At 37.9% G+C, this 50,515-nt stretch overlaps 2 protein-coding genes across 3 annotated transcripts; one reads left to right on the top strand and one right to left on the bottom strand.

The window, feature by feature from the left end:
- Positions 1-1,503: 1,503 nt before the first annotated feature.
- On the bottom strand, positions 1,504-25,576 carry Orc1 (origin recognition complex subunit 1). The gene is made up of 17 exons (XM_077110125.1): positions 25,516-25,576; positions 23,856-23,955; positions 23,119-23,243; positions 21,725-21,903; positions 20,250-20,568; positions 15,340-15,706; positions 14,201-14,305; positions 13,436-13,631; positions 11,602-11,699; positions 10,993-11,094; positions 10,227-10,398; positions 9,230-9,337; positions 8,846-8,995; positions 7,893-8,012; positions 4,527-4,696; positions 3,892-3,979; positions 1,504-1,778 (listed from the first exon to the last, which is right to left on the bottom strand). The coding sequence occupies exons 2-17, from the start codon at positions 23,948-23,950 to the stop codon at positions 1,584-1,586; spliced, it is 2,589 nt and encodes an 862-aa protein (XP_076966240.1). The 5' UTR covers positions 23,951-23,955; positions 25,516-25,576; the 3' UTR covers positions 1,504-1,583.
- Positions 25,577-29,851: 4,275 nt separating this feature from the next.
- Prpf38a (pre-mRNA processing factor 38A) lies at positions 29,852-49,667 on the top strand. Of its 2 annotated transcripts, none has more exons than XM_076841301.2 (10): positions 29,852-30,125; positions 31,345-31,504; positions 32,779-32,900; positions 35,174-35,259; positions 38,796-38,906; positions 46,621-46,733; positions 47,368-47,394; positions 47,502-47,599; positions 48,248-48,296; positions 49,278-49,667. In XM_076841301.2, the coding sequence occupies exons 1-10, from the start codon at positions 29,996-29,998 to the stop codon at positions 49,318-49,320; spliced, it is 939 nt and encodes a 312-aa protein (XP_076697416.1). In that variant the 5' UTR covers positions 29,852-29,995; the 3' UTR covers positions 49,321-49,667. The 2 variants fall into 2 exon arrangements, with proteins under 2 accessions (XP_076697416.1, XP_076697415.1); XM_076841300.2 differs by having other exon boundaries at positions 47,490-47,599.
- The last annotated feature ends 848 nt before the right edge of the window (positions 49,668-50,515 follow it).

Below are 50,515 nucleotides of genomic sequence, written 5' to 3'. Positions count from 1 at the left end.
CCTGAATTGGAGCTTTTTCTACTCAACCCTGTTTGCAGGGTTCATCCACATATTTTTAGATTTTCCTTTCTGGAGTTCCATAGTATGAAAATGAATTGTCATTTTTTCAATTGCCTGCCATCACAGTGCCATGAACATTCTTGTACCTAACTCACAGTACATATATGTGAATTTCTCCAGAGTATATTACTAGGAATGGAATCATAGGATTTCTTACATTTTTTCAGATTGTGCTATCGCACTGTTTCAAAAGTTGTCATTACAGTTTCTTATGCCCATCAGTGAAGCATTTGGGTCCCAATTATGCCATATAATTACACACAAGTCTTTTTTGAAATACATATATATTGTTTAGTTATAGATGGACAATACCTTTATTCTTTTTTTTTTTTTAATGTGACAGTAAGGAGCAAACTCAGTGCCTCACACATCCTAGGCAAGAGCTCTGCCACTCAGCCACAACTCCAGCCCCCGTATGGGGGCTGTATATACAGGTTTTTAATGTGAAATGTTTTAAAAAAATATTTTGATACTGATCCTCAGCCAATTATATTAGGCTATATATACATGAGAATATACTTTCTCCCCAGGAGGGATTGAACCGAAGGATACTTTGCTGCTGTGTTATAGCCCCATCCCTTTCTATTTTTTGCCTAGGCTGACCTTGAACAGAAAATACAGGCCTATGTCCCATACCTGGATTATAATTGTATCTCTTAAATCTAGGACCCAATTAAGGTTCACCCAGTGCATTTGTCCTCATATCTCTATGCTCCTTTGGTCTTGGATATTTGGGGGTTTTGTTTTGATTTTTCTTTGTGATATTTAAAATGAGTACAACAATTGCTTTGTAGAACATTTTTCCCTTAATTTAGATTTGTCTGATAGTTTTCTCATCAACAGATTCAGGCCAGACATTTCTGGATGAGGTTGTTTTTCTCACATAAGGATTTAAATATCAGTTTGTCTTATTTTTAGTTTCCATATAAATATTAGAATTAACTTCCAAAGTAATATAAGAAACTGTGCCAAGACTTGCATCTAGACGATTGCATCTCTTGATTTTTCTTCCTAGTAACTTAAAATTAATGTGCCAAAATAAGTCTTTTATACATGAAGATTTGTTTCTATTGTAAATTTTTTAATGTTATATGGTTTTTTTTAATATTTATTTTTTAGTTTTCGGCGAACACAACATCTTTGTTTGTATGGTGCTGAGGATTGAACCCTGGCCGCATGCATGCCAGGCGAGTGCGCTACCATTTGAGCCACATCCCCAGCCCAACGTTATATGTTTTTAAAAAATGTGTTTCTAGGCATGTTGCTAGAGATCACTTCACCTTTTTGAGCGTCAATTTTATTTAAAATAATAAAAACCAGTGGCCTAGAGCCTATGGTAGGACAGTTTGGTTTTATACTTTGAATGTTTGTATTGACTATAAAGTTCTCAAACATTCTGGAAAAAGCAAATCATTTAACAGAAAATTCGAAAACACATGATAGTCATTTTGTATATTTTACTTCAATAAGTTTAGAAAAAGGAAATGGGGATCTTTAAAAAACAGTTGTCCTTTAGAAGGTTTTCACTCCTCTTTCAGCGCATAAAGCACATCATCCTGGCTGACGTTGAGCCGCACACGAAGGAGCAGGTCGTTCCTGCTGGGCTCCACCAAGAGGAGGCGACAAGAGCCCAGACGGGAACACACAGCCATGGTCTCTGACATGGTTGGGTATGGCAGTCCCTCCATCCTGCACAGGGCCACATGTTGAGTGTATATCTAGATACAAAAAGGACAGGTTAAGAGGAAGGGAAGTCCTGGGTCAGTATCTGACCATTGCTTCCTTGGGAAAATTATAGACACCTGCTGCCCAGGATAACAAATAATCCAGAAGCATTAATGGAGAATGGAATGCCAGCCAGTGAATCAGAGAGCAGCATGCCTGATTCTTGGCTATCATTTGCCTAAACATGCAATACTGGGCAAGTTCACTTTTTTGAGCTTCAGTTTTACTTATAAAACATAATGCACATTCCTTATGGGTTAATAGGTATACAATGACTATTAACTGTCATTATTACAGAAATAGTCCTGGTAGACGTAGTCTGAGTTTCACAATTGAACTGACAACATTTAAGTCATGTATTGCTACATGGGTACTTTATCAGATACAATCAGCAGATGCCAAGGCATGACTCCTGCAAAGCACAAAGACTCAAAAAGAAAACTGAATAAAGGAATAAAGGGAGGGAGGAGGAAGCTGCAAACACAGATTGCTACCCTAATGCTCCTCACCGGGTCAATCAAGTCAGTAGCATTTATGGTCACTCAATTCTAAATATTTATATTTAGAAAATAAATATTCCCTTCTACCAAGACTGGGAGTGTAATAAGAGCAAGGATGTTAACCAATTCAGCTTGCGGTTCCCAGCGCCCACTACAGTTAATGGCATACTGCAGAGAGATGTTCAGGAAATGGTTAACAAACTAAAATGAAAGTCACTCTTCATAAAAGAACTTTCTCTGGAAGGAGACAATAAAGGGCAAAAATATAATCCATAACTAAATGTTCACAAAGCCTCTTATTTTTAATACTTTTTAAAAATTTTTGGTACTAGAAGTTGAACGCAGGGGTGCTTTATCGCTGAGCTATATTCCCAATTCTTTTTATTTTGAAATAGGATCTCATTAAGTTGAGGTATACTTCAAACTTGCAAACCTCCGCCTCAGCCTCCCAAGTTGCCAGGATTATAGACATGTGCCACTGCACTAGCCCCAAAAGATGTTAAGGTCTGTAAACAAGTCTGGATGGCGCCTGGCATTTTGCCAGGGGGAGTGTTTGTGAGGTGGAGCCAGCGAGCTATTAAGTGTGGAGATTTTTTATTGGGTGATTGCTGTATCTAGTTTATGCTAATTAAGATAAGCTATGTGGAATGTATAAATACCTCTGTTGTCTTACAATAAACAGCTCCTACTCCTGCTGTATCAAGGTACACAAGTTGTTCGTCACCCCCCGGTTATTTTGCCCAGCCAGCCGGGCTACGGCAAAAAGAATTTATAACTGACCTATTAAAGAAGCTAAAGAGAAAATGTTTTCCTGTTCCCTCTAATATATACTCACACAGATATACACACTCTCATGAAAATCTTTAACAAATACCTACAAACACCAGTTTTAAGGCAAGAGCCCTAATGATTCTTTTTAGATGATCTAATCCAAACTATGCTCTTCATAGACCAATTTGATATGACTATTTTCAAACATGGCTTCATCTGAAAGCCTTGTCTCCATTCTAACATAAGCTGTCTGAAGAGTAGTAATTTTGGCTTGTTCATCTCACTTCTTGAATAAAGTTTGGCACATAGTAGTCCTTCAAGTTAATATGCAGAAATCAATTGCTAAAGGCATCTTCTTCGGCAACACAACACAACATCCCATGAGTTCTAGATTCTATAGCATGCCAGGGTGACTATAGTTTACAATGACCTACTCCACATTTTCATGAAGAACTAGAATAGAAGATTTTCAAAGGCTCCAAACATCAGGAGGATGGTGAGTTAAAGCCAGCCTCAGCAATTTAGCAAAGCCCTAAGCAACTCAGTGAGACCCTGTCTCTAAATAAAATACAAAAAAGACTAGGGATGTGGCTCAGTGGTTAAGCACCCAGATTCAATCAGTACCCAAAAAAGGTACAATTATTTTGTATAACTTAAAAAGAACAAACTATTTAAAATCACATAAAAATAGGTATTAATCTGGTATTCTTAAGCAAAGTCAGGGTGGCTCAAAATAAAGACAAACTATTATACATTGATTATAATTATAATTTTCATCTATTTTTAAAGCCTCAGACTAAAATCTAGAAGGATTTGAGAAAAGAAGATCAACCACCTGTTGAAATGTTGCTTCTTCCAGTCCTGACCGATGGAACTCTGCAAGGATGGCTCTCAAGAAGCCCTGTTCCAGGATGGAGGAATTTCTTAAAGGAAATGAGGAGATGTGAGTTTTCATTAGGTTGCACCACCAACCCCAAGGAAAGCTAAACAAAGCTTCTCTGTCTTTAGAGAGAAGGAGAAACACTGGGAAACTATTTTTTATGTAGTTCAATAAGGTTCCTCCCTTGATAAGTCTCAAACTAATAGAGAAAATACACCACTTTGGAAAAGGGAGAATACAGAAATTAACTGCACCTGGAATTACACTAGCACCTCAAAAACATCCGTGTTCTCATTTCATGAGCTGAGTTCAACATGCAGTGAGAAGCCAACTGCTTCCTTCTTGTTCCCATAGTGGTTTTACTCACTAAACTCCTTACAGTAGCTCAATAAAATGGCAGGTATTCACCTGTTGTCTTGGGTTTGTTTCTGCCTCCCTGACAGACCTATGCCCCTAAGAAAAAAAATTATGTCTTTAGTAAAGTAAGTTGAATGAGTTGAAGTTCAGAAAGGAAAGCCAGTTTCCAAAGCCTTCCCAGGCTGTAGACTGCCACTGGTCTTCCAAGGAGATTCAGGGAGCAAACATCTTACTTGATGGCAGTGATATACGATGAGGAGAACATCTCATCCACAGCTTCCATTAAGTGGGCCACAGTGACCAGGCCAGGGGAGTCAGGCTTCTCATGGGAGAACTCGCAGATTTCTGTGGCACGCCTGCAAATGTCTAGGCAACGTCGTGCATCTCCAGAGAGGGCTGCTACCTACAACAGGAACATTTCATTCTGAGGTTCCCCCCATCTCAGCTCAGGAGAATAACCAGCAGATTCGTGTTCAGCTGAACAGGAAAAGCAATTCTGAGAATGGACTTCTACTAGGACTCAGCCCTGCCTGGAAACCTTGTGGATGTACAGGACTAAATTATTAACATCATACCTGGGACTCTAGTTCCAAGTCCAAACCTTTGTCTTGGTTTTATGGATAACTCCACAATGGAAAAGGTAAAAATTCTCAGCCTTATTTATTATTCAGGGAATTTAGTTAAAAAAAAAAAGAAGTAGCAGCAGCAGCAGCAGCAGCAGCAAGAAGACCCTTAACCCCAAGGTAATGAACCATCCAGAAACACAAGAATTCTCGTTCCTTGCATGGAGAGGGAAGAGTGCCCCCAGAAACAGCCAGCCAAGGCCAGAGGCCGAGGGGGAGTCTATCTGGAGATAAAGCCAGAAGCTAGCTCCTCTGCAGCATGTGGTTATTTGGGGGGATGGCCCAATCAATGGCTAAGAGAACCAGAATCAAGGGCAGGGGAAGGGAAAAAACCCCACAAAGCTAGAGGAACCACTAAGACATTAAAAGTAATCATTTCTGGAAAGTGGGGTTATAGGTAGTTTTTAATGTTCTGTATAATATCTGTTTTCAGAACTCAAATTTAAGACAATGAAAACAAAAATCATTTTTCTAGGAATCAGGACAACTTATATTAACTTATATTCTTTTCTTCCTCTAATTTCCAAGTCAGTTAGTAAGAATGTACCCTAGATTTGTCCTCCTTATCACTTTTCTTTCCTCCCGTCACCATCCCTGCCACCTATTGAAACAGCCCAACAGTGGTGAACAGAATGGACAAGAGATGCTAAGAGACCTAAAAACAAAGATAGAGGGGAACATTGGGAGGCAAGAAAACATCCAAAGCAGCTTTCACCCTGAGGATATCTGTGAACATTGGTGATCTTTTAAGGTTTTTTTTTTTTTTACCATCACTGGTGCGGGGAAGACAAAGACAAAGCTAGGGCCTACCATCATGGACTCTAATGGGAGACCCTCCATGAACCTGGAGCTTGACCTCCACTACAGCCTCAGTGTAAGCATGAATGAGACTCATCACATAGAAGGAACGGCAGGAGAAATTGCCTGTTTTGACATGGGGTGTTAATGAGTGTGGAGTAAAGTAAACTCCCTGTTTTTCTAACCACAAGCCTTCACATGATTTTGGAGCCAAAATTTATGTGGCACCTCCTAAAATCCTCAGTGAAAAATCTTCAAAAAATGGTAACAACTGGTAGTGCCCCTAGGTGATGGCTAGAAGTAAAAAACAAATTCTAAATGAACTCTACTTCAACTCAGGCCTCCATTAATTTTCAGAAAAAGGAACAACAGGATAGTAGCAAAAGTAAAATACAGGTCAAGGCATTAAAAAAAAGTAAACAAGTCTATACGTGCATCAGAACCAGCAGAAATCAGAATCAGACCTACAAAGAAATAAGTATGCTTCTTTATACATAAATTAAAAAGCAGTCAATCCTCACAAAAGGAAAGAAAGGAGCATTAGAGGAGTAAAAAACAATGTAATATTACAACAATGACAGAGATGGAAAAGTGGTGGTGACTTAGACTGGGGAATCCAAGAGCAAACAGATGCGCAACACAATTTAGAAGTTATATTAAAAATCTTCAAAATGGCTGGGCCCAGTGGCACACCCCTGTAATCCCAGTGACTCGGGAGTCTGAGGCAAGAGGATCTCACATTCAAAGCCAGCCTCAGCAACTTAGCGAGACCCTGTCTCAAAAATAATATTATACAATGTAGCTGTATATTGTTTTGGAGGCTTTAGGAACTGTAATAAAGAAGGAAATAATAGAAATATTAGAAAAAAATTATAAAATTATCTCTTTTGTTCCTCATATGATTGTATATCTAGAAAATCCTACCACAGCCTCCTGAGATGTCAGAACTACAGGCATGTATCTAACTCTAATCAGCTATACTTGAATGAACAAATAAGACATCCAAGGAAAGTCACCAACAATGCAAGACAGATTCTAAAACCAACCACCAAAAAGCATCTTGGATGGGGGCTGGGGATGCGGCTCAAGCGGTAGCACGCTCGCCTGGCATGCGTGCGGCCGGGGTTCGATCCTTAGCACCACATACAAACAAGGATGTTGTGTCCGCCGAAAACTAAAAAATAAATATTAAAAAAAAAATCTCTCTCTTTCACTCTCTCTTAAAAAAGGAAAAAAAAAAAAGCATCTTGGAGAAAAAAACCTCAAATAAAGATGATTAAAAGGGGGAGGGGGAAGGATCATTCAGAGGAAAAAAAAAAAAAGAAGAAGTCTGAGAATATGCAAAAGAGCAGAAATGAATAATTCTACCCATAGAGGGGTCAGGGAGCTCTTTTCCAAAATGCACAGCTTGGAGTCAGACATCATGCATGCTCACCTAAACCAAGCACCTGAATCAGGACCTAGTTCCAAGTAGGAGACACTGGCATGTGCTGCTGCTGTAGCCACTCAGGGTTCAGATAATTTTGGGCAAAACAAAACTAGAAATAACTCTATGATTCTTTTAAGTGCTGAAATATTTATAGATGTATGGTCTTTTTCTTTGGGCTTAAAGCAGATATTTGGCCCACTTTGTTATCAGCAGCCTGAGAACAGTCTGTGGTTGAATCTAAGATGGCATTCTCCTTGAGAGCTTGGAGGACAAAGATATCCAACAACTCACATCTAGAGTGTGTGCTTTGCTGCAAGTCACATCTCATCTTATTCTCCCAATGACCTTGTGATGTAACTATTATTATTCCCATTTTTCAGAAATGAAAATGGAAGCTCTTAATAAGTTTCCTACAACTTCCCCAATGCCTACTAAACTGTTGAGTCGGAATCCAAGTCAGATTCACCTACCTGACTATACCATCCTTTTAGTTATGAAAAATTGCTTCCTCCCTGAACCAATTAATGTTAGTTTGTATATAATCCCACAATACTCATGGCCTTTTAAGTACTCACACAACAGGAATCGTTAAGAACTTTGTTTCTTTCTTGCTATTTATTTTATAGGACTTCCTAAAGTTTTCTTCATCCCTGGAACACACAGCACAGAGCCATGCCCATGGCAGGTGATCAGCAAAGACTTGCTGACTGGTTTGTGGATATACCTAGGAGCTCCCCAAAGTAAGTTACCTTCCTGGCTACCAGCTGGATGGCATCATCCTCAAAGGCCTTTAAATGCTTCAGTCGGGACACTAGGATCTGCTGCAGCTGGCTGTGAGTATAAGGCTGGAAGGACATCCTGGTAAGGCCCTGGGGAGCAAAGAAGACAGGGGAGCAAACTCATTGACTGCCCATTGATTGTGCAGGTGGAAAATCACTCTCAGAACTCCAAACCTAATTCCCAAGCCCACACAACAATTTACACATTTCCTCCCAGGACTACTGCTTCTTCCTGCTACTGTCATAATGACAATGACCAATGGTATCGTATAGTGCAGTAATTCTCAAACTACTTTTTTGTTTAAGATCCATTTATTGTAACAGAATCATTTGGAAATAGACAGATGAAGAGGTGGTTCACTCCATGTGGCCAGGAGGATCACAGAACCTATGCTATACACTGCACAGCCTGGGGCATCCCTTATCATGCTCTTATAATGTGACATTGTGCTTCCTGCTGACCTGCAAAGCCCTGGGAGAGTGTGAGTCTACCTGGCTCATTCTTCTACTTCAAGTACCTAACAGGTGTCAGGTGGTAAGTGCTTAGTTATTGTTAAAAATAAACTCTAGGACTATATGCAGTTTAAAATTAAACAAGTCAAGTGAGATGTGGTTGCAAAGGCCTGTAAACCTTGAGGCAGGAGGATCCCAAGTTTGAGGCAGCTTGGGAAACTTAGACCCTGCCTCAAAATAAAATAAAAATGGGTAGGGATATAGCTCAGTGGTAAAGTGCCCCTGTGTTCAATCTCAGATACTGCAAAAACAAACAAAAAACTACTGCACAGGTCAGCAGGATGTCAAGAAATGATATTTGTAGAAAATCATGCAATGGCCTTTCATTCGAACATAGAAATTATAAGACTAGCAAAAACTATACTTCTTGACTTTTTGTAAGAACATTCTGAGAACTACGTTGGACCTACCAGTCGGCTTGACACCCGGTTCATCATGATCCGCTCGGGCAGATCCATGGTGTTGGCAATGGCCAGGACTACCAGTTGGGCCTCCTTATGAGTGGGCCAGTCAAAGAGATTGTACATTATGTCTTGTTTGTGAGTCCACAGAAGGTCAAGCTGCCAGGGAAAAGGACACAGACATGGGGTTCATTAGAGAGCCAGGATCCTAGAGTGAAGATCTATGACACTCTAGTTGCCCAGGTCACACCAGCAAAACAGCAAAGAAGTCAATGAACAGGCCTAGATGAATGCAAAAGGGATCTAGCACTTTCTCCCAGTCAACACTTGCTTCTGGAACATCATAGTTAAATACTGCCCAATTCTCCTCCAGTCCTCCCAGGGGCACCTCACCTCATCCACAAGCAGAACAGTAGTTTCCTGAGGGGACCTGCCAGTGCAGAATCGCTTGGCTAGCAGTTCTGCAGCATGGTTTGCTGTTGCCTTCTGGCCTGTCAGCTTCTGCATTGAGGAAAAACATGTGGTCAATGGTAAGGATTTTATTCCCCTGGGATAATACAATTCTTTAAAAAATAGGAAGCTGGGGCTGGGGATGTGGCTCAAGTGGTAGCGCGCTCGCCTGGCATGCGTGCGGCCTGGGTTCGATCCTCAGCACCACATACAAACAAAGATGTTGTGTCTGCCGAGAACTGAAAAATAAAAATATTAAAAAAAAAAAAAAAAAAAAAGGAAGCTATTTAGTCCAAGGACTTCAGTGTACTATTCTCTGCCTTCCATTTTAGTCTTAACCGTAAACTGAAAGGATAGGAAAAGGCATCAAAGATAAAAACTGTGTGTTTAATATGGAAACAAGTGCCAGTCTCAGTGCCAAATGCCTGTAATCCCAGTGGCTTGGGAGGCTGAGGCAGGAGGTTCGCAGGTTTAAAGCCAGCCTTAGCAACTCAGCGAGGCCTTGTTTCAAAATAAAAAATGTAAAAAGGCCCGGGGATGTGGCTCAGTAAATAAGTCTCCTGGGTACAATCCCTGGTGCTAAAAAAAAAAGCAAACGAGTCACACACTGATCTCAGAAGCCCATTGTGCACCATTCTATATGTGCTCCAAAGTCACAGTTAATGAACAAAAGAGTGAGGCCTGAATGGTGGACTGCCTCTCATCCTTATTCCATGGCTTGCCATCTACTTCCTCAGAGCTAAAGACTTTCTTCAGGTTTATTCTTTATCCAGCTCCTAATCTTAAGGTACCTGTGGGTAAGCTACCGTTGCTACCACTACATGAAGAACGATGCCTGGTACATCATAAACATGAAATACACAAAATTAAGCAAACCTTTCCTTTAACATGTGCCAGTAGGAAACATTATTTTCCAAAAAGGCCAGACAGCTTTGCTTACCTGCAAGATTTGCACATAGACTTGGTGGGGCTCTGTCAGTTTCATGCCATTGACCTCAATGTATTGAAAGTGAGGAACATCGTCTGTTTGGGCTGCCTGCTGTAGGCAGCGCATCACCTCATGCACAGTGGCAGTCTTTCCTGTTCCAGGGACCCCAGAGATATACATGCACCTAGGGCAAAAAAGGAACACCGATAGGCTGTCTTTGCTGGCTACCTCACGCTAGGAAGCACTGAGACCCCTAAGATAGATGTGGAGACACTTAGGACCATACGTGAAAGCTGGTCAGAGTAGGACCATTAAATCATCCATTCTATAAATAATGCTGTATGCAAACCACCCACCTACAGATGACAAGTTTCATTTTTTCCTGAAAGGCAGAAATCCTACCTTTTTTAGTGGGGTGCTGGGGATTGAACCCAGAGCCTTGTGCATGCGAGGCAAGTACTCTACCAACTGAGCTATATCCCCAGCCAGAAGTCCTACTTTTTTTTTTTTAAGATTTTTTTTTAAATATGGACACAAGAATATTTTAACTTTATTTATTTGCTTTATGTGGTTCTGAGGATCGAACCCAATGCTTCCCATGTGCAAGGCAAGCGCTCTGCTGCTGAGCTATAACCCCAGCCCCAGAAATCCTACTCTTATAGAACAAAATAAAAGCTGCTTCAGAAGCTAGGGGTTTCAGCAATGGTTCCCCTTATCCTCCTGACCCTGGGTAAGAAGGCCCTCTTTCTCAGATACTGCCTGCCTCAGCACAACTTACCCTCCAGTACGGTCAAAGAGTTTGCTTTCCACAAAATTGTAGATTCCCTGGAATTCCTGTTCCCGACAGGGAAGAGATTCAGGGACAGCAGAAACATGTAACCTACAATTGGTAGTAAATGGAAGAAAAAGAGGATTTTGGAAGCATTTCACCACCTACTCAATAATAAATGAAAACCACCTGTCTAGCATTCTTTGGAAAAATGGAATCACAAACTCAAGGGGATGCCTTCATTCTCAAATTTCTCCATGGACTTCCTTTCTCAACCAATCACTCCAGTGGATCTCATCTTACAAGAGTTTCTGATTACTTAATTTCTGACAGGGTCCAGGCTTTTGCATTTTGAAAAAGTTCCCATGTGGTTCTAAAGGATACTAAGAGGTACATCTTGACTAATCAGATCCTGTCCCTGAGAAGATGGTGGCAGTCGACTGGAAGATGACTCCCCCAAGACCCTGTCCTTATTAGCTCATCCAGATGCTGCTTGACAGGCTTCTTTCTAAACAGACTTACTTTATTCTCTACCATTATTATGTATACCAATGACTATACACTCCCCTATTTTTTGTGAAGCAGAGGCCCCACCCTCCTGCTCCAAAATAGCACTACCTCAGTCGAGCCTCCTCCAGCATGTTGGCTGGCTCTGGGGCCGCCAGGTTTCGACTCCGGATCTGGGGAGTGGCAAGACGCAGTGCTCTAGTCTTGGCCTATATTCAAAAAGAACATGATTTAGAAGGAAAAACAAGGGCAAAACACCATCCAGGACACATCACACTGATCAGGTAAAAGAGGAGAAGTGGTGACATCCTCTGTCTTCCTGGCTGCATAAAGTATCATGACTTGCCCCCTCTACCTCACATTACACACCCACTTTGTCCAAACTTGGTCTGTTTTTCTAATTTACAAGTAAATTAGAAAAGTACACATACAGTATCAGAATCTGGAAACCGTGTTAATCAAGGGGAAAGAATGAAAAGTATGGATTAAGCTGGATGTGGTAGCACATGCCTGTAATTCCAGTTAACTGGCAGGCTAAAGCAGGAGAATCCCAAGTTGAAGGACAGCTAAGACAACTTAGCAAGAAGCTCTCTCAAAATATAAAAGGGCTGGGGATGTATCTCAGTGGTAGAGCACCCCTGGGTTCAATCCCTACTACCAAAAGAAAAAAAAAAAAGTAGATATATAAGGGAAAAAAACCCCACTATTTAAAATCAACAACACAGTTATGGAGCAATCTCATCTGATTTTCCCACTACAAACCCAGGATCACTGCTCAGGCTCATGTTCTATCTCCTTTTCTCCTTGCTCCTGGCTGGCTGGAGCAGGCATGCTTTTCTTCCCTCCTTTTTACTGTGTGTGTGCCACTGACAACCATCTCTCCACCTCTGCCTCAGAAAGAAAGCACTTAGACTCTCTGGCTGTTTAAAATCCTATTGGTGGGGGCTGAGGTTGTGGCTCAGTGGTACGGCGCTTGCCTAGCACATGAAGGCCCTGGGTTCAATCCTCAGCACCACATAAAAATAAACAAACAAAATAAAGTATTTGTCCATCTACAACTAAAAAAATATATATATATAGAAGCCTGAAGGACTTCTGGTGTTCTTTTTTATTATGCTGAAGGTACCCCATAGTCTGTATCCCTTCTTTTTGGTGGGACTCAGGAAATGCAATCATGCCAAAACAAGAGGGAACTGTTGCATGTTTGAGGAACTCCAGGTAAGACAGTCTCCAGACCATATGTAATCTATTGGACTCCCTTCCTTTAGGCTTTTGATTTCAACCCAAGTTCCATCTTAATATGGAAAAAATGACTATTAGCTTTATAAAATGTTGTATTTCTCAACCGTATTCCAAACTATTAAGATGCTCTATAAATTAAACTGTTTTATGCAACAGTTCTCAAACATATCTGAACATAAAATGGTCCTTAACGTTTTAAAATGTTCTGCTAAAGTCCCTTAGAAAGCAGAAAAGAGAGCTACTTCCCTCTTCTATCTCACTATTATACGGTTCATTATCAACACCTACATGGTGCTCCCAGTTTCTCTGCTATATTGTATTGGACAACAAAACCAACAACATAGCTCATCAGCTCTGAATTCAATTTGCACTGAGCACTAATCATGTGCAAAGCACTCTGCTGGCACTTGCTGGGGGAAACAAAGTTGAGGAGTCAGTTTTTGTACTTCCATCAGGAAACTTGGCTCTTGGTTATTTGATCCTGGACCTTAAAAGGAACTTGAAATCAAAAATCATTGTAGACTTGATTCATTTTCAGATCTTGGGTTCACTTGGGTACATTCTTCCTTTGACAATTCAAAAGGTATAGCTTTAGATGTGACAGACCTGTGCTCAGAATCCAGATTTTACTATGTGATCTCAGCATTTGCAACCTTTAAACTAACAGACCCTTCACTGGAAAATAAACCCTGAAGGACCTTACCACTTTCTTTGGTGTCTTGGAGGGGTTCTGTATGGATGGCTTCGAGGAAGGTCGCAGGTTTCTGGATGCACATCTGGTATTTCTCCTTGGAAGGGCTGGAGTGAATTTTTCTTCCTCCTCATTGCTTGAGTCTGAATCCTCTGTTTTTGGCAGGAACTCTTCCTCTTCTTGGTCACTTTTATTACTTTCTAAAAACCTGAAAGGTAGGGACATATTATTTTCTCATATTCGGTGTTCAAGCCTAAATAAGAACTCCATAAAAGTCAGTGTGGATTAAGAGGCATCATAGCTTCTCCTGCCACCGGTATCAAAGGATTTGTTCCACTTCTCAGGCACTTGCTTCTGAGACATTCTGCTAATGGTGTTATTTATCTCATTAAGGACCTCAACAACTTTGTGATTTGTATATTAATATTCCTACTTTATAGAGGAGAAACTGAGGCTTAGAAAAGTTAAATAACCTAACCAAATTTCACTGATTCAAAACCTCAAATTCAAATCAAGGTCTATCAGAATCAAACTTCATGCTTTTGGGCATTCCACACCATTAGCAGAGTTGCCGGCAATGCTGGTTATGGGACAATGGGAGGTAGTGCAGTGTTTCTTGTCCCTTTCATAATATGACATTTATGTGGAACTTACCAAAATTCCAGATATGCTATCAACAAATCCACAAATAACAACCAATAGAAAAGGTATTAAAGGATAAGGTCATGGATGTCCTTCAACATTTATGCTTTTTTCGCTACCCAAGGGCAGTCTTACCGTAGCTGCTTCCTAATTTGATTCAAAGTCAAGAGAAAACTCCTTCTTCGGACTCGATGGGAAGTAGTGGTAGCTTGATTTTGAGCTTTTGGTTCCTTTACCTTCCTGTAAGATATCACAGCAAAGTTATGGGAAACAGTTTTGGGAAGCAGGCACTAGAAGATAGTCAGGTGAACTGCCTCTTATTCTTTTTCAGCTATCTTGGAAAGAGTTAATCACATTTTGCTAAAAAATGTATAAATGAAACTGAACTCAAACTCAGGGATAAAAGTTTGCCTAAATCTTATCATTTAGATTCAACTTGTCACCTCCCAACTATAGACCAGAACACAGTAATCCCAGTTTCGTCTTTTTGTTTCTGATATATCTATGAATTTACTCTGCACCCAGGTTCAAGGTCAGCAGAAATGCATACATACATACACATACACACACACACACACACACACACACACACACTCAATATAAAGCATTTATTATGCAACTTATTGTGAGTTAGGTGTTAGGAGTTTCTATTTAGGAAACATTAATATGTAATTTCTAGCTGTCACGTTTTCATTTGTACAGTTCATCTACAAATATTATCTAGTGTCAACTTTCAAAGTTTGTTCTAGATGTATTATCTTCTGTTATTATATTTGAGAATGGTTTCCGATTTTAAAATACCAACATGGGCTGGAGATATAGCTCAGTGGTAGAGTGTTTATCTAACATGCATATAAGGCCATAGCTTCTATCCCAAACACCAGGAAAAAAAAAGAATCCTTAAAATACCAACAAAGTGATTTAAAAATGATTGTGAAAAAGTGGCAAAGAACCAACAGCAACTAATAAAATCACGAACTATGAGGCAATGCAGGTTTGGGAAACATCTTTCCAACACAATGATCCTCAAATGACAATAGGTTATGTAAGAATCATTCAAAGAACATGTCAAAATACAATCCCAGGGCTCTGTGCTTGAAGCCCAATTCACCAGGTATGAGAAGAGGCTTAGGAATCTATTATGCTCCCTGGTGATTCTGTGACAGATCTACAACCTACTGATCTAAGCTATCTGACTATAACCCACTCATTTTATAAAATCACACAAAAGATTTTGATTTGCTCCATGGAACAGGGTAAAGCCTCTGGGTCACCTCTTTTTGATGTTTTCTGGTTTGAGAATCATAGAAGACACCAAGGATCTCTGACCCCCTTTGACAGGAGTAAGTCTTTTCTCCTCACTAATCTGGGTGGTTTTCAAAGCCGGTACTCGGGTTCTCAGGATCAGGCAAAGTTTAGGTGAAGACTTCTTATCATCCTTGGCACAAAAGAGTTGAACCTCTCCAGTTTTCTCTGGGGTTTTCCGAGTTAGAGAAGACATCTCACTTCTATGTGAGCGAGACCTCTTAGTATGTGAGGCAGTTTCAGAGAAGTCCACTTTTCGCTTAGTTCTTCCTGAAGAATCCAAGGAAGCATGTGAAGTCAGCGGGGATATCCTAGTGTTAGGTGTCCTAGGGAAACCTAAGCCCAAGAGACATCACAGATGTGGGAATGTTAGACTTAGCAATATTCACATTCTCAATCTCATTACAACTAAATTCAGTGAAATTATGCAAAGATTTGTTATCCAAACTTTGAATTATTCCATGATTTCTTTCTCTTAGTTAGGTAGCTCTAATTATTTTCTGACTTCTAAATTTCACTACCGATTCTCCTACTTAGCACCATAAGTGATGTTTATTTCTTCATGCTGGGGATTGAACCCAGGCCCCTGTGCATGTAGCATGCATTCTACCACTGAGTTATACACCCAACCCCTAAAAAGTCAACATCTTTTTCACCCCCTGGTACTGGGGGTTGAATCCATGAGCATTTAGCCACTGAGCCACATCCCTACCCCTTTTTTATTTTGAAACAGTGTCTCACTAAATTGTGTACGGTCTCACTAATTGCTAAGGCTGGCTTTAAACTTGTGATCCTCCTGCTTCAGCCTCCTGAACTTCAGGGATTACAGCGTGCACCACCATGCCTGGCCTAAAAAGTCAACTTCTTAGCCAGCTTTTAAGGATAAATGTTCAGTAATCAAGTTTCCCTGATTGTACCAGAACAGTGGTTCTCAACCAGGAGTGATACTTCACACCCTCTATCCCAACTACATAGCATTTGAAGAAATTTATACTGGTGGTGATGTCCCTGAGTAAAAGCGAGGCCCAGATTTTTCTTAACCCAGATTATATCTGCCATTAGAGAAAAAAAGGATTTCTGGGGGCAACTATCTGAGATCTGTGAATACACAGATCCATGTGGATTTGCCCCAATTTCACCAGGACCACAGGCATAAACCACCCCAGCCATTCACTCAGACACAACTAAACCGTTAAAAAGTATGTGCCAGCCACCAGAAGGAAAAAAGCGGAATGAGACTCAACCCTGATCCTTATTCACAGAACACTCTATTCTTACTGGGAAATGACGGTACAAGCATCTATAACATGAAGCAAAATAAGTGTCCTACATCACCTAGGTACTAATAAAGATGTCTTGTCTTTTGAGACAGACCTTAAGAGAAAGGTAAAATTCCAACAGATGTGAAAAAGAAAGGAGGGGACATGTGAAGAGAACAATGGAGAAACTGCCATGAGTTACAGCAGCAAGGCAAGAAAGCTCTGAGCACAGAGAGCTCACTTGAGTCATGCCCATGGTGTCGGGGACAGGAACTGGCAAGGCTTGAAGAGTGATCTAGTGCCTGTGTGTAAATTGTTATGGAGTCTTTATTCATAATTACTGAAAACTACAATCAATGCAGATGTCCTTACACTGGGAATCACTGTGGTGAAAGGAGTCAGACTCAAAGGCCAGAGACTACGCTTTCAACCCATATAATATTCTAGAAAAGGCAAACTATAGACATTAGCAAACACATCCGTGGATACCAGAGACTGGGGCAAGGACTGGCTGACTGCAAAGGGGCATAAGAATATTTTGGTGTGAAACTGTTCTACCTCTTGAAAAAGGTGGTTACATAAATCTATGTATCTACATAAAGGCTTAATCTGCCAAAGGCAAGCATCCCTAATCCAAAAATCTGAAATCTACAATGCTACACATTCTGAAACTTTTTAAAGGTTGACATGACACCACAAGTGGAAAGTACCACACCAGACCTCATGTAATGGGTCACAGGCAAACTGCAGGCACACTACAAGTACTATATAAAACTATCTTCAGTTTAGGCGTATGGAAGGCTTCAAATATGTGAATGTCTAATTATGCATGTGCAATATTCCAAAATCCAAAACACTTCTGGTCCCAAGCTTCAGGTAAGGGATACTCAATCTGTATACACTAAAAAGGGAAATTTTACAGTCTCTAAGCTATACCTCAATCAACCTGACTTTAAGGGTTATTTAGGGCCAGATCTTAAAAGTCTTTGAACATGAAACTAAAATTATCCATTTTTTTTCTTTTCTTTTCTTTTTTTTTTTTTTTGGTAAATAAGAGAGTAACTCATGTCTAGATTAATACAAATATATTTCAAAGTCCTGGCCTCCCTCATACCTCATTCCCTGTCTTTCTGTCTCATCTAAAATATTTTCTTCCTCTAACTGTGTAACTGTATCTAAATTCCTTGCCATAACTTTCAAGATCCTATATATTCAACAGTCAAAAAATACTACAATAATTTCTGAAGATATTACATATTATTTGTTTTTTCCATTTTTCAAATGTGTTGTGTTTATATTCAGCTCCTAAAACATATGCTGTATAAAGAGTCCCAAAATACAACTTAGTAGGATCCAGTGGTGCACACCTGTAAACCCAGTGTCTCGAACGGTCAAGGCTCAGCCTGGGCAATTTAACAAGATCCTGTCTCAAAATAAAAAATGAAAAGAGCTGGGGATGTGGCTCAATGGTTGAGTATCCCTGGATTCAATCCCTAGTACCACAAAAAAACCTATCTGAAATCTGGCAAAATTCAAAAGAATTAATGACATACAACAAGACAGTCTGAGCTCTCAGAACAGCCATGAAGTAACTTTCAGGTTCACTATAAGGGCAAAAAGCAGGTCATAAAAGAATGTATCTGGTGTGCTATCCTATTGGGTAAGAAAGAATGTATGCTCGAGCTGGGGGTGTTGCTTAGTGGTCGAGCACTTGCCTAGCATGTGTGAGGTTCTAGGTTTAATTCTCAGCCCCACATATAAATAAATGAATAAAATAAAGGTCCATCAACAACTAAAATATATATAAAAATAATTTTTAAAAGAGTGCACGTTCATATTCATGTACACATGCATGTGTTATGTATTTAAAATCTGCTAATGTACATAAACCAAGAAGTAACAGATTAAATCAGAATGGGAAAAGCCCTAAAATTAAATATAAACAGAAATAAAGAACCAACCTGCCTATTACCAATAACAATTTGTTTTTCAGGAGAAAGAAAATTAATCAAAGTGTTTTTACTCATTCCATGGGATACGTTCCAAAGGCACAGAAAACCACAAATAAATTTTTAAGTTTGTGTTTACTTTGGTGGGGCATTGGTATAGCACTTGTAGAACTATTTTACTAATTTGTGTGTATTAAGATTACTTCAGGAACTAGGATTCTTTCTGAAGGAGAACAGATATAACATGGAAGATGAGAAGGTCCCTGTAGTTCAAATTAGAAGTATCAGTATGAGTTGAGGAGTATTAACAAGTGTATGGTTCCCTAGCTGTTCCACTGAGGACCTAGAAGCAGATCTTCTCTGCTATAGGGCTCTTGAAGAAACAGCTGATTTCAGGGCTCAAAAACACTGAATCATTAGGGAAATGCAAATCAAAACCATAACAATAAGACAATATGGATAAATTTAGAGGACATTACATTAAATGAAATAAGCCAGGCACAAAAATATACTGTATGATCTCATATGATGAACCTAAAAGAAGTTGAATTCATAGAGGTAGACAGCAGAATGATGGTTACCAAAAGCCAAGCAGGTGGGGAGCAAGTGAGTGCGTAGGTTTTGGCAAAGGGTACAAAGTTTCGGCGAGACACAGGATTGACTTTTGAGATCTACTGAATAGCAATAAATAGCAATAATAATTCATTGTATATTTCAAAATAACCAATAGCAAATTTCAAACATATCAGAATAATAAATGTTAGGTAAGTGAGATGAAGGACGTATTAGTTAGCTTGATATAACATGGTTGTACACATAAAACATCACATTTTACCCCATAAATGTAATACGGTTAGTATATCAATGACAAATAATTTGAATTTTTAGAAAAGAAAAACTATCCTCCATGATGAGATAGCACTTCATATATTTTAGGATAGCTGCTATTAAAAAAAAATCAGAAAATTACAAGCATAGGTGAGTACGTGGATAAACTGGAACCCTCCCACGTTATATGTGGGAACATAAAATGATGTAGCCACTGTATGACAGTTCCTTAAAAAGGAAAGAATTATCATATGATCCAACAACCCCACTTCTGGGATACCCAGGAGTATTGGAAGTAGACTCTTAAGAGATATTTGTCCTATCTGTGCTTACAGCAGTGTTACTGCAATAGCCAAAGTGTCCATAGACAGAGGAATGAATAAAACATGATACATACATATAATGGAATATCATTTGGCATTAAAGGCAAGGAAATTCTGACACATATTACAGCATGGATGACCCTTGAGAACATAAGTAAAATAAACCAGTCACAAAAGGAAAAGTCCTGTGGTTCTACTTATGGGATTATCTAGAGTAGGCAAATTCTTAAAACCATAAAAGAGAATGGTTTCTAGGGGCTAGAGAAAGGGGGAAGGATTGGAAGTTAGTGTTTAATGGGTACAGAGTTTCAAATTGAAGATGACAGTGTTGGTTGTACAATAATATGAATGTACTCACTACCATTTAAAAATGATAAAAATGGTAAAATTCACATTATATATATTTTAACATATGTCCAACCAATACCTGGCCTATTGCTGCACTAATTCAATCCTCTTATATGAACTAATATTTTATAAGTGTTCCTTCAACCCCAGTATGCCCTGAGAACACACTTACTGCAGAGATCCAGCCTCTTCCTTGCAGTGGGGGCAACAGGATGCACAGGAGTTGGGCGAGATTTAGAGGCAGAGTGACTTGATTCAATCCTTTTGGCCACTTGTTTTGCTGTGGTCCAAGCAGGGCTTTCTGTGTTCTTAGTCATGGCTTCCACAGGCTTCCGGCATTTAGGGCTGCCTTCTTGTAGTTTCTCCAACTCTGCAAATAGTTCTGGGGACAATGGTCTGAACTTCTTTTCATTCCAGGATAGTTTCACAAAAAATATTTTCTCATTTTTCAGACCCACAGGTATCACTTCATCTGGAGCTAAAGCCACTACCTGAATTTAGGAAGTATACATGAACAGGAAAAGATGAGCCAAGGAAGACTGCATCAGAGGTATGATTAAAAAACATTAAGCCAACATCTCTACCTGTAATGTTATCTTTCCAATCTAAAAAAGCAGATATTGCATAGCATATTAATAGACAACTGAGCACTTATTTAATTGTTTGAAAGACACCAATGAAATGTATAAATTACTTTCATTTTTAAAAAGTTTATTGGCTTTACCTTTTAATTTCTGTTCTCACTCTAGTTTGAGGATGCATCACTTCACTCCTAGATAATCCAGACTTCACATAGCTGATATCTAAATCCTCTATCACTTTCATTTCCTCCTCAGCCAAATTTTCCCACAGGAGTTTCTGTAAATACGTTCCCCTGCTCAACAATGTTCCTCAGCATGGCCTTGCACCACTAATGGAGCTTGGCTTTCACAGTTCTGCTCATTCCCACCCAACATCTCCTGCCTAAACACTGCCCTGCACTCCATCCTTCCAAATCTACCCATCCTGCAGCTTCAACTTCTATACCTGCTCTTCTCTCCTTTATTTAACTCAGACATTGATTACTACAGTCGTGCCAGACCCAGTCTTCCAGCCCATCCATTAATTCAACCACCTAACCATAAAAACCACACTTCACATCCTGATCTAATCCCACTTTAGGGGACTGAAGTAGTCCAGGAATAAACCATATATTTAGTCTCCAAACTAGTGTCCTACTTAGTCCTACAAATGAGCAGCTCAATAGCTCCTGATTTATTATAAAATCCTATAACACAAATTTGCCTGTAGCAACTAGCACCCTTTGAACTGATTTATTCAAGTCCTTATTTATCAAAGCAGATTCAGCCTCACAATGCCTTACACCTGCCACAATCATAGCTAAATATAATTTTCCATATTTGCTAATTTCTGTTCATCCCTCAGGTCATAACCCAAATGTCACTTCCTCTACAAAGTTCCTAACACAGGACATGTGCTCTAAATAAATATTTGTTGAGATGAAATAGGCAGAACAACAGAAAAAATGATAGGATAAAATTCATTCCCATGGGGCATATTAGAGCCAGTAAATTTCTGAGGTCATGTAATTTAGAAGGTAGACGGAAGTAAGCTTCAAGACAGAACTGGGATCAAAGCACCACCTACCTGAACAGGGCCAATGATGGTCTCAGCATTAATGTTGCTGTCACAGGCAGGGTAGTCATACCAGAATATCTCCCGGGCATCAGGCTTCCGTCCCAACAAGTGCTGTTTATGGGCAGGGACTTCACAGAATCGGACAAACCACTGTACTCGAGCACGTTTTTTGGAATGGAGTTCAGAATCTAGAATGATCAGTTATGAAGGGGAGAATTAATAAAATATGAGAACATTTTATTAAGTACTTCCTACGTGCCAGTTCCTGTGATGAGCCCTCAACTATTGAATTCCATACCCATAATAACCCTGCATGTAGGTACTATGTCTTTTACAGGCAAAGAAATCAAGTTTCAGGGACCTTATCATCACCACCCTCTCTTCTAAACTCTTTCCAGAGAAACTAAAGCCATCCAATGGAGCAGCACACAATAGGAAATCTAAAACCTCCACACAAAACCCCACATTTCTGCTGATGTGCTCCCCCTAGTGGATTTCAGTTGCATTGGTTTTTCTTCATAACTTGTCAAGTATCTCCCCTGTGTAAATAAAAACATCCTTATCCATTGGCTGTATCCATTCCTTTTCTTAATAAGTTGCCACAGGACTATCTAACTCATGCTGTTCCTCTTCTAAATCCCTAGGAAGAAGTAGTTTTGTGTAGTTTCTTTTTCTTTTATTTATTTTTAAAGTAACATGTTTTATTAATTTTTTTAATGTGGTGCTAAGGATTGAAACCAGAGCCTCCAACACACTAGGGAGTGCTGCACCACTGAGCCACAACCCCAGCCCTTGTGTAGTTTTAAGTTGTTCTTTCTTCTTAATTCTTCCCTTGGAACCTGGCCAATCCCACCTTCCTGCTTGCTCCTGTTCTGCAAAGGGCTCAAGGCTCAGCACTTAATGAGCTCTGACCTTTTCAACCCTATACACAAATTCCTCTGGAATGTATATAACTGAAGTGCTTTTTTTTCTTGACTAAACACCAAATGATACACCTTCCTAATCCAACTTACTCTCTAAGGTCCTTGTAAAGATGCACTTGCAAAATTTATTACTAACTTCCTCATGCTGAAATTAAAGGATACAAGTTTATCACAGTACAAATCACCGATTTTTTTCCTTCCCTCTTTCTCAAACTCATTCTTTCTCTCCATCCTCCAAATCTGCCTTTATGACCACTCTGATTTAATGGAAAAGATGGATTCTTGAGTCCTCCAATTCCATTTTACCCACTACTACTGCTATGGTGAGTAAAGTTTTCTAGAAGGAAAAGGGAATGGTTGGTGCAAACATGTATAAGGTACTCTGCGCACTGCTGTGAACTAAGGAATCATCAGCCTCTCCTGCTCTTACCTCCCGATTATTTCTATCAGCAACAAGGTTCATTCCAGTCCCAAACTCACCATCTTCAAACAACTCAATCAACTTAGCAACATAGGGGTTTTCTTCATCATGCCCTTCAATCAACACAAATTGTCCAACTTGAATGTGCATCTGAGTCGAACAACCTATTTTCATACATATTTCTCTAGGAAGTAACAAAGAAACATGTTATGAAATCTTTAAGGGTGGGGAAAAAAGCTCTTCAGATCTTCTGGAACCAGAAAGTGTTCTCAAACTAGAAACTCCCCTAAATAATTTCTCTATGCTGAGCAACTCTCCTACAGGGAAACCAATGCACTCAATTATATTTAAGCCTGGACAAAAATGGGCCAAACTAATTGTTTTAGCATGAATGATAAATATAAAAGTCTTAACACAAACCCTAACTTCCCTCACTTATTGACAAAGAAAAATAAAGACTTCCCAAGGATGGAGAGCTGCCAAACGATAATACCAAAATTATTGAGCTGGAAAGGACATATTAACATCTTTCATCTTGTTATCATAAAGAGTTAGACAGAACTCAGCTTAAGTAGCTATGACCTTATTTTATTTATCAAATTTTACTAACCAACAACTTTGCCCCATCCCTATTTATTCTATCATCTTCTTCCATCAGACAAACACCCTCCTTACAATCAACACATATCAACATCTCTCAGTCTTCATGGGAACTAGAATAGGCTGGATCTAAGTTATTAACAGTTTAACTTCGGAAATTGTATTTCCAGCCCAACCACAAGGCCCCATCACTCACTTGTAAGTTTGGTGGTGCAGTTTGCGATCCAGCAGTGGCCTGCCAACCCACGAGTAAGTTTGTCTGATCTTCTGCCTTGTTTGGTAGGGTGCCATGGCTCCTGTGAAAAAGCCTCAACTCTGAATTACCATGGCAAATTCTGATGGATTCTAAGACATAGTCAGCCCCCCTTCCATGAATTCAACCTTTGTTTTCCCTGCCCCTGCCTCACCCCACACATTTTAGAGATAGGCAACAATTTTTTTGAGGAAAAAGTAAAGTTCTATGAAGATTAAATATAGGCAACTTGGCATCATTTATGTCTTAAGATATGCCTCATTTCTTCTCACCTAAGGAAACAGGAGGGTTAACATGTACAGAAATACTTACTAGCAACAAGGCACAAGAGGTGTGAAACATCTAACAACGTGAAATGTCTTCACAGTTATGATCCAGATAGGGATTAAAGATAAATGTAGTAAAGGAAACTATTAAATAGTGTCAAGAGCCCAGAGGAACCACCAGAAGTTAGAGGACTGGTTCTTATGGCTGTTCAAAAAGGGAAGGATTCCTATGGAAGATTCCTGAACTGAACAGGGAAGTTAGCAAATATTGACAAAGACTGAACTCAGTTCCAAGGGATGAAGAAGGTAGGCAAGTGATATTTGGGAGACAGCAATGGGTTTTATCAAGTGTATAATTTCATTTACACTTTAAAAAAAAAAAAGTTACCAGTGTTATACTAAGCTGTACTGGTCTGATAGTTGGGAGTGGCTGTTTCTTTGCAGCTGATAGACCCAGATATGAGTACTGTGAATAGCTGAAAATAAATGCTTATGCTAAAATACAGCGGGAGAAAAGGTACTTTTAGTGATGAAAACAGAAATATGGATGAAAATACAAATATAATCATTTTTACAAAGAATTTGGGCATTACAATCTGATAGTTCTAATAATGATGCCAATCCATTATATTAAGCAACTTAAAAAATAATAAACCTTTCCTCTGAATTTCATGTTTTCCTTATAGAGCTAAAATTTGACAAAACTGAGTTAGGAAAAAAAAAACAAAACCCGGACCAACAGAATTATTCTAAATTAATGATTACGAGACCAGAATTTTAGTTTAAGTTGAAAACAACATCCTCCTTCAAAAATTAGTTTCCTAGAACTCAGTGGCATTCTATCCTACATTCTATTGGGGGATATTTGCAATCTAAGATTTTATGTTTTTGGAAGTTTTTTAACTTTTGAGGGAACTAATGGCAAAAAGGAAATATTGAGTCATTAACACATAAACTGTTTACAAAAGATACATGAAAGATCACTTTAAGTAAATTAAGAGTATCAATCTAATTTTTTTTTTTTTTTTGTAGTTGTAGATGGACAGAATGCCTTTATTTTTTTATGTGGTGCTGAGGATCGAACCCAGTGTGCCTCGCACACTAGGCAAGCGCTCTACCACTGAGCCACAACCCTGACCCTCTCAATGTAATTTTAATGAGGCATAGTGTGAAAATAAATAAAGAGCAAGGAAAATAGAGAGAGCAAAACCAACTGGAAGACTTGCCCAAGTAAAAAGTAAATTTGCATTCATAATATCAAAGTATCTTTTGGTCAAAATTAGTAAACGTGTTTGAATCTACATAAATGTTTAAGGAAATACATAACACAAATTTACCTTCAATATGTTTCTTCTGATGGATGATGTAACACAAAACTTTCAGAAATTAACTTGGAAATGTTAACCTTTTCCACAATGAAGTCAGATAAAATGTGCTATTGAGATAAAGAAAACACCCAAGTAAATTGCAGTGCTCACTAAGTTCTCATTTTTAAAAAATTGGGGAAATAGCATCTAGTACTTCCTTATAAAATCAGTACTTCTCAGCAAACCTTCTACAATTCTCAAATAATCTAACTGTAAAATATATAGCCTAATTTTTCACTTTGACTATGACAACTTATTTTATGTGCACAATAATCTCATTTTTTTCAAACCAAAAACCAGCATAGGGAAAGAACTATGAAATGTATACCAAGAGGGCTTTAAATTCATGCTCAATTATTTTAAATCTAGACCATATTTTAGTTTACTAAAGCAGATATCCTCTTTCAAAAACCAAGTCAAGGTAAAAGTCTCCTTTACTAGGAGACCATGAGCCATACTTGATGAGACTAGAATAATGTGTGCACCATAAGGTGTATAATTCCATTTTCATTTTAAAAAAAAATTTATTAGTGTTATTGGTCTGATAGTAGGAAGAGGTATGTGATTCACCCTAGGCTGAGGAAACAAAGTTACTGGAAGGACCAGGACCATATAACCTGCGATTCCTCTACCACTATGCCACATGCCTATTCCCATCGTCAAACAAACCAAGTTTATTAGTGCCCTCAGACTATGTAACTGCTGTTCTCTTTTCCTGCATTACAGGGGTGGCTCAGGTCTCAGCTCCGATGAAACTCCCTCAGAGAGGCTTTCACTGAATACTCAGTGGGAAAGTTACTCTGCCATCATGTTCTATTATACCATCCTATTATGACCATCATATTATTTTCCTATTTGTTGTATTTCTCACATTTGAATGTTAAATTCCAAAGAACAGAAACCTTGAGACCTTCTCTTTATTATTCATAACTGCATTAGTAATCCTTTGTCAAGACTAGGCATATAATAGGTAAACGAATGAAGGATGGAATTTTAAAAATCACCAGAACAAGCATGGCACTTTGATGTATCCCTATAATCCCAGTAACTTGGGAAGCTGAGGCAGGAGGATTACAAATTCAAGGTCAGTTGGCAACTTGGTGAGATGTTACCTCAAAGTAAAATAAAAAAATTAAAGGGCTGGGGATATAGCTAAGTAGTACAGTACGGGAGGTTTAATTCCCAATACCACAAAATAAATAAACAAATAAAAAAATAAAAGATAAATCAGAGCCAAGCCCAGTGGTGCACAACTATAATTCCCAGCAACTCTGGAGGCTGAGGCAAAGAGGACATAAGTTCAATGCCAGCCTCAGAAACTAAGACCTTGTCTCAAAATAAATAAATAAATAAAATAATAATAAAAATCAAACAAACAATTAGGACCAGCAGCTGTGTGAGAATGTAGATCAGCCCAAATACTTATATACTGCCAAAGGGAATGTAAGTGACATAACCACTTTGGAAAATCAAATTTTCTTAAATTCTGAACATATGCATAACCTTTGGCCCAGCAATTTCAACAGAAATACATAATATCACCAAAAGACATGAACTAGGGCCAGGCATGCAGAGAAGCTTAGGAGGCTGAGGCAGGAGGATCATGAGTTCAAAGCCAGCCTTAGCAACTTAGTCAGGCCCTAAGCAACTCAGCAAGACTCTGTCTCTAAGTCAGAGGGGTGGGGATGTTCAGTGGTTAAATGCCGTGAGTTCAATGCCTGGTACCCCCCACTCAAAAATTCAAGAACCAGAATATTCATAACAGCACTATACAGTGATGAAATTAAACCAACTACAACTACATAGACAACAAAATTACATGAAGCCAAGGAAATCAGACACCAAAAGTTAAAAGGTCCTGAAATCTACTGATTTCCTTATGCTGCATCTTCAGAAGAACTCCCCATTATTTTAACTTTTCACTGAATTACATATAGAAAAGTGTATAAAAGAAAAATACACAGTTCAATCAACTCATTGCTCTTTCTCACCTTCCACCTAAAACTTTATCTCACCTACCATCAGCATACAAAATTTCTCAAGAAAAATGGTGAGTGGACTGGAGAGGCTGGTCTGACTTGGTTTAGAAAAGGCTTTGGTTTCTAAAGACATCAGACACAGATGTCACAGATATTAGAAATGTGAAATATGCACACCACTCAGTCTAGGAGCCACATTCAAGGGAAACAGATAAAGAAGTTGCTATAAAAAAAATAGAGCCAGTATGGAAGATTGAGACAAAATTCGTTTTTTGCAGACTAGGGGTTGAACACTTGGCCTTATGCATGCTAAGCAAGTGCTCTACCACTGAGACATACCCCTAACTCTTTTTAAATTTAGTTTGAGACAGGATCTCACTAAGTTGTGCAGGGTGGACTCCAGGTTGTGATCTGCCTTTTTCAGTTCCCAAATAGCTTGGATTACAAGTGTATGCCACAATGCACAGCCTGAGTCAAAACTATCTCATTTAATTCTTATGATAACCCTAGAACAATATCAGCACACAGTAAGTGTTTGATAATAAATATTTCCTAAATTAACATCCAGATTCCCATTACTGTGCTCTTAAATGCTTCACTTTACAACACACACGGATTGTAAAGTGAACTGCATAATGTCTATGAGAGCTTACTTCTGGTGGCTTATAACAGTAAGTCAGGCTTCCTAGTCACTGAGTAAGAAGAGGTCAACTGGCCCTCAATTCCCTTACTCACAAAACTGAAGTAATAGAACCTTCCTTCCTTTTGGCTAATCTTATTTATTAAGTACCAATTGTGTGCCAGACACTATTCTAAGATTATTAGTGAGAAAATGCAAAATTATAAATCCACTCTCTTACATTAATTTGTATTATTTTTAATATAACTTAATATTTTGGAACTCACAAGTCACACAAAATGTTGCAAATAAATTCCAAGGAATTCAGAAAACTTCTAAAGTTCACATATGGCCCTCTATTACAGTTTTAAAAAGGTTGCAGAGACACTTGTTAAAGCAGGCTCTCACAATGGAAATGCCATTGGCATTCAAAAACTAAAACAGCAGAAAAACCAGAAAAGAGGATACCATTATTCATATTTTACAGACAACTAAAACCAGATCTAATCATTGCACTTTTTCTTTGAAGTACTGGGGATTGAACCCGGACAAGCTTTACCACACCCACCCACCCTTTTTATTTTGAGAGAAAGTCTCATTAAATTGCTTGCGGCCTCATTAGGTTGCTGAGGCTGGCCTTGAACTTGTGATCCTCCCGCCTAAGCCTCCTGAGTTGCTGGGATTACAGTCTTAAAATACCGCATCCTGTTTAAGCATTGCACTTTCACAAGTAGACCGGATAAGGATCCCGCAACTCATTCAAGTCCACTAATTTTCCCAATTATCACGTTAAAAGGCCCTTCTGTTGCAGGCTGAATTCGAGGAAGCAGAAAGGGTGCCATTACACTTCTCTCCTGGAAAGAATGTGGATGGGAGCCTATAGTTAAAAGCTGCTCATCTAGAGGAATCTGGGTAGGAGCCTAGGCATCTTAGCCACGAAAAATGACCTACACAAATCTCTGGAAACAATCGCTACATAGGCAAAACGGGGAAATAGCATCTGATCTGCCTTCCCTGTAGCGCTTGCTACACTATGGCTCAAGAAGGAGATGATGCGAGGAAACGCAGATGGAAGTAAAGGTTCAGACCATTTCTGAGAGTCTGGGATAACTGAGGGTAGAATGCACACGCTTCTCAGGTGTAGGTTTCTGGCTTCCCCGCTGCAAATTCTTACTCCCTGGCAGAGCAAGAACCCTTTTAGGAAAGGGGACGTGGGAAACAGGGTCACTCCTAGCAAGATTAAAAAAGTGCCTGGGCACTGAACCGGCTTTCGGTGCATGTCTGATGAATGAATCAATGAGTGAGTCTGCAAAGAACACACATAGTTCGAAGCTGAGGTCACTCACCTGTCCCCCAGGCCGCCACATTCACCGGGCGCTAAAGTTTCCTGGGGCTAGTCGCAAGCCCTCTGCTTCTCACCTCCCGTACTCTGGGAGCTCCGGGCTTTGCAGCAGCTCTGACCTGCACCACCTGGATTCCTCCTTTACAGCCACAGGCCGGACGCGTAGCCAAAGTTGGTCCTGGATTGGAACCCAAAGAAGCACAAGAAAAGAAAATTTCGCGCCAAACGGCATGACCCCGCCCCCACGCTATCGCCGTAGCTCGGCGTCAGTGAGCTCCGCCCACCTAAGGGGCGCATGACGAATATCCGCCAACGTGCCGCAGCCATCATTGATTCGATCGGCGCGCATTACACGGAAAAGTTTCATCAAGCAGCCGTTTCCGGTTCCGAGATCGTCGCCTAAGCAGTTTAAAGAGATTTCGTTCACCTTTCTCCGTCCCTTTCAATTTTTTTAAACCGGATGTGACGCATTAAAGGACCCGACGGAAATAGAACTAAACGCATTCTAAAATGGCGAACCGTACAGTAAAGGATGCACATAGCATCCATGGAACCAACCCTCAATATTTAGTGGAGAAGATCATTCGGACACGAATCTATGAATCTAAGTACTGGAAAGAAGAGTGTTTTGGACTTACCGGTGAGCAAGAGCGCGCGGATCCCCTCTGGACTGTCTTGTGGCCCGTTTCTCCAGACTCGGTGCCAGTAGGACCAACTCTGGAGGTGGTACCGGAGAGGTGTATGTCAGTCATCCAGGAAAAGCGCCTGTTGTGTGTCTTGACTAGTCTTGAGCATTGAGGACACTAATGAATCTGATGGGATCTTATTTTATTCTGAAAGGCGTCTTAGTTGAGTCGTTCCATATTTCACGATAGCCTCCTGGGTTACAAATAGTTTTAAACTCAAGGAGCCCAGATATAATTCTTTGACATAACTTCCCACAGGTCTTAAACGAACGTCTCCATGCCCAAAACCCATAGTCTTGACTGTCCTTAAATCTTCGTCAGTTCTAGTATTTCCATGTTCGCGTCCTCTTGAGAGAAGTCTTCTAGGTGGTCTTCAAATCTTTTTTTTTTTTTTTTTTAATTCTGGCATTAAATCTTTGTACTGTGGCACTGGCTGTGGGCCTTGAGCAAGTAAGTCACTTAACCTTTCTTAGCCCTCATTTTTCTTACACGGAAATAGGGACAATGCTGGAACTTAATCGGTTTGTTGTAAAGATTAAATGAGCCAGGGGCAGTGGTACATACCTTGTAGTCCCATTGACTCAGGGGGCTGAAGCAGGAAGATGGCAAGTTAGAGGCCAGCCTGGGCAACTAATTTAGCTAGACCATGCCTCAAAATCAAAGGAAAAAAGGACTGGGATAGAGCACTTGCCTAGCATGTGTGTGGCCTTGATTTGGATCCCCAGTACTGCTCCCACACACACACACAAAAGATTAAATGAGGTAATATGAAGTGCTTAGCAGAGTACCTAGCTTATAGTAACCTTCAGTTTGTATTAGCTGTTGTGATTATTATTACTATTACTAATCTGCACTTGTTTTCTTAATATTAGATTCTTTTTTAATTTTATTTTTTAAATTTGTTTTATTTATTTAAGTTTTTTTCATTTGTAGATGGACACAACGCCTTTATTTTTATGTGGTGCTTAGGACCAAACCCAGTGCCTCACACTTGCTAGGCAAGCAATGGACCACTGAGCTACAACACTAGACCCCTAATATTGAATTCTTGGTGACTATGTAGAAGCTACAAACCTTGAACTATTTTCATCTCCAAGAAGAAAAACTTAAGGCCTAATATTTTGGGATGTCACTCTGATTATTTTTCTTTCTTTCTTTCTTTTTTTTTTTTAGCTGAACTTGTAGTAGATAAAGCCATGGAGTTACGGTTTGTGGGTGGCGTCTATGGTGGAAACATAAAACCAACTCCCTTTTTGTGTTTAACCTTGAAGATGCTTCAGATTCAACCTGAAAAGGATATCATTGTGGAATTTATAAAAAATGAAGACTTCAAGTAAGTGCAGTTTTGACTAACATAAAAGCTTCAATTTATATTCAAATTATATTCAATTTCAATTAAAAGGTTCAAAGTGAGGCTTTAGTTAAGTTGGGTGAACATGATGTTTCCCATTTGCATAGAGAGTTCCACTCTAGATTTTTGCCCTGAATTTGTATTTTGCATATTATATTAACCTTCTTTACTTTCTCAGTAAGCTCCCCATCACCCCTGCCAGTTTTGCACATTAACTGAATATTTCTTAAGCAGAACCAATTGCCTAATACGTTGGAAGGTATAGATATTCAGGGGCAGAGAAAACAACATAGGGTGATAGTTAAGAGGTGTTGTATCTGGACTCCTATGCAGACTTTGTTACTGAGTAATTGTGACTTTGAAGGCATTCCTTAATTTTCTAGGCTTTTTATAATCTGGAAAATGTGGTCAATAATACCTACTCATAGGATTTATAGGAGAGTGATTTAAAGAAGATAGTACATGCATATCAACACAGTATCTGTTGCATGGTAAACAACTAAAAAAATGTGAACTGCTCTTTATTATTACCTATCATAAAGGAATTTACAAACAAATGTACAATTCTGCTTCTCATAAAGAAATAGATGGATTTCAGACGTCTGTTAGTTATTTAAGATGTGAGTGAGAAATTAGATATATAGGTGATAGAGAAAAGGAAGAAATCTTACAAAACATTAACAACTAGAAAATAGCTAAATTTAGTTAGGCACTTACTGTATGCTGTGTGCTATGCTTAGCACTTTACTTGCATTTCTTATTTAATATACAAGTCAGTAAATTTGATAGCATTGTCTCTATTTTATAAGGATTAAGAAAACAAACAAATACCTTGCCCGTTGTCACAGAATTAGTAAATTATACAATCAGAATTTCAACCCAGATGACTAACTTTTTTCCAGAATCCACATTCCTGGCTATGTGTACTTACTCTGTTGTTAAATTCAGTATCTTCTTTGATTCTCAGAATAAACCTATGAAAGTAACTAGATTTTAACCTTGTTTCACAGATGATATATCTGAGAAAGTTGAACAACATGAACCAAGTTTCCACATCTAGTTAATTGATAGTAAGGAAACTTGAATTCATGTCTCCATGTTTTAGAGGTGTTTGCTCTATACTACCTAATAATAGCTTTTTGTCTGCCAAAGAGAAAAAAGGACACACTTATACAATGCTATCATGAGAAAAGCCAGTTGTAAAACTTAGGAACTTCTTAGGTTGGCCTGTTGCTTCACTGTTATGTCTCTGTCAGGTATGTCCGCATGTTGGGGGCACTTTACATGAGACTGACAGGTACTGCAATTGATTGCTACAAGTACTTGGAGCCTTTGTACAACGACTATCGAAAAATCAAGAGCCAGAACAGAAATGGGGGTAAGTATAATGCCAAATCTCTAGACTGTTATTTATTTATATATATGTATATATATATATACTTTAGGTGTAGATTGACACAATACCTTTATTTTGTTTATTTAGTTTTATGTGGTGCTGGCATTCTTAAAGGAGCTTTTATTTCACCAGTATTTCTATTCTTACATTGTTACATATTCTGAGAACTCCTCTTCATTACATTGTTATCTTCTTCTATCAGGTCTTTCATCTCTCTCATGGGGACTATTCATTCTATTAGCTTCCAGTTGGCCTTATCAGTCTGTCCTTGTCTGCTTCCCTTTCTGTCTGCATCTTAAGCTAATCCCTGCTTTGCATCTTGTACTCCTTCCACATGTGCTCCATCTTACAAGATCTAGCTCCAGAATGGCTTTTCCATAAAAAAATTGCCCTAGCACTCCCAGATAAAGTAAGTTTTCCTTATAGTACATCTTCTCTAGAACTGTACTTCACATGTAGTATATAGACTAAGTGTATTCTTTTATTTTTTAATACTTGGTTTAGTTGTCAATAGACATTTATTTATTGCTTGTTGTCATAGAATTAGTAAATTATAAAAATCAGAATTTCAACCCAGATGACTAACTTTTTTCCGGAACCCACATTCCTGGCTATGTGTACTTATTTTGTTGTTAAATTCAGTATCTTCTATTCATATGTGGTGCTGAGAATTGAACCCAGGGCCTCGCATGTGCTAGGCAAGCACTCTACCACTGAGCCACAACCCCAGCCCCAGTGTATTCTTACTTACGTAAGAATCCTATTGGAAAACAATAAATATATACAAAGGGGCAACTCTATACCTTTTATAAAGAGATACTTTCTAAAGTAAGGAAGACTCTGGAGCGAAGCAACCAAAACATTTTGTCACTAGTGTCATAACAAAAGATAGTAACATTTGCCTTTCTCTTCTACATGTATTAACAGTAGAAGTATAATTTGGTATAGGTTAAGTATCCCTTATCACCAACGACTCAAGACCAGAATGTTTGAGATTTCAGAGTTTTTCAGATTTTGGAACATTTGCATAAACTTTACCAATTGAACATTTCTAATCCAGAAATCTGAAATGTTCTAAAATCTGAAACATTTACGTATCATATTTTGGATTTTGGGATTAAGGATGCCCTTTAAACTTTTATTAACTTATTAGTTTATTCATTGGACAAGTACCAGTGACATGGCAGGTGCTGTATTGTATACTAGAAATAACATGGTGAACAAGATGGACATGGAATTGCCATTGTGGGGTTAATTTGCTTGTATTTTGTTAAGACAGGATTTCTCAACCTGTGGATATTTTGGGCTAGATAATTCTTGCTATGGGGGTTGTCTTCTGCATTACAGTATCCCTGGCCACTTCCCACTAGATGAAAGGAGCACTCCTTGTATGTAAGTGATGGGTTGTGCAAAATTACCTGTGATTGAGAACCATGGAACTGTACTATGGAAGATATGAAAAGCTGTTACTTCATGTGGCAAATAAGATACATGTTCTATGTTTAGGAACATTGTGGGTTCATGAGAAATTAAATTTGAATGAGAAATTAAATTTGAATTGTATGATCTATTAAAATTACCTTGAGTTAGACAATATGTTCAAGATCACACCTACATAATTCAAGACTTTTTGTTTCATCTTTCTTGCTAATTGTGACAACTTCATTTATCCCGTAAGCCCTTACTTCCAAATAGGCTTGGCACATAGATAGCCTCATAAAATAAATATTATAATTCTTTTGGGGCTTTGTTTTTTTTTTGATGTTGTTATCTGTGTTGGTCAGCTTTTTATCTCAGTGGCCAAAATACTTGATTTAAACAAAAAAAGAAAGATTTATTTTGGATCACAATTTCAGAGATTTCAGTCCATGGTCAGTGTGCTCCATTGCTTTGGTCCTGAGGCAAGACAGAACAGAACAGAAGGTTATGACAGAGGAAAGCTGCTCAGCTCATGATAGCCAGAAAGCAGAGAAAGAGTCTGTAGACAAGAAATATCCTTCCAGGGCACTCCACTAAATGAGCTACTTCTTCCAACTAGGTTTTGTCTCCCAGTGAGTTCATTATCAGTGAATTTATCCACTGATGAGATCAGAGACCTCAATCACTTCCCAAAAGCCCCACCTCTGAATATTGCTGCATTGTGGACCAAGTCTTCAAACCATGAATCTTTAGGAAACACTTCATATCCAAACCATAACATTATCTAAATCTCTTTATTTCCAGGTTGCTTGAGCTAATGATTTTTTTTCTTTCAGAGTTTGAACTGATGCATGTTGATGAATTTATTGATGAATTGTTGCACAGTGAGAGAGTCTGTGATATCATTTTGCCCCGGCTACAGGTAAGAGACAGAAATCTGTTATCAGGGTCACCCTTCCTCTCTAAGATAGGCAGATAGACAATCACACATACATATTAAAATACTGAAGCCCCGGGTTTGGGGGGTCCTCTTAATAAGATTTTATATCTATGAAAAAGAGGATAGGGAGTGAGAGGGAACAAAGTGTTTGAAAGGTGGTGCATTAAAAGTTAGCATAGGGAAGTGTTCTTCTTTAGAATGTCATATCAAGGATATTGTAGCCCAGGTAGTGATTTTTACACTTTGTGAGCAGCTTTTTTCAATTCATGTAAAAAGCCAGACTATAAAACAGATTAAAGAGGGCTAGGTGATGGGAGTTGAGGCCTTAATTCCTTAAATTTCCCCCTTTCATCATTCTGCCACCTTGCTCTACTAATAGAAGATTATCCATGAACACCCTTTAGGATTGTGTTTTATGATTTTAAAACTACTTTCGCATATGATTTTAAAACTGCTTTTGCAAAATTCCGAGGGAAAATATGGTAGGTAACCTAAGGGAAAGAGAATGCGTAGAGAGATGACAGGAAGTTAGAAGATCTAACTTTAAGTTTCTGTGTTGTTATGCCTGATTACTTATAGCACCTAGTCCTAATTTCTGTCTATAAAATGAAGAAAGTGGTCTTTAAATTTTGTTATGCAGATATTGAAAAACCCCATATATTCTAACCCAGATAGCTCCTTTCTCCTCTAGGTTATAAATGGAGCTCGAGTAGGGAGACTTCCTTTGAAATAAGGCTTTTAAAGTGACTTGTTTGTAGTATAACTGACACACAATAAACTATATTTTAAATTATAAAATTTGATAAGTTTTAATACATGCATACCCACATGAAACTATTGCCACAATCAAGATAGTGAATCCCTTCCTTCCGCTCCTCTCACTTAGCCCTGTTGATGTGCTATTGTTATAGATTACTTCATGTTTTGAAACATAAAACATTATTTTTTCATTCAGCATAAATATCTTGAGATTCATCCATGTTAAGCATATGCATTGATTTGTTACATGTTATTGCTGAGTAGCACTCCATTGTGTATAGCCATTTACTTGTTCATGCATAATTAGGGAATACAAGCTCAGTATATAAAAATCAATTGTAGGTCTATACACTGGCAATGAACAATTAGAATTTGAAATCTTATTAAAAAGAACATTTATAGCAGCATAAAAATATAAAATAAGAATATTTTGTCAAAAGAGAAGCAAGAGTTATACACTTAATACTACAAAATAGTTTAGCATTACTGAGAGCAATTAAAGAAGACATAAATAAATGGAGAGATATACAGATGTTCCTCAACTTGTGATAGGGTTACTCCCAATAAACCTATTTTAAGTTGAAAATGTACTTATTACACCTAACCTACTAAATATTTTAGCTTAGCATAGCCTATTAGAACACTTACTTACATTAGCCTGGATTTGAGCAAAATCATCTAATACAAAGCCTACTTGTATAATTTTTTAAATATCTGTGTTCAGAAAATGAGATAGCACATTATACTATAGACTACCGATTGTTTACTGATGTGATCACATGACTGGGAGCTTTTGCTTACTGCCACAGCTCAGAATCAAGAAGTATGTACACCAGTGTCAGTTGTTTAAAAGTGAAAATATTTATTACATGCATTGGAAAAAATTCTTTACAAATTGATGTTACCCGATTATGTAGAGCTCTTTAGATGTAATAAAATAAAAGCCTTAGGTAAAAAAAAAAGAAGAAGTATGTACTGCAATTCAGTAGCTTGGTAATAGATGATAATTCAAAGTGCAGTGCCTACTGAGTGCATTTTACTTTCACACCATGATAAAGTAAGAAAAGAAAATTGGATACCATATGTATCACATTGATATTATATCTTGTACAATAATTTAATATTGTCAGTTCTCCCAAATTTATTCAATGCAATCTCAATCAAAATCTTAGTAAACTTGTAGAACTTGACAAACTAATTCAAAAATTTATATGAAGTACAAGGGACTTAGAATATCCAAAACAACTTGGAAAGGAACTGAGGAGGGAAATTGAAATGTGACTTATAAATGTTAACATATTACCAAGAGGTGTGCTCTGGTATGTGCCTCTATGTGTCCTGATTAAAGTAATTCTTAAGCCTTTTGTAGGGTAGGGGTATAGCTCAGCGGGGAGAGCACTTGCCTAGCATATGCCAGGTCCTGGGTTCAATGCCCAGTACCAAAAAAAAAAAAATCCAGGACTATCTTTTGACCTGATTCTATTCTTCTCAAGCAAACTACAGCTTTTAACTTTTTTTTTTCCTCTCTTGAGATGAGGGTCTCAAAGATGTTGCCTAAGCTGGCCTTGAATTTGTAATCCTCCGTTTCGGCCTCATAATCAGCTGGGATTATAGGTGTGCACCCACAGTGGCCCAGCTCCAGTTGAGTTTTTTGGTTTGTTTCATTTGTTTTTGTTTTGTTTTGATACTAGGGACTGAACCACTTAACCACTGAGCCATGTCCCTAGCCCCCTTTTAATTATTTTGAAACAGGGTCTCTCTAAATTACTTAGGGTCTGGCTAAGTTGCTTGATGCTGGCCTGGAACTTGCAATTCTTCTGCCTCAACCTCCAGAGTAACTGAGATTATAGGTGTGCACCATCATGCCCAGCTTCCTGATGAACTTTTGTTAGGTGCACCCTGACATTTGCAAGGAGTTGCTTTGAATTCTCATTCCACCAAACACAGACTCTAAGAAGTGATATATTGATTTCATAGAATTTTGATAGAAGATGAGTGAGAGCTAGATAGCATACAGATAATACTACTTATCTACAGCTACCCATCTAAATCATCCAACATTCTTTATTTCCTTTGAACAAGAAAATGGTAAGGGGTCTTATCACTCAGTCAGTCCTGAACTTACTTTGCCTCTCAGGTTCTTAGTCACTGCTAAGCCATATCCCAAAAGAAAATGGAACCAGGAAATGAACTGTTTGCTTAGACCCAATTCAAAATGCATGAAGAATCTCAACAGCTTCCTGGATCTTGGGTCTGATGAACATTTGGTGTTATTCTAAGACTAGGCCTCTTCTTTTGGAAATAATACCCAACACAGTCTCAGCCATAAACTTATTGGCCCTTGGATTTTTTAAATTTAAGTTGTTGATGGACACAATACCTTTGTTTTATTTCTGTGCAGTGCTGAGGATTGACTTGGTGCCTCATGCATGCTAGGTAAGTGCTCTACCACTGAGTTACAATCCTAGACCCAGCCCTTGGATTTTATGTGTATATAAAGCTCCCATATTTGATTATACATATACTGATATTTTAGTGACATAACAGTATAAGGTAAAAGTTTGTTCCCCTCAGCTTTGTATTTATGATTGTAGGGTAACTTAAAAAGAGTGTATAGACTCCAGATGTATTAAACTCCTTAGGAAAATCTGAACTGTCTGAGGTACAGTTACCATACTTTTCTGACAATTCAAGAAATGCAGTGTTGGGGCCTCAGGACAGAGAAGATGGCAGTGATCCCTTTTTTATGTTCTCTGTAGAAACGCTATGTGCTAGAGGAAGCTGAGCAACTGGAACCTCGAGTTAGTGCTCTAGAAGAGGACATGGATGATGTGGAGTCCAGTGAGGAGGAGGAGGAAGAAGATGAGAAGGTAAGACTTACAAGAATTTAAGGGTTGGGAAAGGGTGGAAATGAGCTTTTTGTGTTTTGTTTTCAGGCTTCAGTTTTTAATAAAAAAGGAAATGCCTCATTTTGAAAGTATAAATCCTTGATTCATAGCTTTGCTATTTATTATAGGTGTAACCTTAATGTTCTTTTTTAAAATTTGTTTTTGATGCTGGGGATTGAACCCTGGCCTTGCACAGGCTAAGGACATAATCTACCACTGAACTACGCTACCCACAGCCTCCTACTAGTGGTATAATCATGTGTAAATTACATAACCTTAGTTTTCTTAAAAACTGGAAGTGAGAATAGTAATCTTTTTTTCTCAAAATTGTTATATGAGTATTCAATGAGTAGATTATATATATATAAAGCTCTTAGTATTGGTGTATGTTAATTGCCTGATAAATGTACCTATTAAAATAAAAACTTGGGAGAGTTGAACCTGTTCTAAGCAATAAGCCTAGTTTAGTGGAAAAGAGTGCCTATTGCAGTCATTCTTTCAATCATTTAAAATGCTGAAAAGCTGTTAAGCAGTCAGATAAATGATGATATCAGTTCATAAAACTATTAGTCTAAGTTATTTTTAAAAGTGTATGATATGTGGAAATGCTTACATTAAAATAGAAAAATCTGAAATTCTTGTGATAATTATAATAATATATATGTATTGAAAAAGACTAGAAGAAAGTAGAAAATGTTAACCTGATTTTTGTGTGTATGGTGAAGTAGCAATATAATTATTTTTCCTCAATATGAATAACTAGTGGTCCTATGGTTTTTTATAATTCCATTTCCCAACTCATCTGCATTCTTATCTTTGTCAAAGTTCAGTTGTGTATGTGTGTGGGCCTGTTTCGGGTAACACTCTATTCCGCTAGCCATTTTGTGCAAGTACTACACTATTCTGATTTTTTAGCTTCATAAGAATTCTTGATGTTTAGAAGAGCAAGTGCCTCTTTCAGAAGCATCTTTGCTATTATTTGGCCATTGTTCTATTATGTACATGATAGCATCAACTTACTGAGTTTAAAAGAAGCTGGCCAGGATTTTGATTAAAATTACATTGAATCTGTAATTGAATTTTGGGGGAAAATGAAAATGATATCTTTATGATATCCATGAACATGGTATACCTTTCCATTTATTTACCTCTTTAATGGCTTCTAAGAAGTTTTATGTGTAAACTTTCATAATTTCTTGCATATAGTTCTTGTATATCTTCCTACATCCTCTTCTGTTTTTGTTGCTATCGTAAAAGAGGGCTTTTTAAGGATTTACTCTCATCTACTTTTTTTCTTTTGGCTTTAAAATTTTTACTGTGTCTATTGTAATAAAGCATCATGTGAAATACACTAACTTTTCATCTTTGTAAAATACAGAATAGTCTACAAACTATATCATATGTGGATATGCAGTTAATTTATGCATATGACTAAATTTGTAGATCTTGTTGGGAATTCTAAATGAATGAACAATCATTATCTGAAATAATACAGTTTGGTTTTTTCCTAATATTCATGTCTTTGGACATCTTATGTAGTTGTTGAATAGAAGTAGCAAAAGACATCTTTGTTCCTAATTTTAAAGGGAATGCTTTTTAAGAATTATAGTTGTGGTCGGGGGTTGTGGCTCAGTGATAGAGTGTCTACCTGTCATTGAAGATGAACTGAGTTCAATTTCCAGCACCAGATTTTTTTTTTTTTTTTTTGATAAAGGAATTATTTTCTTTTCCTGCTTTCTTATGAGTTTTTATCATGAGTAGGAATATTTTGTTACCTACTTTTCCTTAGGTAAAACTTATGTAGTTTTTAATCCATTGAGATAAGTGTGGTTTATAGACTTGATAATTTACCTTTCAATAAACTCAACTTGGATTTTTATCTTTAAAAAAAAAAAATCGGGGACTAGGCCTGGTGGTGCACACTTGTAATCCCAGTGGTTGGGGAGGCTGAGACAGGAGGATCAGGAGTTCAAAGCCAGCCTCAGCAACAGTGAGTTGCTAAGCAACTCAGTAAGACCCTGTCTCTAAATAAAATACAAAATAGGGCTGGGGATGTGGCTCAGTGGTTGAGTGCCTCTTGAGTTCAATCCCTGTTACAAAAAAAAAAATTGTAGGAAGAGGGGATTACTGGGGATTAAACCCAGGGACTCTCTACCACCAACCTTTTTTTTTCTAGATGAGAGCAGATATGTTTACTTACTCATTCATTTTGTACTGGCAGTTGAACTCAAGACCTGACATATGCTAAGCACATACTCCACCATTGTGTTACAGCCCATCATCCCACATGGATTTTTTAACACTTGATCTAGCTATGTAAATGGACATTCTTCTATAAAGTTGAGTGTATGTGGCAGTGAGCACTATAGACTCCAGATATAGAGGTAAGCTCTACAGATATTAGTGAAAATCTTACCATTAAAGTAGCAAACTTCTGATATTCAACTGTTTATTGTTTTAATTTGAGACAGGCTTTCACTGAATTGCCCAGGCTGGCTATGAACTTTGCAGTCCTCCTGCCTCAGCCTCCTTAACTGCTGGGATTATAGGCATGTGCCACTGTGCCTTGCAAGTTTACTATCTTTTATATACTGTTGGATTAGATTCATTACCATTTTATTTAGGATACTTGTATCTTTGTTTATAAATGACAGCAGCCCATAATTTTCCTTTCTCATGATGTCCTGTTGCAGGTTTGTTATAAAAATTATGTTGGCTTTATAAATATGTTGGGACTCAGTCCCTCTTTTTTTAATTATCTAAAAGAAGTTACTAAAGATTGAAATGATCTGCCATAAAGTTTTGATAAAATTCATTCATAAAGCTCGGTCTGGTATTTTCTTTATGGAAAGAATTTTAGTTATTGCATTAATACCTATAATAGTTACAGGAAAATTAAGGGTTTCTTTTCCTAATAGAATCAGCTTTGCTAAATAATATTTTTCTAGGAATTTATCTGTTTTTACATATATCTTCATCCAGTCTTGACAGTCTGTTTCTTACTATTGAGTTAGTTAGAAGACTACTAACTTTATTACAATTGCAACAGATATGCTTTTTTTTAATCTTCTTATCCTGTTTGTTTTATTCTTCTTAGAGTCTTATATGTTTAGTTTTTCTCTGTTCTACTTTTTTTTCATTTTGCCTGTTTGGAATTTACATCCTCACTTGTGATTACTCTTGAAATTTTACATGTATACTTAAAATCTAAGATTAAGGGCTGGGATTGTGGCTCAGCGGTAGAGTGCTCATCTAGCACATGCAAGGCCCTGGGTTCGATCCTCAGCACCACATAAAAATAAATATATAAAATAAAGATACTGTGTCCAACTACAACTAAAAAAAAAAAAAAAAACCTAAGATTAAGCTCTATCTTAAATCCTACTCATCCATACCCCATTCCAAAAAAAAATCCAAGAACCATAAAACCAACTCTTTTTACAACCATCAATATTGTTCTCAATTTACATGTTTTTCCCAGGATTTAATACTTTTTAAACTCCACAATTTATTTTTTTATAGACCATGTTTGTTAGTGTCTATAGATGTTTATTCTTTCATCCCTTTTGCATCTCTGACACTTTTTATTTATCTTCTTCCTTCCTCTGTAATTCTTAAGAATTTCTATTCGTATGGGTATTTTCCTAGCAAATTCTGGTTACCTGTAAATGATTATTTCACTGTCATTCTTAAAAGACATTTTTTATTAGTACACAATTCTAGATTGACAGTTTTTTCCCACAGCACTTTTAAAATACTGTTCAATCCTCTGGCAACCATTATCAACTATGAATGCTCTGCTTTCATTCTAATTAGTTTTTTTTTTTTTAAGAGTAATCTGTGATATTTTCCCTCCTGACAGCTTTAAGATCTTCTCTTTGTTATTTTGTAGTTTTATTATGATCTGACTCAAGTTTCCTTTTATTGATTACTTCATTTGGTGTTTGTTCTCATTTTGCTTTCCAGCTGTTTTTCATCAGCTCTAGGGTATTAAGGTCCTTGATCTTGTCTATTGTCTCTCCATTCTCTCTTTAAGGGGTTCCATTAGAAATATGTAAGTTCTTATTTGGTCCATCTTGTAACTTTCCATCTTATTTCAGTCATATATTCTGCTTAATTTCTTCAGGTATTCTTCCCAGTTCACTTGTTTTTTCCTAAACATCTCGTTAGTTGTTCTGATTGTGCCTTTAATTACTTATACATATCATACATAACTCATGTTTTCTACCTGATAATTCAGTGTCACTCTTGGAGGTGTTACTTCTGTCTGTTGCTACTGCTGACTCTTGGTCATAACATCTCACCTTCTCATATGATTACTGATGTTTCATGCTTAAACTTGTTGATGAGGTTGCTCTGGTGATAAACTGAAGGTGGAAATTTTTCCTCCAAAAATGATTTGCAGTCATTTTTGCAAATGGATAAGCATATGTTCTGAGAACATCATTGTTCAATTTTATTATACAATCATCATCAGAGTATACTTACAGAAACTTAGATGGTATGGATCATTTGGCATAACTTTTTTTTTTTTTTTTAAACAGTTCTAGGGATTCCACTCATGACCTTGTGCATGCTAAGCAAGTGTTCTAGTACTGAGCTATGTCTTGAGCCTAAAATTAAATTTAATTAAAATTTTTTTTTTTTTTTTTTTTGCAGTACTAGGATTGAACCCAGGGCCTCACATATTCTAGACAAGTGCTCTACCATCACTGAGCTAGGTATAAACTTAGAAAATAGGCAGTAATTTAATATGCTGTGGAGAGCAGAATAGAAATGTGAACCCTGTCTTGTAGGTTAACTCCTATAAAGACATGTAACCTCTCTAGGATTGTCTGCAAATTTAATATGTTCCAGTAAAAATAGCAGGTTTATAAGTGTTTCTATAATAACATTAATTGTGTGTTCTAAACTTTACATGTAATGTGTGTAGAAAATAAGTACATGCTAAAATTATTAGGGTTTATAGGAAAAAGATTGAGTGCACTATCTCAGAAGATAATACATACAGTCCAGGCTGGCCACCTTGCTATGGCTGGAAGTTACTTCAGTATTAAAAATACACAAAAAGCAGTAGAAAAAGTAGAAATGCTGGCTTATGTATTGAAACAGTCAGTGCAAATGGAAACATATCCCTGAGGCCCTAGGCTTCCTGTAAAGTAAGTGCAAAACGCAGGGCATTCTTCCACAAATTAAAAGCATTACAGGGCTGAGGTGCTCTTCTGTGGGAGATGAATCAAAAGTAGACATTCTTTTTTCTTAATGGAAAATTTCAATGACATGCTGAAGTAGAGAAAATATACCTCCATATACTCATTACTCAGCTTTTAGCCATAATCAGTCATAACCAATTTTCTTTCCTCTGTGTTCCAACTCAGTTACCCCATACCAATTTTTTTGAAGTACATCACAAACATCATGAGTTCATACTATTTTAGAAAAGATAGAGGCTCCCATCTTAAGCAAAACCATGATACCATCCATCATCATTCCCTCCTGCAAATCAACAATATCATCAAGTATTCAAAGTTTGCATTTCCCCAGCTATCCTATTTATTTTTTTTAGGTGGACACATATCTTTATTGTTTTTATGTGGTACTGAGAAATGAACCCAGTGCCTCAGGCATGCTAGGCGAGCGTGCTACCACTTGAACCACATCCCCAGCCCCTATCCTGTGGTTTTTTGTTTTTTGTTTTTTTAGTTTTCAGTGGACACAATATCTTTATTTTATGTGGTGTTGAGGATCGAACCCAGCATCTGACGTATGCCAGGCGAGTGCGTTACCACTTGAGCCACATCCCCAGCCCCTATCCTGTGTTTTTTTAAAATGCTTTTTTTTAGTTGTAATTGGACACAATACCTTTATTTTATTTACTTACTGAGGTTCTGAGGATCAAACCCAACGCCTTGCACATGCTAGTGTAGTGCTCTACCACTGAGCACAACCCCAGTCCTATCCTGTATTTTTTAATAGTTTAACTGAGTAAGTGTTCAGTGTCCATACATCATAGTTGTTGTTTTTTTTATTTTATTTTTTTTAGTTGTTGATAGACCTTTTATTTATACACCATGTTGAGAATCAAGTCCTCTGCTTCACACATGCCAGGCAACTGTGCCACCGCTCAGCCCCAGCCCCATCCCCATCATAGTTGGTTTTTATGACTCTTAAAGTGTGTTTAAATCTGTAAGTTCCATCTTTCACTGTTTTATCGTACATTTTTGATATTATTATCAGGTCATTTATCCTACACAAATTTACAGTCTGTTTTTCTGATTTTTATCTGTGATGTTATTAACATTTTCCTGTGCCCTTTGTATCATTCCCATTAGTTATTAAATCTTGAGGCTTAATCAGATTTGGGGGTTTTATCTCCTTTGAAGTGGAGCAGCATTATTTCATAAGCAAAAAGTCTGTCTTGTTTCATTTTTTGTTTATTCTGAGAGAGAGAGGGTCTTGCTAAATTGCTACAGCTGGCCTCAAACATGCAGTCCATCCTCCATCTTCAGCCTCCCAAGTCTCTGGAATTGTCTCACCTTTTTTGATGTTAGGATCAATGCCTAGATCCATTAGGTGTTGTAAAATGGTGATATATTCTAATTTTCCATTTTTTCAGCATTTTAATCTGAAATCCTCCTGTAAAGAAAATACCCCCAAATGAACATTTAGTTTTTCATAGACAAGGCAAGATAAATAAAATTTAACTTTTCCTTTACCAGTTTAAAATAATGAATTTGGTTCTCTAGTGCCTTACATAGATGATGCTTGTTTGTCCTTGGTAATATTTTGAGCTCCTGGATTTAAGCAGATGTGGTATTTTCATTCATCACTATCTACATTTATGCTCAAATTTTCCCATCTTTGGCCCATAGAGGCCTCTTCAACTTAACTCCTGAGGTTTTATTAATACTTTCACAGAAGTCTTTTTTTGGGGGGTGGGGGTGGTACTAGGGATTGAACCCAGGGATAGTCTACCACTGAACTACATCCCCAGCCCTTTTTCATTTTTTATTTGGAGACACAGTCTTGTTAATTTTCTGAGGCTGGCCTCAAACTTGTCATCATCCTGCCTCAGCATTCTGAGTTGCTGGGATTGTAGGCATGTACCACTGCACCCAGTTCACAGAAGTCTTTTACACATACCATCCTTGGTTTCTCACATAACAAAACGTTCCAGTCACATTTTGTATACTATGCCCCAGACCTGGAATTAACCATTTCTCCCAGAAGTTCTTGGTTTCTTTTAATAGTAAATAGTATTCAGATACCGCAGTCTAGGCACTATAAGTGGTCATTGCTACCAGGTTAATTGGTGTTGCTAGGCCTTTAAATTTGGCAGAACTAGAGGAATCTTTTTTTTTTTTTAATATTAAAATACTTTGTATTTAACATTGTTGATCTTATATCTCTGTTTTCTTGTATGTGGAAAATCCAACTTGTTAATTATTTCTTATTATACTCACACAGTCCCAGAATAATAATACTAACTAGGAATAATAATGGGATTATTGAAAACTATTTTCTGGTAGTTCTTTTTTGTCTTTAGGGTTATTCCTGCAAGTAGTCAAATTATTGTGTTGTATAGTCACTTAGAGATAGACTTGGGACAGGATGGGAGGAGAGAATAATCAGTATTACTAGACAGCTGTCTGTAATAAGCCTGTGGCCATCACTTACCCATCTATCTCGTTTCCAGTTGGAAAGAGTACCATCACCTGACCACCGCCGCAGAAGCTACAGAGACTTGGACAAGCCCCGTCGCTCTCCAACATTGCGCTATAGGAGGAGTAGGAGTCGGTCTCCCAGAAGGTAAGGCTCTAGTCCTTGACCTTTTCAAGGGAAATTTTGAAGATTATACCCTAGGAGTTTAGATTGTAGGAAAAGAAAAATGCTAGTTTATGGAGAAATGTTTGCCTGATGTCTTAATGATCTATTATTACAAAATGATCACTCCAAAACCTCACTCACAGATAAAAAATGTTTCTTTAGTTTTTATTTCTCAGTGATGTAAGTGGCCTCATATATGCAGTGTTTAGACTATAAGTTATGTTTCTCATTTGTTTTTTGATCAGTTGTTTACTGATACAAGATAGACCTTAGCAAGGATGGCTAGGGTAACTTCTCTATGTCTCATCCTCCAGCAGGCTAAGTTAGCTATGATCTCAGTGACAGTTGGAAAATTAAGAGCAAACAAATTCATTCCTGCAGATATTCTTCCAGTATCTGCTTGTATCACATTTGCAAATATCCCATTGACAAAGCTAGAGTTAAGAGTGAGCGGGTGCTACAAGTTACATGACAAGACATGGATACAGAGAAAGGTAAAGAATATGAATCTGGACCACTAGGTTCAATCCCTAGTACTTGCCCAAAAAAGAACTGGAGCTATTCTTGCACTCAACATCCAGTACACTAACCTAGGCTCTCTTCCTCCTCTTTGTAGGCGGAGTCGATCTCCCAAAAGACGAAGGTAGGCTTTCAATCAATTTTGATGAAGGAGAGGGTTTGGGGAGGGGTTGTTGGTGTTGTGTGTATATTGTCAAACAGATCTGGTGGGTTGACCAGTCTTTTCAACAGCCCCTCACCCCGCCGAGAAAGGCATCGGAGCAAGAGTCCAAGACGTCACCGGAGCAGGTCCCGCGATCGACGACACAGATCTCGCTCCAAGTCTCCAGGTAATAGAATTTGGGCCTTGGTGTTGCGTGTCTTAAACTATGCCTCTTTGATTTCTTTGTTATCTCTTACAATATAGGAATGCCTCACTGTTGCTTAACAGAAAAATAAATGGATGTAGAATCTGAAAATTAGGGTTCACATCTTGAGTCTTTGCTAATATGATAATGGGCTTCAGGTTTTTTTGTTTTGTGGCACTGGGGATTGAACCCAGGGGTTCTTTACTAGGGGTGCTTTACCAGAGAACTACTTTCTTAGCCCTTTCTATTTTGAGACAAGGTCTCTTGTTAAGTTTCTGAAGGTGGCATGGAACCTCCCAAAGTTGGTCTCAAACTTGAGATCCTCCTGAGTCACTGGGGTTACAGGCATGCACCACTGTTCCTGGCCAGTATTTTCCATCTTAAATTATAGTAGTGGTAGAAACCCAACATGGTGTTTGTGAAATTAGCCATAAAGCTCTGAAGGTATATGAAGTGGTTTCATTAGTACTAATACACACACACCAATTCAAAGAAGTATTACCAACAAGAGGGGTCCCTAGCATAAGCCAAAAGAGTGTTGAGCTAATGGGAAGAATCGGGGGAGATGAGTATACCAGTTTAAGAATAAAAGGATAGAACCTGACTTATCCAATGACTTTTCTTCTCCAGGTCATCACCGAAGTCACAGACATAGGAGCCATTCAAAATCTCCTGAAAGGTATGGGTAGAAAGTCCCAATTACAAATGAGCTAGACCTAAAATTTCCTTGTTTTGATGAGGATAATGAGAATTTCTCATTATAAGACAAAGTAGGCCTTTTGCCCTCAGAATTACTAGAATTATACCTCTTTTGCACTCTGTGTTTTTCTTTGTAAGATTATGGCTTTGGATAACAAATGAGTTATGGTCTCAGTAGACTTAGGTTTTAAAGTACCAACTTTTTTTAAAAAAAAAATTATATATGACAGTGGAATGTATTACCACAATTCATATTACACATATAAAGCTCAATTTTTCATATCTATGGTTGTATACAAAGTGTATTCACACCATTTGTGTCTTCATACATGTACTTAGGGTAATGGTATCCATCTCATTCTACCATCTTTTTTTTTAACCCCCATGCCCTCTTCCTTTCCCTCTCACCTGCTTTTGCCCTATCTAGAGTTCCATCTAATCTTCCCATACTCCCCCTCCCAACCCTACTATGAATCAGGATCCTTATATCAGAGAAAAGCATTTGGCATTTGGGGATTGGCTAACTTCACTTAAAGCATTATATTCTCCAACTTCATCTATTTACATGCAAATGCCATGATTCTTTTATTGCTGAGTAATATTCCATTGTGTATATATACCATATTTTCTTTATCCATTCATCTAGGTGGGTTCCACAGTTTAGCTACTGTGAATTGTACTAAAGCACCAACTTTCACTTTCATTTGTTCAGCTTTTATTAGAAACCTATGTACTTTTAATCTCTTTTGAAAGAGTTCATTTCTTCAATGGTAAAATTGGATAATAATGCCCAACTCTGTTGCTCTGAGACATACAGACAGACACACACACACACAATTTAACCCACACATTTAATGAGTATTAGGTGTCATCTCCATCCTTATCATTGTCAACCATATCATGGACTTTCTCACAAATCCTTCGCTGCCTAATTAATAATTTATATATATTGCCATTTCAGGTCTAAGAAAAGCCACAAGAAGAGCCGGAGAGGGAATGAGTAGTGAACTCAGCTTTTGATTATGAGGGTATCTACTCATGTGGAAGAATTAAGATCTGCTTTCCAGGCAGCTTTAAGAGTAATTTAGTTTTTTCTTATCAAGTTTTTCTACTTTTTTTTTTTTGGTATGAAAAAGGTGCTGAATTTTGCCTCCTTTTTTGAACTGTAATCCATGTCTTTGAGGGATGATGTTTCTTCATGTCAGTTTTTGACCCAACTAATAACTATAACTGTATTCAAACTTATGAGGCTAGGAAAGGATCTGGGGGTTGGGAATATGAATGAGAAAGGATCTGGCCATCTGATGAGCAACCCTTTTCTTTTTTGTTATTAAACCCGACATAGACATTTGCCCTTTTTTTGTTGTTGTTGTTTAGTTTTTGGTTTGCTTGGTGGTTAGAACTGCTTTGAGAGTCCTGGGATATATACCTTTCCTTCTTTAATAAAGGAAAAATGATTGAAGGGCAGGGAATCGAGGATAAATCAGTAAAAATATAGTAACTTTTTTCCCAGCGGTAGAAAGTGGTAATAAACCTGAAAATTGACTGGTGAGCCACACTTTTGCAGGATTAGAATACATTCAGACATAATATTTTATCTGGATCATTCAAGCCGTTTTCATCAAACAGTTCAACAGTAGCACTTGACACGCTTTATACAGCACATTCCTATATAGTACCACTTTGTTGCTCCCCATAAGCCGTGAATTCCAGGTTCAGATCCTTAGCCTTTATTCTACAAGTACTATTCAGTAGCAGTAGGTCTAAAGAACTGGAAAAGATTTGATGGAGAGCAAAGTAGTAACAATCATGGTTTTGACCCAAGTTGCTCAACAGTTGTGCAATTAAAAAGTCAAGGGGCTAGGGTTGTGGCTCAATGGTAGTGTGCTTGCCTGGCATGTGTGAGGCATTGGGCTCGATTCTCAGCACCACATACAAATAAATAAAAATAAAAACTAAAAAATATTTTTAAAAGAAAGTACAGTAGGAAGACAGCTTTTTAGAAGGGCAGAGAATGAGGATAAATCAAGGTGATAATGAAAATGATGCATTCAATTTAACAAGTTTAATTTGAGGCAGTTATGGTGTGCAGTAACTACATAAATTCCGGATGGTTTAGAAATAGGGATACAGTTCAGCATAGTGATCTAGTCTACAATTGATGTTTATGTAATTGCAGAAGACGTAGATGAAATTGAT

The sequence above is a fragment of the Callospermophilus lateralis genome, chromosome 7 (genome assembly GCF_048772815.1).
Source record: "Callospermophilus lateralis isolate mCalLat2 chromosome 7, mCalLat2.hap1, whole genome shotgun sequence".
In the NCBI taxonomy this organism is placed as follows: domain Eukaryota; kingdom Metazoa; phylum Chordata; class Mammalia; order Rodentia; family Sciuridae; genus Callospermophilus; species Callospermophilus lateralis.
The sequence above is the reverse complement of the archived record's forward strand: the minus strand, read 5'-3'. Positions and strand labels throughout refer to the sequence as shown.

Coding starts and splice junctions, on each gene's coding strand:
- Orc1 (XM_077110125.1), bottom strand. CDS start 23,950: ATGGCACCCTACCAAACAAGGCAGAAGATCAGACAAACTTACTCGTGG. Junction 14,306..15,339: donor CCAGAAAACATCAAAAAGAG/GTGACCCAGAGG, acceptor GATATCTTACAG/GAAGGTAAAGGAACCAAAAG. Junction 11,095..11,601: donor CTGGAGGAGGCTCGACTGAG/GTAGTGCTATTT, acceptor TACCAATTGTAG/GTTACATGTTTCTGCTGTCC.
- Prpf38a (XM_076841300.2), top strand. CDS start 29,996: ATGGCGAACCGTACAGTAAAGGATGCACATAGCATCCATGGAACCAAC. Junction 35,260..38,795: donor TCATTTTGCCCCGGCTACAG/GTAAGAGACAGA, acceptor TGTTCTCTGTAG/AAACGCTATGTGCTAGAGGA. Junction 38,907..46,620: donor AGGAGGAAGAAGATGAGAAG/GTAAGACTTACA, acceptor TCTCGTTTCCAG/TTGGAAAGAGTACCATCACC.